This window comes from Abramis brama, assembly GCF_963993115.1.
Source record: "Abramis brama genome assembly, chromosome: 10".
NCBI classification, from domain to species: domain Eukaryota; kingdom Metazoa; phylum Chordata; class Actinopteri; order Cypriniformes; family Leuciscidae; genus Abramis; species Abramis brama.
In genome coordinates this window covers 13,870,585-13,942,673 of record NC_139972.1, presented here as the reverse complement: position 1 = coordinate 13,942,673, position 72,089 = coordinate 13,870,585, and the positions used below count along the sequence as shown (strand labels likewise).

The following is a 72,089-nucleotide window of genomic DNA, read 5'->3' as shown; positions in this document are numbered from 1 at the left end:
CAATAAAGAACACATTTATTACATGCCATGGGGCAGCACGTTATCCACTATCAGATATCAGTAGCTGTTTATTTAACTTTACATGACTGTTATTGAACAGGAAAGCACCTACAGTGCTACTTTCACACAGACAACAAAAGAAGACAAAAAAACAGTAATATTGTTAAATATTATTGTAATTTAAAATAGCTGTTTTCTATTTGAATATAATTTAAAATGTAATTAATTCCTGTGATTGTAAAGCTGATTTAAAAAATAAATAAATAAATAAATAGCAGCACATGAATCTATCAATTTGTCGCTTAACTTAATAATTTAAGAATAATTTCTGTGCACGAAAATCTAATGCCACATCCACAACAACACGTTTTAATTAAATTTTTTTAATTTCATATGAAAACATTTTTTTTCTAAAGTGTCTTCATGTTATATTTACAACTGTAGTGTGATGAGGGGCGTGAACGCAGCGAAAACTTTACAGTGGATGGGAAACTGTGTTGTATTGCTCCAGCATCACATTATGTAAACTATATTTATGACAAAAAACTGCAGAGATGTAGGTGCCATGATAATCTATCAATAAAAGTACACACCTTGTCATCTGCTGCCGCTGCAGACTGAAGAACATGCTAACACACTGACTAAAAGACAGGGAGGAGCCGCCGAATAAAGGGGACTGAGGTGATCACAAATCTGTGAACAGATTATGGAGCTAATCACAATTTTTTAGGTGGATTGAAGAAGGCCTCCTAAAAAGGGACTATACGCCCCATACATACTCAGTGCTTAAAGGGTTAGTTCACCCAAAAATGAAAATTCTGTCATTAATTGTAGTTCCACGACATACCCTCATTCATTCTCATGTTATGCAGCACATTTGAGATTCCCTAAGAACCAATGAGGTTCATTCTCTTGTTACGCAGCACGTTTGAGCTTCAGCAAGAACCAATGAGGTTGTTCTCGCGCTTCAAGCTGGTTCAGTTGAGCTTCTGTTTATGTTTCGCTGATCAGTGTATATGTGAATAAAAGCCTAAATTCAATCTGTTCATGAAGTGATCATGTATCTTTAGAAAATTTGGTCTAAACTGCTCAATTAATATGGATTAGTTTTATGATCTTTTTCTGAACTTTTTGAAGCTTCAAAGTGGTAGTTGTGTAGACTGTCAATGGAGGGAAAGAAAGCTCTTAGATAAAAAATATCTTCATTTATGTTTTGAAGATGAACAAAAGTCTTACAGGTTTGGAACAGCATGGGTGAGTAAATGATGATGACAGAATTTTCATTTAAAAAATCTTGCCTTTTTTGACATTTTTTATGTTGAAACTCTATGAGAATATCAATACTACTCCGATACACAAGGTGGCAGTAACGAGGTCACAATGTAATATTCTTCAACCACAAGCGGGAGCAGCAGAAATCGCACTGCAAAGCAAAGCTAAAGGTTACTGTCTTCTATCAAAGTAGGATACTTCCAACAGGGGGCGCTTGATGGCCCAGAAAGCAGAATAGATCATTGTGCCCCATCCAGATCTCAGGGTTTGTTATATCTTATGGTGGACATTTGTACACCTAAATGTATAATCATGAAATTATATTCAGTCCACAGATTCCTATATGACAGACAAAACAAAAATCCACCATAAAAATCTGTACTCGAGTATTTACAAAACTCATTATCAAATATTCACAAACGACTGTCATTGGTCCATCCTAATCAGCGCTGTGAAAAGTAACAATTATCACATGACAACACCGGCTGGATGACCAACACAAGTAACGTTCTGGACAATAATTAACATTAGAAAGATGACAATTGTTATTTTTAAATGGCGTTCAATTCAAAATACACAATGAAGAGTCATAATAATTGTACAACTATCGTATCTGATTAATTGGAAACATCATTCGGACCGCTAATGTCTGCCTCTGTCAGATTTCATGTTTCATGCTAATGGTCATTCTACCCGCTGGTTCTATTTCTATGAGAAACCAAGAGGGAAAAGGCACAGTGTGAAGTAAACAGATGTTCTCAGTGTCTTGATACCATTCAAAATATTTCACAATCAACAACCGTCTAAATGTTTTTACGCAGCCTGTCATTTCGCCAATTTACCGCGTTTCGGTCGATGCGGAGGCGTTTTCGATGAATCCCTTCTGCATTACAGTATGTGCAGGAGGCCTACAACTTAACAGGTCTGTGTAGACTGGGAATGCTTATTGCTGTTGAGGTTTATACTGAATTTCATTTGTTTTAATAATGACTAGACCTAATTATGTATAACGTTCAATAATGACTTGCATTGAGGTCCAAATATCTGAGACCACTAGTCAAAATGAATAATTGTTTTTTCCCCTTTACAAAATGTTATGATTGACACAAGTTTTTAATAGAAAAAAATCTATATTTAAACAAATTTAATAATATTTTATGAATATGGACAATGCTTGTTTGTTTATGGAACACACTAGTTTATTATAATTGACTTATTTGTGCACGTCATTATTTCTTTATTATTATCATTATTTTTAAATTCATGTGCCCTCATAATCTATGAGGTATGCACCGGCATGGGGGCGGGGCAATTATAATCCCTCCTCTCCAGCATCCTGTCACTCACATGAGATTGTAGCAATTTTCAAATGACAATCAAATAAATTTTCAATGGATAAAATTAAGTTCCGCTCTACATTTTTATCTCTCTTTTGAGAAGTCGTTTCACTCAGATATACATCACAATAGACCAAAAAATGTGATTGCAATTTCTGTTTCATGCCGATTTGAGTATTTGGTACGCTCCCCTTTTACGAAAGGTTTACATGGTCAGTGTCAAAAAATGTAACTACTAATGGGCCATTCTCACATTAAAACAGTAAAAGGAAGAAAAACGCAAGGTTTCTAGACACGTTTTTTTATTTTTAAATTGAGCTTTTTAAAAAAAAAAATTATTTAAAGTGCCACGTTTTTGGAACACCATACGCAAAATGGCAAACACAATGATAAATGAAACATTTACATAGAAAAAAAAAGCAGTTCAGTGCATTATGTGTGAACTTCCCCTTATACTAAAATATTTCTTATTAATTTTACGTCATAATGTTTCCTTGTTTTATATTTTGAAATTATATTTCGCCCTCGCGCCAGCAAACACATCATCAGAGAAGAGAAGAGATGAGATGTTGTTGCATGAGGGAGTCTTTCATCTTTTTTGATTAAAGATTATGAGGGCACATGAATTTTGAAAAAAAAAAATGATGTCAAAGGAATAAATTCATTTATAAAAAAAAATACTACAATATTTCATAAATAACAAGAATTGTCCATTTTGATTTCATGGTGATGCATTTTAAATTTATGATACATTTGATATGTATATGATAAATTTATGATACACTTTTTAAATACATTTTACTCTCTAATGAGAGTTAGATCATCTGAACAAGTTTTTTAATCTGCCCTCTTTCTGAAGTGGGTTGCATGTTTAGGGGCCTCAAACAGGAAGGACACCATGAACCTGAATGAGAAGAAGCCCAACAAGTGGTGGACAGAACCGGACACGTTTGCCATGCTGGCCCTCATAGAGCAGATGGGTCTGGTCCACGAGCTGGACAAGAAGCGCCAGCGCAACGAATCCCTCTTCCGACGCCTCCGTCTGAGTCTGGCGAAGCGGGGCATCCACTTCACCGTCACCCAGATCCGTAACCGCTGGAAGAGCCTTAAACATAAGTACCGTAAGATCAAACTGGCCAGCTACCGAAGTCCAGCTGCACGCCTCTCTGCCGTCGAGTCTTTCCGCTACTTTCATATGCTGGATCACATGTTGGTGCGCAGACCAAAGACGGGAAGCAGGGAGGACAACCTCACAGATGGTCACGACCTTCTCGGACGGTCACTCGCAGACCTGGATGACCACACAGACAGTACTGCTGCCCATTACCTTTTTGCATGACTTGCAGTTTATTTGTCTATATGCAAAGGAATAGTTCATCCAAAAATGAAAATTCTGTCCTTTAATCACCCTCATGTCATGTCACCCCTTGTGTTTTGTGGAACACTAATGTTAGAATGGGATGCTGAATGTTGATGCTGCTCTTCTCCTTACAGTGAATGTGAGGACGTAATTGGATGCTGTCAGGCTCAATGAAAACGCCACAAAAGTGGTCCTTATGATTAGTGCACTCTATTCCAAATCTTCTAAAGTCATGCCATTTTGTGTGAGGTGCAAGTTGTTATTCACTGATAATCCCATTCATGTTCACATATATTTAAATATGGTCCATCAAGACTTGTTGCACCAGGTTTGACATCATTGGTATCAAATTAGCATATTTCCCAGTTTACTTTCTTTGTAGTCGAAAGAGCCTGTATGTGGAACACAAAAAGAGTTTCACAGAAGAAATAAAGTCAACTGTGTTTTGGTGTATAAATGATGACAGAATATTCAGTTTTGGGTAAACTATTAAATTTTTACCTTAGAACATGTGGCCACCCAGTCATATTTTCTTACTTTATCCAGGTTTATGCATGGCGGCATGTCACACGTCCTCACAGCCTTAACATGCATCCTTTGACGTCATAAAAAAGATATGAGAACCGTTTTATGCTCCCAATTATTGACTCCCAATTAATTAATAATTAACTCCCAATAATTAACTCCCAAGTTGATGCTTAATCATTTCTAGTAATTTTGCACAATTATATGGTTAGTTACTTTTTATTATTTGTACTTCATGACCTGCCAATTGTGAATTATGGTCTTATACAATATATTAAAGGGAGAGTTCTCCCAAAAAAAGAAAATTCTGTTATCATTTATTCATCCTCATGTTATTCATCCTCATTACAAATCCACATGACTTTCTTTCTTATGCGGAACATAAAAGAAGATATCTTGAGAAATGTCTTTGTGTCCATATAATGGAAGTTGGCCAGAACTCTTTGGTTGACAATATTCTTCAGAATATCTTCTTTTGTGTTCTGCAGAGGAATGAAAGTCATACAGGTTTGGAACAACATGAGGGGGAGTAAATGATGACAGAATTTTCATTTTTGGGTGAACTATTCCTTTAATTTGATCAGGTTCTTGGTATTATTGCCTTGTTTTCAGGGCAATAATTAGACCAGCATTTCCCAACCCTGTTTCTGGAATAACACCAAGGGTACGTTTACATGTCAACGGTGTTCTAAAAATATATTTTTTTCCTTTGTGTTTTTCGCATACAGACAACAACGTTGTCAAATGAATCCACAAAAACAACTAAAAACACATCCAAGAGAGACATCCAAAATGTGCACTGTTGGGGAAACATTGAGTTAGACTTCCCGTTTGCACACAGACTTTGATACAGGTTTGATACTCCAACCAAAAATGACAATTTTGGCATTATTTACTTACTCACCTTCATGTTGTTCCAAACCTTTATTAATTTTTGGGCGGAGTATCGCTTTAAATGTCATCGGAGTCTCTCTAGAGTTGCTCCTTATAATTGTGTCCATTTTAATTGTGATCACTGTATGAGATGAGGATTGGTCCTGTTTGTCTCCTGTTTCAGGTCCTTGGCCTGAAGGCGTAATCCCTGAAGGCTTAATCCCGAACTGTGATCCTGAGAGCATGTCTAAACTTGAACCTGATGTTGACGAGAGCCTCCATCCAGATGACATGGCTGGTTCTGAGCCTCCAAGCTGGGCTGTAGGACCAGATGAAGTAATGACCCTGGGCTTGTCAGGAGAATACCTCTATGCGGTGAAGACCGAACCACCATCCCTGTGCACTCCCAACAGTACAGAAAGTACAAGAGACGCCGCCGACTGCGGCCACGATGATTTCCCAGGTGACATACTGGTTCATTTCTTTGTGGTACAACAAACTAAGGGTGTGTTCACACTTGTAGTTTGGTTCGTTTGGTCCTAACCAAAAAAAACCCATTTAGTCCTGGTTCGCTTAGCATTCGCATTGGCATTTTAACACTGAACCTAAAGGCATAGGGACATGTTCACAACCTGATTGGTCGACTTTTATTACGTATATTACGTGACGGAACTTACCGAACATCCAAAACAATGCTGTGTGCTGCGATATCTGCGCTCGTCTTATGTGCGTAGCCTGCATATAATGGTATTTTGACCAGCTGAGAACTCGCGAAGAGCATATCAAATGTGTAAAGGAGTCAAAACAGCGACAGGAATCCCTCCGTCACACACACAAACGAAGATCTGCTTCGAGGAGACGCGGTTCTGATGTCTGTACCGAACTATGGCTAGAAAAGACAGGTATGCTTGAGCATTCTGTCCTTCTTAGGGTCGCATCTTTTGACATCATGTCCCGTTTTTGGTTTGTTTATGTGCCTTTGGTCTGTGTTGCATTCATATTTCAGTTGAACCGCACCAGAGTTCGTTAGGAAGCAGACCGAGACCCATCTTTTTGGATGGCAGCGTTCACACTTATTCAAATGAACAGCACTAGCAGAGCAATCACACCAGGGTTTGTTTTAATCGAACCAAACATGCCAAGTGTGAACACACCCCTAATGACCTCATGAGTCACAATTTTTCTTGTTTCATCCGAGCAGGAACTTCTGAAGAGACCAGCAGCCTCATCCTCCAGCAGCTCACCATCCTGAACCACCGGCTTGGAGAACAGCTGGCCGAGCAGAGAGCCTTCCACTGCAGCATGCTGGGAATGATGGACCGCCAGATCCAGGTCCTGGAGCAGCTCTCCAATTTCACCAGGAACCACCAACCCAAGCTTGAATCCCCGGAGACGGACTCTTCAGTTAGTCCGAATGTGCATGAAGCTCAAACGCAGACTCTTGAGCCATGTCCCATGTTCCTCATGCCCAAAATCGAACCAACAGCTTCTCCTTGGAAGGTCTCTCTCGTGGAAGTCCACAAAAGGTCACCACCTCAATCGGGCAGTAACATTGAGACTTCTCAAACCATGAAGGGGTGCAAAGAAAGCACTTCTAGCCCACCTTCTTTAGAGATTTCATCCTCAACCAAGAACGCTGTTGTGCAGAATGGATTGTTTAAGCACGATTGAGTGATGTTCATGTAATTGGGACGTTATGCATTCGGTAGGAACACCACCACAAGTCTTTTGTCCTGTAGATGTTTCAGGATGTTGCTTGTCTGATGCAATATCTGAAACATCAACATGTGCATTTTCATTTTTTTTTTTTTTTCAGTTTCATAGGAAAGTATTATATTCAGTGCTCTGATGTTTTAATCAGTAACACTTTGGAGAAATAGAACAATAGACTTATTGCTATTATTTATTTACTTTGGTTTGTTTGCGAACTAACACTCAATGTGAATCTTAGATGGTAAGTAACTTTTGAAATTGCAGTTCGGACCAAGGTAGCTTTATGTCTAATCATCTTGCATTATCCTAGAAAAAAAAAGGTCATTGGTAAGTGTAAAGATGTGCAAAAGTATGAATTTCTTCCAATTATGTTTGGGACACACTTTAAGACTGATTTTAACAAAAGAGTGTATGCTATGTCTAATGTCAACTCATATGTGGTTTAGTATGAACTTATAAGTCTGTTAATTTCAATAACTGCTTGGCTCTTATTATAAAGTAATATTTCACTGAAATGTGTCATGATATTTTTCACATGCAAAATAAATCAGGGTTGGATTAGTTGTAATGGCACTGGCATTAGAAATGAAACATTAGAAACATTTCTAATGAAACATTAGAAATTAGAAACAAAGAAATCAGAACTTTCTCACTAGTGTACATCAGGGTACTGAGAAGTCAAATTTACGTTCAAGTATGGGTTTTGTGCCAGAAAAAACTATAATACTATAAAGACTATAATTGACAGATATTTTGGCATTAATTAGTAAAACAACCTAATGATACATTTGTTATATATTATTTATTAGTTATATAATAAACTAATAGATAATATGTAACAAATGTATCATCAGGTTGCTTTAAATGATATATTATAAGATCTATTTATTAAATAAATAGGTAAATGCTAATATATATATATATATATATATATATATATATATATATATATATATATATATATATATATATATATATATACGCTGTTCATTACGATGTCTTTATGTTTTTGAAAGAAGTCTCTTATGCTCACCAAGGCTGCATTTATTTAATGAAAAATACATTGAAACGTTAATATTGTGAGCTAGTATTAAATTGTAATATGATGGACTAGGTTAAATCATAGACAGTATGGGTTAAATGAGTGAGCGCGGATGTCGGATCGCTGTTCTCCATAACAGCAGGTGGCAGTATTGGTTGTCAGTATCAGCGATACTATACTGAAGAACTGAAGACGGATTTTGTGCATCTGGGGGTGTTTTTCATAAATGTATTTTTATTTGATTACTGAAGATACGTGCAATGAGTAAGTACTTTAAAACGTGTTTATGTTAATGCCATATCATATTTATCGTCAATAGGTTGAGCACGTTTACAGCTCTATTGTTGAGGTGCAGTAACATTAGCTGAGCAGCTGTCTTTACCTCAATCATACAGATTATGAGCATTTTATGCATTTTTAGGATTTTTAGCTTTATGTATAAAGCAGCCTTTTAGCAGTAAGCTTGCAGACATCGGTATTGATGACATACATAATTTAATTCACATAAACAACACATGCATTGAAGACAGCTTCTGTAAAGGTCTAATGTATAACGTTGTATACAAGTTTATAACTTACTAAAAATGTATATAACTAATATGTTAAATCTATTTTATAGTAGTTTTTTCTACTCACTATAGTACTGTTCTGTTACAGTAGATGTATTATTTGTGTATTTGATCTATTTATTTATTTATTTATTTAGTTTAATCTTATTTTTACTAATGGGTTTAATGGGTTAAACCCAGAAATGGCTGTTTTTCCAGTGTTTCCAGGTGTTTGAGGAACTTTCCATGGATGTTCTCTTTCAGATATGGCAGATGACGCTCTGTTTGAATTCCTCCACATGGAGATTGTTTCTCACGTGTACAAGGAGCATGCGACCCGGGAGGACATTGATAGGGTACCATCTTACATTGCAGTCTACAAAATGTCCAGACTGCACATATCATATTTTTTTCCTTTGCTTTAATGATGATTTGTTATAGAATTTTGTCTTTTGTATTTGTGTCATGCTCTGATTTGCTTTGTTAAGGAGAGAGTGACGTGTGTATCTACTCTAGAGGCAATGGGCTTCAGAGTTGGACAAGGACTGATTGAAAGGTACCGGTATTCTGATGTACAGAGTTGTGTATGTTATACACATAGTGGTAGCACTTTATTTTCTGTCCTGTTCCCCATGTACATATTATGTACTTATTATAGTGCAATAACTAGGTACTAACCCTGAACCAATCCATAAACCTAACCGTAACCCATGTTTACCCAGTACTTTCTTAGGTAAGTACACGTAAGTGCACATATTGTAAAATAAAGTGCAACCCACATTGTTTTTATATGCACTACTACATTGTATTATTATTATTATTATTTAATCCAGAGTTTATAAATCTAATGATGATTTTGCATATGTTTTTGAGAAGGTTTACAAAAGACTGCCCCAGTTTCAAAGATGACCTGGACGTTATGAAGTTCCTCTGTAAAGACTTCTGGAGCACCGTCTTCAAAAAACAAATCGACAACTTGAGGACTAACCATCAGGTCTGAAGGTTCAATTATGTATTTAAAGTGCCCCTATTATGATATTACCTTTCATGTAGTGTGTAATAAAGCTGTTTGTGAAGATAAAAGGTCTGCAAAGCTGCAAAGAGCATGATAAGGGGAGTCACTGTCTCTAAAAAGAAAGTATTGATTCTGAACTGCCTGAAACAAGTCGTCAGTAATTCCAGTCTTACTTCCTGCACAAACCTATGTAGTTTTGTAACAAATTTGCATAATGCCAGCCTATGGTCTTCATTGGCTGCCTGTAAACAATGCTACAGTACGTTGCTCCTCCCTCAAACACTGTAGTTCTAGCTGAGGCCTGAAAGGGTTTGGTTTGTGCCGTCAACATGTGGAGAAGATGCTGTTTTTTAATGCTGCCAAAGCAAATTCACTTTGCATGGACATCTAAAAGATGAGGATTCAGGCTCGAATTGATACAGTAACACCGACTTCATCATTACTGTTCGTATCACTGTATCAAGTGTTGAGGAAGAGCTGAAATTCAGATATGGTAATGGGCGTTTTGTTTCTGACACACGTTGTGAGTGATAGACCAATCACAACAGACTGAGCCATCTGACCAATCAGAGCAGAGTAGACCAATCACAACAGACTGAGCCATCTGACCAATCAGAGCAGAGTAGACCAATCACAAGAGACTGAGCCATCTGACCAATCAGAGCAGAGTAGACCAATCACAACAGACCGGGCCATCTGACCAATCGGAGCAGAGTAGACCAATCACAACAGACCGGGCCATCTGACCAATCGGAGCAGAGTAGACCAATCACAACAGACCGAGCCATCTGACCAATCGGAGTAGATTAGACCAATCACAACAGACCGAGCCATCTGACCAATCGGAGCAGAGTAGACCAATCACAACAGACTGAGCCATCTGACCAATCAGAGCAGAGTAGACCAATCACAACAGACTGAGCCATCTGACCAATCAGAGCAGAGTAGACCAATCACAACAGACTGAGCCATCTGACCAATCAGAGTAGAGTAGACCAATCACAACAGACCGGGCCATCTGACCAATCAGAGCAGAGTAGACCAATCACAACAGACCGGGCCATCTGACCAATCAGAGTAGATTAGACCAATCACAACAGACTGAGCCATCTGACCAATCAGAGCAGAGTAGACCAATCACAACAGACCGGGCCATCTGACCAATCGGAGCAGAGTAGACCAATCACAACAGACCGGGCCATCTGACCAATCGGAGCAGAGTAGACCAATCACAACAGACTGAGCCATCTGACCAATCAGAGCAGAGTAGACCAATCACAACAGACCGGGCCATCTGACCAATCGGAGCAGAGTAGACCAATCACAACAGACTGAGCCATCTGACCAATCAGAGTAGATTAGACCAATCACAACAGACTGAGCCATCTGACCAATCGGAGCAGAGTAGACCAATCACAACAGACTGAGCCATCTGACCAATCGGAGCAGAGTAGACCAATCACAACAGACTGAGCCATCTGACCAATCAGAGTAGATTAGACCAATCACAACAGACTGAGCCATCTGACCAATCGGAGCAGAGTAGACTCTCCAAAACACGGGGTTTAGAGAGAACTAATTCTTTATCAAGCCGTTTCACTGTGAGAAAAGAGGTGATGCTGCAATGTATATTATGAGAAAATCAAAGTGTTTTTTGACCTTGAAAGGTTGTTAACCTATTGTAGGAGACTCCAAAACAAAATTGGTAACATTTAACATAGCATAATAGGGGCATTTTAATACGTGGCAACACATGAAGCATTATTGTAATTTCTTTTCTCTGGCTTTGTTCTAGGGCACATATGTCTTGCAGGATAATAAATTTTCACTACTTACTCAGTTATCCAGTGGAAAGCAATACCTTGAGGAGGCCCCAAAAGTGAGAATGATATTTAGGCACATTCATACTATATCATTTTCTTCTGACATTTATTTTATTTTGTCTATAATTTTAAACCATAAGAAGTGAAATATAAATAGATCTATATACGTCCTCTCTGCAGTACTTGGCCTTTTCCTGTGGGATGATTCGGGGCGCTCTCTCTAACCTGGGCTTGGAGGGTGTAGTGACCGCAGAGGTCTCTGTAATGCCATCATGTAAGTCTATGCTAACCTTATAATCAACCTTATATATTCCTCACCATTTTAACTCTTAGTAACTAAATATATGAATGATTAAACAAACAGATAAATAATTATAATACATTTGGTTGTACTATTTGAATGGTTCTTTAATGACAAGTGTATCCACTGATAAAGTGTGACTTGACACTGTTATTGAGACTGCAACTGTCTTCACTGCCTTTGTAAATCATTTTTCTGTTCTTTATAGGTAAATTCCAAGTTGTAATTCAGAAACTCTAGGATGGACTAATGAGCCATGAACACGAATGTTTCTTCATTTAAAACTTTGTCAGTGTGAATTAGATGAACATAGATTCTACATGTTTACAACATTATTTTTGATATAAAGCAGTTTCAAGTTATATTTCAGTGAGACAGTTCCCACGCATTTCTATACATATTTTTTTCACTTTAAATACAGTCTTGACATGTTTGGAAATATTCTGAATACTTCAACACTTCTTAATGCAAACTAAATTACTGAAACAGATAATCATGGAAGCGTATTTTCATAAATGTGACATTTTGTAACTTCTGAATTATTACACATTATACTGTATATCAGATTCAGGTCACTTAACATATTTTGGCCATTTTACTTTGGTTTGATAAGACATTAAAAAACTTAGATGTAAAAATGATAGATGTATAGATGCTTTTCTACTGTTTTATTGTAAATGTAAATTATTTCTTCATACGGTGATCTAAATCTGTTATTTAGTAATGACACATCTGATTATTTATTTGAAGAAAAACTGCTCTTTTTAGTTTAGAAATATGTTTAATGTTTGGGAATGTAACAGTTATATCTTACTGGTGAAGTAAAAACAAAAAACAGATTTTTGATTTCACCAGAAGAGGGCAACCTTTGTCAGTCAGATGAATGTCATCTAGTGTGAAAGCTCAAAAATATTTCATCATAAAAGTTTCATTTGAATGATCTTGTCCAAGTTTCTTGCACTTAAGTTAATCTGAGAACTCTACAGCTGGTACTTCAGTTAACCCAAGTTTTGTGTTTAAAAGTCGGTACAGTTTTCTGTGTACCGTCCTTGTTTATTTACTGCACAATTCTGGATGAATTTATAAGCATTCAAATAAATGAAGGATAAAAAAAAGTGCTTTTTGAATGAATGACGGATTTTAATAAATGTCCAAAAAGAATGAATGCAATATAATAATAAACATACATCCATTTGTCTGACACCCTAATATCTGATATGTATTTTGTTTCTTAGCACTACCCAAAAGTTACTCAAAACATTTTTTTTTTTTTTCACTTTCAAAAGAGATTTATGCTTCAATCCACCAATGTGGCATTTAAATAATAGTAAAGAAAATGACTTAGAAATTTTCTTAGAAAATACTATCACAGAAACTGTAGAAAAAGTACTAGAACATATTAGACAACATTTCAGATGATCTTAGCACAGATTAAATAGATTTTTAAACTGTTTAAATATCTTGAACAATTGTTTTGATATATATTTGAGAGAAAAGGTTTCTATGGAAGTAGGAACTCAAATACTAAAGATGAATTCAGCATAGAAACAAAGAATCTATAGATGACAGGCATGTTGCAGAAGAATCATCGAAGAAAAACATGCAAGTCACAAGACTCTGTTACGTCAATGCATAACTATCCCGTATGTCAATATCTCAGAAACACAAAACACAACTAATGCTCTTTTTTCTGTTTATGAATGCCAGACTGTTATTTTACAGCTTGTTTGCATTTTTCCCTCTTTTCCTGTCAGTCCTAGTGTGTAAGGTCACGCGCTCTCGGTTATATGTCCCAAAAGCTTCTGCTGTTATAAGAAACAAACAAAAAGTGCCGTGCTTAAATGGAAGACCCACATAAAGAACTTTAGGAAGGCTTCCCCAGTGAGAGCCCATTCATGAGCCCTCTTTTGTGGAGCGCTTTTCCTTTGCTGCCGGTGGAGGTAAATAAACGCCCTCAGCTTGAGCGCCAGCTGTCTCACTTCTCCTGCCATGTCATGAAAGGGTTAGTGGAAGAGAGTCTGCAGGACAACTTCAAACACACCTTCTGTCCCACAGCACATTCAAACAAACATCCAGCACATACACATCTTCACTTCACTTTACTTTTAGCGGTTTAGCATGGACTTGCTCTCTGGAGTATTTTTGCATTATAGGTTTTGACGGAGCCCTACACATGACATGCAGAGAAAAAAATATGTATATTGTGGCCACAAATTAACAATTACGTCCTAAGACTTACTACGTCAGCATGTTCACTATTCATTTCCTTGTTTTAAGTAAATTGTGCACACAATATAATAATTCGTTCCCTTGTTTTAGTTCAATCAAAACGAGGGGACGAATTAATAAGTCGTGGGAATGAATTCCTGATTTGTGGCCACGATGTGTATTTTTTTGTCTGCATGTCTTGTGTGAGGCTCCGTAATCTTGATCGTAAGATAAAAAGTAAAAAACTGTCAAATAATATCTGGATCATATTTCACCCAGGATTATTATCGTTTACTAAAACTATTAAAACCATTTCATTAGTTTGTTGAAGCACTAAAATTATTGATAAAAACTACAAAAAAAATAAATAATTAAATCTAAATAGCATTATTAACAATAAAAAAGACAAACGCACTAAAATTAACATGAAAACTAAAAATATAAAAATAAAAGCGAATTCAAAATATTAATAAAACTACAATAACACTGATTTCACCCCAAAATTAAAGGACAAAACAGGATAAAAATAATAAATTACATAAATATAAGTTAAACTATATAGAAAATTATCTGTTGCATAAATGAAGTCTGTTTTAAGACCATTAAAAATTAATTTAAATTATTAATTTTAAATTAATTAATTAATTTAAAGTAAATACACTTTAATTTATTTGTTTAAAAAAATAAAATAAAGCATATTTCCCCCCAAATTCTTATTGTTGTAATGCAGGCCAAAACATTTTTTTCAGTACTGTATTACAGTGAAGAGAGTACTTTTTAAATGAAGGGCTTGGCTTAAAAATCGATATATAAAAATGCTATATACAGTAGTCAACATTTGAAGTGGATCAAAAAAGTGAATCAAAGTCGTCCTAAGACAAGAATGGGTATTGTTCAAAATTCATGTATAACTTTAATGAAAGGTTTTGATCCACTTCAAATGTTGCCTATTGTATATATATAGTCAGTGCCTGATGGAAGGCAGATCCTCTGTAAGGATGAACAGATGTATGTGATACTGCTTTTGAAATGCCTGCTGAAAAAGCTGTTCTGCATTTCTTTGGCTAACTTGCATTAATATCTCACAGAAGAGCATATAAATGATAAACTAGACTAGGACAATACAACCCACCCACTCCTCTCTGCCTCCTGTGTGTGTGTGTGTGTGTGTGTGCTCCTCAAGTGCTGCTGGGGGATTAATGGAACTATGGGAACTCGAGCCACTGAGACGAGCTGCAGCTGGTCTGTGAATGCAGCGAGAGGAACACAAAATCCCACCATAACACTCCACTGCTTTAAGTGTACGACTTACTCTGATGGCTTAACAAGCCTGCTCATTAAACCTTATTAAATGTGCTGTGGTGGAATTGTGAAACATTGTAAGATCAGCGGTGTCAATCAAAAAACAGTGTGATCTTTAAGGTGTTTTTTTTTTTTTCCAGTAAGGTGGTATATTATATTTTGTTAAGATTTATACTGGTGTACATGACCAAATAAATGTTTAGATGGATTATTTTTTTCTTTTCTTTTTTTGGATATTTAAAATAATGTAAAAGGCTCGAACCTATGAAATAATTAAGGGAATTATGTACTGACCAAAAGTATTATGCAAATCAGGAATATATTTGAAGTTCTTCAAAGTGAGATGATATTGGAGTTCCCATTCTGATAATATATTCATATATATTGTACACTGTGTACAGTTGCAAAGGATGGTTTTTAACCAGTACTGGAATTCACATGCTATATACTTGTTAGCTGCTAAAAAGAAATACAAAATAAAATCAAATAATACAATTAAATATTTAAGAATCAAAAATTAAATTTAAAGATTTTAAACATTTAAAAATAATAATAATAATGAAAAGAGAAAAAAATATTTATATTGGACACATTCAAGTGTGTCCAAACTTGCTATAGTGTACGTGTTACAAATGTACAAAGGGTTGTTTTTAAACAGTACTGGGATTCACTTAGCAACTGAACATCTTATTAAGTAAATTAATAATAATAAAAACAAAAACTTTCATATTATTTATTCATATGTGTCCAAAGTTTTTGGTAGTGTACATTTCACAGTTGTACAAAGGATAGTTTTGGAGTTTGCATGCTGGACACTTGCTTGCTAAAAATAAAATAAAATAAAGTGTTTATTGTTCGGTTCAAAAGCCGTATTTTACTAGAGCAGCTGAGAATCTTTTTATAATGTCATAAAGTCAGGCCATCAGAGCACTGTTTAACATCTTGATTGACAGGAAAAATGGGTAACAACCTTTACCCTTTTGTCTTCTACATAAATTGCCAAGATGTTCAGCAGGACAAATCCCAGACGTGGACCAGGGGTTGAAGGGTGGGTGGGGAAAGAAAATGCTTTTAAAAGTGGCAAACAATAACTTTTAATTTGCCACTCTCATTTCAAAAGAGAACCATGCAGCAGCCTCTTTGTAAAAGAGAGAGAAAGTGGGGCACAATGCCGGGATATCTGTGGAGTTTTTCCTTTTACTATGCTGAAAGGATTACGCTTTTAAAAAGAAAGAGAAAAAACTAAAGACCTGTACCTAATCACTTCCCCTGGTAATTCCTCTGCTTGATTAAATGAGGGGGGGAGTGTAGCGTAGAGGGATATCAAGAGGATTTGAGAGTTACTCTGGGGCCAGGAAAGACACGACCTGAAGTCTGTGCATCGCAGTTCATTATGAACATGGTTTGAAGTGATGAAGATCTAATGTTTACTGCACTGGTACAAGATTTAATGAGATTTATGAACACATTTAATCAGTATTTAGTATAATGGATGTCATAATTATTTTGATACAGATCAGAACAATGCAACAGGCTTACAGTCTGCTCGATGATCTTCTGTTTTATACCTTGGTGACCAAAATTCGGCAGTCAAAGCACTGAAAATACATCTTTTCAAACTTGAACAGACTTTTTTCAATGAAAAACGATATAAAAGTATATTGGGGCCTTCAATTACTTCAGTCTTTTGTACGTTATGAGTGTGCGCACGAGCAGTAAGTTGCTGGCTGCAGTTCACTTAACGGCCACCCGTGTCGCTAATAACAAGGGTTTCTGAATTCTATAGCCCCTTTAAATGTTATTGTTTCAGAACGTTCCAAGAACATTCAAAAGTAACTTTTCCATAATGTTTGCTAAATGATAAAATGGAATGTTTGCTTTTCACTGTCTATGCCAGTTGTGACAGTTGTTGCGTCGTGGCACAACAGCTTGACGAGGCAATCCACTGGAAAGCTAGCGTTCCAAGTCAAGTCAAGTCAAGTCATCTTCATTTATATAGCGCTTTTAACAATGTAGATTGTTTCAAAGCAGCTTTACAGAGATAAGCGTATAATTTAAGGTAACAGAGATAGTTTTGGCTTTATATCGGTTCTTTAATATAGTTATTTTCCAGCTAAAGTTAGTTTTGATTGATTCGATTGCGTCGCAACGATCATTAGTTATTAAATTAGGGGCCGCTAAGACGACACTATTCTCTCTACACAGACATTAAACGCGAACCTGTGAGAAACGCTGATGGCGTTCACATGAGCATTAAGAATTGGTTCTATAGTTATGTGCGTTTAAATATATGTGCGCAGGTTTGTAATTCCCGACAAACCAAGCCTAATCAAAATACTGGTCTTTCCTTATAAATTTTGATACAGAATTTTATTTGATTTTATCACTTCGGGGTAGGTACACGAAACGAATTTTCCCGACAACGCTTTATCTGTAGAGTGGTAAAGGGATCCTTCACAGGGGAGAGACTAGTTGGCACTTCAGCACTGCGTTGTCATCATGTCCAGGCGAAGGTCCTTCGTCAGATCTGGATACGGCCTGGATCCGGCAGGCTGCGGGAAACCCTCGAAAAGGATCTACCGCCAGCAGTCGATTTTGATATTCTAGGTATTATCAACTGGCCGGAATTTTGAGATTGTAATAGACGTGAAGGACTATAATGCGTTAAGAGCTCGCTCAAGTACTGCGGAGCTAAACCATTTAGTGCTTTGTAAGTAATCAACAATATTTAAAAATGTATGCGATGTTTAATAGGCAGCCAATGCAGTGTTGACAGAACAGGGTTAATATGGTCATACACTTCCTGGTTCTGGTAAGAACTCGAGCTGCTGCGTTTTGAACTAGCTGTAGTTTGTTTATTAAGCGTGCAGGGCAACCACCCAGTAGAGCATTACAATAATCTAGCCTTGAGGTCATGAACGTATGAACTATTGTTCCGCATTTGTCAATGAGAGCATATGGCGTAATTTAGATATATTTTTAAGATGTAAAAATGCGGTTTTACAGATACTAGACACGTGACGTTCAAATGAAAGATTGATATCAAAGAGCACACCCAGGTTCCAAATCCATTTGTCCCATCAATTTCTAGTCGGGAATTTGTCACCGCATTATTTGTCAACAGCATCACTGATTATAATGAGTTCTGTTTGCTTTTGTTGCTTCGCATCGCACTGCTTGTGTCTGGTGTAGACCTGGTTAATGTTCACACAACCATAAAAAATGTTTTTAAAATATTTAAAAAACTGTTTGTTTAGATTGTTCTGAGAACAATCAGAAATAACGTTTTCACAACTTAATGGGAATGTAAGTAAAACGTTCTTAGAACATATTTTTGTTAGCTGGGAAGGCATCTTTCGCTACTTTTAAGTTCTTTTTATATAGTCAACTTACACTTAATTGCATGCAAAATGAGAAAATGAGTTAAATGGATTTCATTTTGCTTATAGACAAATCATATTCTCTGACTAATTACAAAGTTTAAAGTCTTTTCAGCGGTGCACAGTATAGAAAAACGAAGCGCACGACCCTCGGACTATTACTCTTGCTTATCCTTCACTGTTTACCTAATGAAATGCTGTGTCAGTGGAAATCCCTTCATTGGCAGTCACTCAACCTTCTCAGCTGATTCACTCTGTGTCACACTGCTGGGGTCCAGTAGGATCCCTCCTTAAGAAAAAAATAATAATAAAAGAATGTCTTCTTTGTCCATCTTCACCCCACCTCTTCTTCCCCGTCATCCCATTTGGCTTCTCCATGGTGATGGAACATTTGTGCATTTGTGCAGTGATGGATGTCTGATAGAAGGTCCTTTTGCCTTGCTGGCTCTTCCATGAACAGTCCTCATTGCGCTGAACCTTTTGTCCAGGGTCTTGCTACGTTCCTCCAGTTCTAATTGAATCAACAGTGTTGCTGTTACCAAGAGCATAGAGGCAAGGGGGTCTTTTGGAGGGCAAAGGACAGGTCAGGACCTCTGATCCCACCTCAGAACCTGCTGGGCATGGCCAACAGTGTCAAACCTTGGGCACTGGGATGAATTAGCACTGTGTTTGTAATGAGTCCCAGCTGGAGCACTGGAAAGAGGACTTCTTATTTCGTCTTTTATAGGAAATCCTTCTTACAAGTGGTAGCCTACACTTGCACACGAAAAATGCAGCTATGAAGAACTTCACTTTAATCAGATGCTTTAAAGTGCAAAAGAAAGTAATTTGTGACAACAACATGCAAGTCCAGTACTGCAAGTGTGTTGATCCTCTAAGAGTGAATTGAATAATAAGTTTATGTACAACTGTTGCCAATATATGAACAGTCAGTTCAGTAATAGAGATGGGAATCATAAAGAAATTTGGATTTCCGTTATGATTCCTTGTCATTTTGTTTCCTTAACAGTTATCTTTTAGAACTTTTAAGGAAAAAGCAATTAATTGCGTCAAACATAAAAGTTTGTGTATATATTTACAAACTTTTATGTTTGATGCGATTAATCGATTTGACAGCACTATTTATATGTATTTATTATTGCGAATATCTTATAATTTATTTTTACAACGGAAATGAATCAATGCTGAACTTACTTAAGACAATGACTTTCTTCTAGAGCTGCTGTACAGCCAAAACAATCTTTGTTGCATTCATTTCCTGTTATCACTGTAAAGCTGCTTTGAAACAATCTGTATTGTAAAAAGCGTTAAATTAAAGGTGACTTGACTTGACTATTGACTAAAAAGAACTGAATTATAAGAATCATTCCTTCGCAATCAGAATACACTGGTCGTGTTGTATGGTTTTGATTCACTAAAAAGAGCCAACTTATATCAGAGGCTTTCATTCTATAAACAGACTGAAGTGGTCACGCATTAATTCAGTTTTATATAAACATACTGTATAATTGGAGATTTAAATTGTAAACATGATCAGATTAATCAAAAATTAATTTCAAAGTAATGCTTGATTTACCAAAGCCATTCATGAGAAGTAATGGAAAACTCATGGTTGTAGTCAGAGATGCCTGTGGGAAATGAGCCTAATTGTCTCCACAAGTATCAACCCTGAAGCTCATATGTCCTATATACTTTTACAGGAGGGGCAAAGAAATTTCAGACCTTGGTCCAGAGTGTTGACGCCCGCCCTCAGTCGCCCCTCAGGAGTTGCAAATCAGACCGATATCTTGGTTATTAATCAAGTGCCTTCAAGAAGGAATAAACAACAGGCCTGGAGGACAGGCCTGGATAATGTAGGCCTGGTTTGGATTCAGGGGTCGTTTAAACGCCGTCATGAAGAGGGGGGCGGGAGCAGTGGGGGTGGAGACGGGACAGTTTTTTTTTTTTACGTTGTTCCAGAGCAATTTATTGTTGCAACAAAAATGCTTCTAGAAACAAAAACAGTGGACAATGATTAAGATCACAATGTGTCATGATACTAACAGTGCTTGAATATTGTTTATTTCATTTTTCTTCAAAGCGAAGGGTAAAAGTTTTGCTCTCAGTTAGATTACTGAATTTATGTGCATTATGAGCATAAACTTTTACGCTAAGCAGTAAAGTCTGTATACAGTAGTGGCCAAAGGTGACATCCGGTCTGGGAAAATCGACATCTTCACCCTTTATTCAAATTATTTTAAATGTGTTAAAGATTTTATAAGCATATTGCCTAGTTGCGCTTGGAGTCAATAGTTTTATTTGTGATGAAACGCCAAATTGTGCTGACATATTTTTTGGCCAGGGTGTCACAAAGAAAAATATGAACATGCAAAAACAAGAGAGAACCAACAAAATATGAATAACTGATTATGTTGTAGTCAATGTATGCTTTTTGTTTTTTTATAGTAAAATAAAACCCGTAGCTCTATTTTGACCTTTTTATTTTTGCTAAATAATTTTGTCAAATAAATACCATAACCAAGTTTAGTGATTTGTTCTTCCCTCATATTTAAAATATTTAAAACTGTTAAATATTCTCCTCCTATTTTGACGGTTTAATCAAACTTGTACAGTCATTAAAAACAAATCCCCAGATTTCCCATCCAGACATCACTTTTGGTCACTAGTGTACATACATACATACAATCCAGACATATAGGGGTTCGGGTTCCCTTGCTGTGAAGATAAACATGGTTTGTGACGACAAGAACAATAAAGCATCAACATTACTTTAGAAAACACTGTAATCAAATACAACTAAATTGTAATTCAGACTTCCACTGTTGCTTATGCCTTTGCATCAAATACCTATTCAGCCTATTGTTAATTTGTTGAGCCTATTACAGTGTTTGATTTTGGCTGACATTTTCATAAAAAACTAATTTGGTGTCGAATTGATATCACATGAAAATACTGAAGCTTTGAACTTTTCGATGAATTCTATAGCAAGTTATTGCATGGTTAACCCCTCCAGTTCTACTCGCACCGTTCCCAGTGGGATTCGAACCGGCGTTATGATAAGAAAAATGTCACGTCGCACTATTGAAAATATTTTTTGTTTTAAAACCTTGAAAGTGAGCCAATGGATATCTCAAAATCAATTTGCAAACTTTGCGCTAGAGTCATGCCGGTGAAGAAGTCTTGGGACCTGACCATAGATGTATACATTACACTTCTTTGGAAGAAAAAAACGTCTTCAGGATGGTCTTTGGCAGGAAAAGCCGTATTAATGCACAGCACATAGTGAACAAGTTCACCTTTTCTTTTTTCTTTTTTGGCGAGTAGTATTGACGCACACACAACTTTGTCTCTGGGTCTCTTGAGGCTTGACCCATGGGAGGCTCAGTAGTTAGAGCCTGTCCTTTCTGAGCAAGAGAGATCTCTCCTGCAAGAGTGTAATGTTCTCTTTGTTCCCCGTGTGGAAAAACACAATGTAGGTGCTCAGGCATGCACTGGGAGGCAGATCTCCAGGGCTGCCCTGAATCTCATTAGTGGACTTTCCAAAGTTTATTATGATTGGACGGCCTTGTGAAAAGAAAGCAAGAGCCCTAAGAGTGCAGGGTAAGCCCGAGGGTGTGTGTATGTGTGTGTGGGGGGACAGAATTAGTCCCATTCCCATACAGGAAGCAGATGTTTTGCTGTGGCCAAGTAACTCTGGGAAATCCACTGAGACGGGTCTTAAATCTCGTGACTCTTCATTAACTCGATGCACCGTAAATGGGATTCTGTACACAGGGCCAATCTAGTTTCTCTTCCCCATTCCAAATAAATTCATATAAGTGCACTTTTCCGTGCTTTTGAGTAGCCTTTAAAAGGGCGCTCATAAAGGCGACCAGCAGGGGGAGGCTTTGATAACAAGTCTCCTCATTGCGTAGCGAGATTGGGCCCTCGGCAGGGAGCGAGCCAGAGCGCAGGGCACAATACACAGCCTGAAGAGACTTCCTGTGGGGTGAGGGATGAAAAATAAGAAACTAACTTAAGAAATAAAGATGAAAAGCTGGCTTGTCTTAACTGCTTGCCAATGAGGAATTGCTTATCAGTACCACATGGGCTTTAGGTCATGGATCAACACCACAGATGCTTGATGGTATGAGAGTTAACATCAAATTTGGTTTATTTGGCAGGATTTTGATTACAGATGGGGTATGTATATATATATATATAATGTCCTATGAAATGCAAATAATAAAAGCCTATATTAATATATTATACTAAAAATAAATTATATATTATACATAAATACATTGTATATAATATAATATCCAAAAAATGTTCAATATATTAAACATATATCTCATAATATCTAATTTTTATACATCATTTTTTTTTTTTACATTTAGACATTTAGCCAACGTTCTTACCCAGAATAATATAGAGTGACATACATATTGTCCTTCCTTCAATAAACACTACAGTTTTTTTTCATTCCTTAAGAACAGTTTTACTGTGACAACAATGATTATTCAATGGCTATAATATGTCTGCAACACTGAACAGACAAATATAGATAAAATGTCTTAACTGACAGAGTAAAGAGCGATCACTGCATGTGTATGTTTGGTAAAGGTTTGCCTTTCTTTCCCTCTGGTTCACTTGTTTTCTTTAGCGTAACTGGACACTGTTTCCCTCCAGGACTGTTTTTCAGTAAACTAGCTGCTATCTCCACAGATGCTCTCACTGTGATTATCACACTCATGTATTCTGTAGCTCTTCAATATATGGAAAGTATGGATTTATTTGATGCTCACACATATGTTTAACGTTTCTGATACGAAATTTTAACTGAGTATATTAACACACACACACACACACACACACACACATACACAGGGCAGATGAGTGTGGATAGTTTACCTTGTAAATTGTCTTAAGTGCAGTTTGTTTTGTCTTGTCTGCATCACCTGTTCCTGGTTTTGTGTCAGGATGATGGAATGGTTCCACACTAAAATGACAAACACATACGTTTTTCACCCTCAAGCAGAAGTGTGTTCTTTTATGTGCCTTTAGTGGCGCCAAATGGAACTGCAAATTCAATCATGGCCTGTGTCCCAATGTGCATACTATCCACCCTAAATAGTATATGACATTAGTAATTGTCAATACTATTTATGGCAGATAGGGTGGATAGTATGCACATTGGGACGCAGGGATGGTTTTCAAACAGGTTTCCTGAACACCCCCCCCCCCCCCCCCCCCCCCCCCGCTCCTCTATAGGTTGGAAAAACAGATAGCCCCGCCCCAAAACTCACATCATTGGTTCGTTCAATGTTACCATGTCGCTCTTGTCTGGATACTCAGAACAAACACCGGTAGATGTTTTAAAATCACCACAGTCATATTATTTATACTTTTTTTGGAAATCCGCTGACTTATTATTAGTTGTCTCTGCATATTAAACTGGGATAGAAGAAATAATTTTAACACAAAAATTGGTGCACATTTGCTTCAAAGACTGAAACAAATGGATGGAGTTAAATAATGAACGTGGTATGAGAATAAAATGCTAAAATCACAAACCTGTCAAGAGCAGAGTTAAAAATATGGTAAACTAACAAGCTGCCCAGACATGTCACGTGACCCCCTTAAACATATTTATAGCAGGTCTTCAGTGTTAATATTTTAAGCATTTTGCACAAAAAAACTCTTTAACATATGACAAATGTGCACATGCATACAGCATACTAGGCATGTTGAAATAACAATAACACGTCAAAATACTTCTCACTACAAAATATGCACAAAAAACTTGTCCAGTCCAATTTAAAGGAATAATTTATCCGAAAACAGAAAATCTATCACCATTTACTCATCCCATGTTGTTAGAATTCTGGATGATTGTTTTCTTTTGTTCAACTCAAAAGGAGATATTTTGAAGAATGTCCAAGTTTCAAAGTGATTTATTACATCAAGCTCCAAAAAGTCCCCCCTAAAATGGCCCTTACAATCTATTGTAATATTATATTTCAAGTCTTTTGAAACCATATGTGACGCTGGATCACAAAACCAGTCACATGTCGCACGGTTATATTTGTGGCAAAAGCCAACAATACATTGTATGCGTCAAAATTATCGATTTTTCTTTTATGCTAAAAAAATCTTTTATTTTTGTGAGTGAATTCAGCTCAACCGCGAACATAAATGGACAACTTTAAAGGCGATTTTCTCAATGTTTCGATTTTTTTGCACCCCCAGATTCCAGATTTTCAAATAGTTGTATCTCGGCCAAATATTGTCATATCCTACCATACATCAAAGGAAAGCTTATTTATTCAGCTTTCAGGTGATGTATACATCTCAAATTCAGAAAATTGACCCATGTGACTGGTTTTGTGATCCAGGGTCACATATGAAAGTATGTGAGGAACAGACTGAAATTTAAGTCATTATGAATGAAAAATGCAGGTTTTTAGCAGGGTTTTTATCGTTAAATAAAAAGTAAAAAAAAAAAAAAAAAGATTACTTGAAATAAAATAAACAATAACTTAAATAAAATAAAATATTAAAAAACAAAAACCTTATATATATATAATTTAATTTGTTTATTTATTTTTAGTATTTTAGAACTATATATATAAACAATAACTAATAAAAATAACAAAAACACACAAAATTACTAAAACTTTAATTAAGATTAAAATGAAGAGAGAAAATATAAAAATAAAATTAAAATTAAAATATTACTAATATTAAATCAATGATTCTAAAATAACACTTTTGAATTACACAAAGGTGAGTTTATGATATAATTTTTTATTTTTAACTGAACTATTACTAAAAGCTGAGTGTCTTTTTCAAGAAAGTCCATCATACCCAGACACGTAAGCCTCATTTATTGTCAGAATTTTTTTTGCAAAAAAGGTACAACAGCTTGTCACTGGGGCAATACCCTCAACGGGTCAACATTTTACTTATCTAAGAAAGGTGCAAATATACCTTATAGTAGTCATTTGAACCCTTAAGGTTATACTGAAGGACTAAATAAGGTTGTTGTCCCTTTAAGGAACCGGCACTGTTGTAATGCTAAACTAAAAACTTTTGCACAATTTTTTTTTTCTGAGAGTATAGTTGCATTGGAGTGTGCAGTTTCATCCTCTGGTGCTTTAAGTGGCAGGGACATCTCAGATGGATGTCTGTCTGCTTTCATTCCGAAACCCCCATGCTGAGCTCACACTGAGGGGTAATGCAGAGGGGTGTGTGCTTCAGCACCTGCAAATGAAATTAAAACAGATTAATAGTGCACAGGACAAACAAAAACATGCCCTCCGCAGGCAGCATGCTAATGTGGAGCCTGTATGGAGGATAATGGGACATTTTACACTGAAATGACAGATTTCAGATATCCTGCTGCATGGTCCTTAAAGGGATAGTTCACCCAAAAATGAAAATTAGCCCATGATTTACTCACCCTCAAGTCATCCTAGGCAGTGAATGGCTTTTTCTGTTTTGAAGTCCTTTAAAGTGCATCTATCCATCATAAAAGTGCATCTATCCATCATAAAAGTGCTCCACACTGCTCCGGGGGTTAATAAAGGCCTTCTGAAGCGAAGCGATGCGTTCGTGTAAGAAAAATATTCATATTTAACACGTTACAAAGTAAAATTCTAGCTTCCGGGCAAACAAACTTACTACTTACGCCTAAAGTGCCATTTACGCAACTTGTGATGTCGGAAGTAGCGCACTACATCAAGGTGTAGCGTAAATATTACTCGCATAAGTTGCGCTTCAGACTTAAGTCGAATCCGTATGTTCGTTTGCCCGGAAGCTATTTTACTTTATACAGTTTTAAATATGGATATTGTTCTTACACTAATGCATCGCTTCACTTCAGAAGGCCTTTATTAACCTCCGGATGGGGGTTAGATGCACTTATGATGGATAGATGCATTTTTATGGACAGAAAAGGCCATTCACTGCCATTATAGCTTGGAAGAGCCAGGATATATTTTTTAATATAACTACAATTGTATTCGTCTGAAAGAAGAAATTGGATGAACCTAGGATGACTTGAGGGTGAGTAAATCATGGGCTAATTAAATGGGGTTTTTTTGGTGAACTATTCCTTTAAAATAAATCTAAAACTATGGGAATGCAATTTTGGGGCATCGGAATGCTTGCAGTGGAGTTTAAACTTATAAAGTCCATACAAATCATTAGAAGTCATAAAGGACATGGATCATATGTCCAGGCCTTTCATTTTGATCTACACATGAGTGTATAAGACCATTGAACGCTCTTTTGTCACTCACGCCCATGTGCGTTTCCCATGCGTTCTCACCGCATTTGCATGAGAACAGCCCTGAGAGGCGGGTGTGAAATATTCTTTTCATGCTCTGCTAAAGGATGGAGATCCCTGTCAAGGCAAAGCTTGCTGTGGCTTTGGTTTGTTTCGAGACCGCTGGACTCCATGAGCCGAGGTTTTATGTCATGTAATGGTTTCCCATTTGCAAGGTTGGGCCTCTGCAGCTGCAGAGCCCATTACAAGTTGATTGACATCATTCTTGGGACGTTTACAGGTCATTTGCAATGGCATGTGGTGCATGGTAATGGATTGAAATGGTCATATGAAAGCACACTTGAGTTTCTGGACTTTTTGGGGAGATTTTAAAATGAAAGGTCATTTTTTTAGTTGCATTGTTTTCTGTGCTGTGCTCATTATCTTAAAAAATGAAGTTATGCATATGTCCACAAGAAATAAAATAAAAGAAAAGAAATAAACGTAAAAATCTAATTTAAAACACACGTCAAGTTCTACTCCTTGTATTCATGTTGGTTTCAAATGATTTTTAATTTATAACATTTTCAAGAAAGAACAGTTTTAGATTAATATCATGTGGTGTAACCGTGAAGTAAAAAGGAATAACAAGTGTACATTTTAATTTACTATTACTATAAATTAAGGATAAGTATCAGATTGCAATCTGAACATTACAGCCATGAGAGTCCACTGGGGTCTATGATAATTTCCTGTTTTATTTTCCTGTGTGTCAGTCACACCTCATGATATTTATGGTGGACAAACGTTTTTGGAATATTAATAATAAAAAAGATCAAATATAAAAATATCAACAAAAAAAGCCAAACTACTTAATTTATTATTTTAATGGGGCTTTTATTCTTCATTATGATATCAGGACACTTGCATTACTTTTTTGACTTTCCTTTTTTTGATGTAGCCTATGTATTCAAGTAACTGTTTCTATGAATTGCATATTAATTTATCTTTAAATAAATGTAGTTTACCCTAACATGGGACTGACGAGGTTCTCTCTAAGTTATGAATAAACATTCTTCTAATAACGTCACTGTAAAACACTATTTTCATGATTTGTTATCACAACTTTTTTTTTTTTGTTGTCAAATCAACTTAGATAATTAATGTGGTTCAGTTAGTGTAATATTATGAATTCCTTTTGATTAAACCAATCTTCTTCATTGTATTAACTAAATTTTTTCATTTCAATGAACTCAAAATTTTAAGGCAATCAGGTAACTTACATTTTTAAGTTAAACCAATAAAAAAAATGTACGTGTCCATTCAAAGTTATCTGGTCTTTACTAATGTTCTCATAAAACAAAAACATTTAAACATCATTCATGGAATGTTTTTTACTGAAATGTTTTAGTTGATTAGAAAAGTTCAGAACGTTCAGAGAACATTCAAAAGCTAAAATGGAAGGTTAATAAAATGGAACGTCTCCTTAAAGTTGGTATAATCAAGGACGTTTTAAAACATTTAAAAAACTGGATGTTTCGAACGTTCAGAAACATTTAGAAATAACGTTTTTCAATAGGAAAGTTAGCAAAACATTCTTTGTTAGCTGGAGATGTAGTTGTTCATGCACATTCCTGCACACGGCTGTGTGATTTGTTGAATAATTTCGTCTCTGGTCATCTGGGATGACTGCCGTGAAAGGTGGGGGTGTCATTTTGGGTGATGTTCCTTTTTGCCCCCTGACACTGTTGTGATTAAGGATTAGACCGGAGAGGGTCTTCAGCCATCTCTCCCCTTTCCCTAAATAATCACCCCCCTCCCTGCCCCACCTCCCCCTTTTACCACTCCTCCGTTCCCCTGGGGGTGGGGGGAGGTTTTTAGCCCAAGAACTTTTTTACTCATTATGTTCTAAAGTCTTTTGCTCAATCAGTGGAGCAGGAGGGAAACACCCCACACCCACACACCCTGCCCTCACTCCCCTGCCTACCAACAACATTGCATCAAACACCGAAGTCCCTTAATGCTTCTCCCAAGTACCCAAAACAAACTGACCAGATGTCTGTTTATCACACTCTAATGACCCCAAGACAACAGGTTTAGTGTTCTAGGCCGCAAGGTATTTAGTTTTCAATCATTTGTGCCTTGCTAATGAGCTGCGCGTACTTCTGAAGTTTGACTTTTCCTATTTCCTATACAAGTCTATTCTCTATGAATTCCCCCATAACTGACCCATTACATCACTGTCTGTCTAAAGCACTTGTTTTATTCTCTCCCCTTATTAGGACGGTAATGGGGTTCCCGGTTCCTTGACCTCCTCATTAAAGTATGTTTCCAGTTATAAGCTGTAGTCTTGCAGGAACGTTAACAATAGATATTAGACAGACTAACTGTTTTGTTCAGTTGTGAGGTTAAGTTACAGCTGCATGGATGGAGTCAGCTAGTTCACAAGAGCCCTTGTGTCTCAACAAGCCCTTCATACGATGACATATTGGTTTGTTGGAACCTCCTCCCTGCCCATTTTGGTCTTTTCTGCATTTCATTAACAAAGAGGGCAATCTTATTAGTGGGGCTTTATGTTGAGAGAGTAAAATCACAGTCACAACAAGCTACCGAATAATCTAGAGAGGGATTATTCGGAAATCATTCTAATATGTTGATTTGGGGCTCAAGAAATATTTCTTATTATAATTAATGTTGAAAACAGTTGTGCTGCTCAATTTTTTTTGTGGACACCATGATACACAATTAAACATTTAAACAATTATAAAAATAACCTTTTTTTGCATATGAAAAACATTTTAATAACCTAAAGAATCTTTTTCCACTATAAAGAACCTTTTCTGCGATGGAAAGGTTCCATGGATATTAAAGGTTCTTTGTGGAACCATCGATGCCAATAAAGTTGAACCTTTATGCACTTCTTTTAAATAGATCTGATGGTCATTTTGCACCGTAACCATTGATGAAGACCCCCCAAAAAACAGATCTGCATATGCATGTCCTAAAAAATACTACTATAAATTGTTCAATGAAGTAGCTATTTGGATTCAAAGTAATTGCAAACCAAGAACTGCAGAGAATCTATCTTCTTGTTAAAAACGTCTAGCTCACCGAGACCGTCACGTCTCCTCTCACAGTGGGATCAGCTGATCAGAATGTCTGTGGTCACCAGGAAGAGGGATATAAAATGACTTTAATGTCAACCTCTTCACCAGTGGGTGACACTTTCAACACCTTCCCTAGGTCATATCAAAGCACCTCAGAGGGTCGTCGTCTCCAGTTCTGACAGCAACAGGGTGGCGTGATCGAACCTTCAGATGTTTTGACGCAGTCAAATGAGTCACAATAGCCTCAAACGTTATTTTCTTAAACTCATTGGGTATAGCTAGTAAAATAGAGTAAGACTCAATGCATAAATAAAGTGAATAGTGTATATATGAACTGTACCAGTCAAAAGTTTGGAATAATTAGGATTTTTTTTTATGTTTTTGAAAGTCTTTACATGCTGATTTGGTGCTCAATAATTGTTTTTTTAATAAATATTAATAATAATAATAATAATATATATATATATTCTAGAGTGCTCAATATGTATGTGTATATATATATATATAGGCTACACTGTATATATAAATATTTTTTCTTGAGCACCGAATCAGATGTTATATCTTTATATATGTTCCAATGTTTCTTGAGTACAAAATCATCAATTGTAATTTATTCCTGTGATGGTAAAGCTGAATTTCACATGATCAATGTCACATGATCCTTCTGTAATCATTCTAATATTCAGCTTTACCCTCACAGGAATAAATTACAATTTAAAATACAGGCCTATAAAATAGAAAACACTGAGGCTATTTTAAATCATAATATTTCACAATATTACTGTTTTTGTATATTTTTGATCAAATAAATGCAACCTTTATGAGCATCTGATGATTCTTTCAACAACATTAAAAATATGTAATTATTCCAAATGTAAATATAATGGTATATTTAATATTATATTAATAGTATATTTAATATTTAATATATATTCACAATGTCAGCGTGGGTTTACACAAGGATAGTTTTTGTGACAATTTGCCCCAATAGCTGGTTTACTTGTTAGCCTACTACTAACAACAACAGCTATAAGTATCACACAAAAAACACAAACAACTCATCCGCGGGCTTTGTGGAGTTCCGTGTGTAGTGGGCGGAGCAAAGAAAACGCGGAGGTGTGGTCGCCGTACAACAGCCTTAAAAACACGTGCTGAGTCGAACGCGTGAAGTTCATGAAAACTACGAGGGAGTTGCGTGGGATCACGGAGGAATCATCAAATAAAGTCTTCGTCAGGACTATGCCATCCTACGCGCTCAATCAGTTTATTGACCTGGATGATGTCCTGTGCAAGGTAGATCTGGCGTTTATGAACTAATAACGACAGTGTGATTGTTGTGGGAAACATCACGTAGCTAATAGGCTTGAATCACGTTTATAGTGCGGGTTGTTTTCCATGCATCTGAATGCATTCTGCAGGAAACGTATAAAGCCTAATGCAAACGTTTTCAGTAAGGTTCAAGATAACTGATCGAAGCAATTTAATGACATCCAAGTTGCTAGCAACTTCTCTGCCAGGGAGGGAACGTGGGCCACGAGTCTGCGCCGTTTTATTCCAATAAGACATTATAGTCATGTTGTGCTGGTTTTGCATGTATGAATCTAGAACATAACGTGATGAAAGCGCCAAATGTTTGTCGAATTGTTGAGAGTTAGTGCAAAAATATTTGATTTTTATTTTTATTTTTCAAACGTAAACAACTTGATTGGCGGAGCTGGAGAGAAAAAAAAAACTTGCCGCTGAAAAGTTTTTTTTTTTCTTGGTTCGCGTTTACCTGAATCTTAATTTAAAAGCATGTGTTAATACAGCGCAAACTATGCTTTCAGACTTGAAATCGCAGTTTTCTTCTTGCTGCATTCATTGAAACCCTGCGAATTGTAATCTCCGATGCGAATCGTTTTGAGTCGACTCAGTTGAACCTGTTGATAAAATTTAATATTAGTTGTAACAGCTGAATTGATGCACATGAAATTGATGATAATTTTTTTTTATTATTTAAAATTTACGACAGAATGTGCGTGCATATGTATGTTGGAGTGTTCGAAACCAATCGATGATGCTACGATTCGTTTTTTAATCGGTTCTTTTGAAAGCACAACAACGAATCCGACTCCCCATTATTCCATTCACTGCATGTGCTGTTAACAAAAATATTTGCGGTTTTAAATTAAACTCTCAGACTGTCATCTGCTTAAAGATGTATAACCCTCTTGTTCTTCTACTTGCAGCACCTTTTAAATCTTGATCTTCGAGAGCCGATGAAGACCTCCGCACAGGCAGCTGCTGTGGGATATAGGAACCCTGACAGTCCCTGCACACTTTCCTCCACTGGTTCAGGACTTTCTATTGACAGCATTGAGAGTGGAAGCATGAACACAAATTACTGGGGCACCCAGAAAGTATCATCTCAGCCGAAGTGGGGCAAGATGCCCTTCTGGTCGGAGCGCTCCGTTAGCATGGTGGAGGGCAACACTGGAAGTCTGGGTTGGTCTTCTGCCGAACCCAGCCATTTAAAGCAATCTTCAGTCACGTCAGGTGCCGTTTCCCTCTCCAACTCTACATCTTCGATCACATCCACCTCATCACGCTACAAGACCGAGTTGTGCCGCACGTTTGCCGAAAGGGGTCTGTGTAAATATGGCAGCAAGTGTCAGTTCGCGCACGGCCCTGACGAACTGCGAGACCTCAACCGTCACCCGAAATATAAGACCGAACCCTGCCGCACTTTCCACTCGATTGGCTTCTGCCCCTACGGTATCCGCTGCCATTTCGTTCACAACGCCGAAGACGATTACGCACAATCCCAATCCCGAACCCAGACCTCCAACCCAACTGTCCAACGGCCTCCCCTGCTCAAGCAGAGCTTCAGCTTCGCTGGGTTTCCCACAACTCCCCAACCTCTCGAAGCCCCTCTGGCTCCTTCCTCGTTCCTGCGTGCGCCTTCCGTTTCGACTCCGTCAAGCGCCATGTCCGACCTTCTCTCCTTGGCCTTCCCCGATATAGACCCCAACACCCTTCTGGACCAGGCTCGAGAGTTGCACCCTCAGTTTCTTCCCTCTCCTGACTCCGGGTACTCTCACTCGGGACTGACGCCCACGTTGTCGCCCACCCTGCTCGCTTCCTCCCAGCCCGAAGGCTGCTTACAGCAGAGTCCTACCAGTGGAGCTTCCCTAGGCCTCCGGAGTCTATCCCACACCTCTCTCTCAGACCACGAGGGGGGCAGCTGCAGCTCATCCAGCAGCATGAGCGGGTCCGAATCCTCCTTCGGGCCGGATGCCAACGGGCGCAGGCTTCCCATCTTCAGCCAGCTTTCAGTTCCGGATGACGCCGTCTACAATGAACAGGGCAACTCTAGCACAAGCTTCTTCCTGTAGACTGTCACTACTCACGGGGACTGAACTGTATACTGTGGTATACCTGATGTATTATATGGCTGATACTTGACATTTTTAGTTAAGCTCTGAGTGAAACGCACTGTTTGAAGGTACTGAATGTTGAAATGATTCGTTAAAGTGGGGTTTCATGTGCTTTTAAGTGGAGCGCTTCGCCATGTTTTATTTTTGATGACTGAAAAGACAAGTGGGGACAAGATTTAACTCTACAACCTGCAAAGTTCTTGCATCGAGATGTTTAGTAACATATGCAGCGGTTAACTTTTAAGATGCATTTAGCAATCAGCTATTTACGAAACTGTTGTACCGAAATAGCCAAAGAGAGGTTATGACCAGGTCTTGAAGGTCATTTTCAATATTTGAGAGATTCATTGTACTCTTTCTAACTAGAGGCCAAACTATTATTTTTTTTTTGTCTTGTTACTCCACAGTTTGTGTACTATCATAAACCGACTGTTTCTGAAGTTAGAATTGATTTTTATTAATTGATGTTAGTCTGCAATATCATTTTGAGTTCTTCCGGCTCCCTTTTTTTTTTTCTTTTTTTTTTCTTTTTTTTAAATAGATTGGCATTTGGTTCGTTCCCAGACCTACTTGCCTTATGTTTCTGAGCATCCATCCTCAGGAAGTGCACAGTTGGAGCTTTACTTGGAATGAGTTGCCTGTGTCATAGTTTTTGGTTTTGTAGCTGTTGATATTGTGAGTTTAGGCAAACCAATTTATTACAGTATGAGCCTTTAGTGGCTTTTTTTTTTTTTTTTTTAATAGCTGGTTCTGATTGGTCCATGTTTTGCATCTGATTGTCTGTAATGCACCTGCTGGCTTTGTGTTACATGATGGAGAGTTTCAAGTAACTTAATTTCTTTTTTTTTATATTTATTTTATTGTATTTATAGAAAACATGTTTTTGATGACGTTTGTATTAAGTTTAATATATTGATTTCTTCTCCCTGCTGCCCCTATTATTTTGTACTGAAAATAAACCCTGTTGATGAATATTGACTCTTGAGGTGTTTCTTTTCACCAACTTCAATGGATGGTTCACGCAAAATAAAATAAGGGTTTTGTAAACAAAACTATTTGTATAATTCCAAACTTGTATGATTTTCTTCTCTGGGACATGAGATTTTGAGGTACAAACAATAGACCAGGGTGAAAGACATTTCTCAATCTAATCTCTTGTTACACAGAAGTAAGATAGAGAGATATATATATATATATATATACACATACAGGCTTTGAATAACTTTTTTTTTTTTTACTGATTTGAGTGACCCCCCCCCCCCAAAAAAAACAAATGACTGCCTACAAAAATTAAACTTTAAAGGGATAGTTCATTCAAAAATGAGAATCGTTGTCATTTACTCACTCTCATGTTGTTCCAAACCTGTATGAGTGAGTTCCTTCTGTTGAACACAGAAGATATTTTGAAAACCTGTCAACTGTCTGGTTTCCAACATTCTTCAAAATATCTTTTGTTCAGTAGAAGACAAACTCATAGAGATTTGGAACAACATGAGGGTGAGTAAATGACCATTTTTTTTCAACTACCCCTTTAGTGAATAAGCTCCAAAATGACTGACTTCAATCATGTTTTTTTTAAATAATCGTATAAAACCTAAAGAGAACGTAATGACGTCTAGGTTTTAGTTTCTAACATTTAGCATGTTAGGATTTTCAGAAGCAACATGCGATAGTACAGTAGTCAACATTTGAAGTGGATCAAAAAAGTTCATCAAAGATATTGTTCAAAATTCATATAAAACTTTGATGAAAGGTTTTGATCCACTTCAAATATTGCCTACTGTAGTTCATCCGTGGATGTGAGTTATGACTTGATTTGCTAAATTGCGCTTTGACTGCAGGCTAGCATCTCCTTATCAGCGCTGTGAGTTTGTTCATTCTTCATTTATTGTGGCTTGTGGTTGGGGGGAGGTGTGAGCAGATCACATCTAGTATGGAAATGAGAAGCCCTTTGTCTTATCTGGTTTACCCCCAATTTGCCTATCCCTCCATGAGTTAAGTAGTTGGTGGTGACAAATATAGAGTTATTTGCCGCAAAACAGTATTTATCATTGTTTTAAAGTTGTTTTTTTTCCGGAATAACCTGTGGCTCTACTTTGAAGTTACATGTTTACTTTTTCTTCATTTCTCCCACTTTGTCCATTTAGCTTCAGCGTGAAGGAAGGTCCTAATGGTGTTATGAAGAGTTGAAACTGAATCCCACCAAAGCTTTTGACAGTTAAGTAACAAGAAACTGATTCTGTTCACTATTCACTTGTCAGGGAGGACAATGGTTCGGGGAGGCGTCCTTTGAGAGAGGCGAACCAGGGAAAGGGTTAAAACTGTCTTACTGTTCTCTATTGTGTGTGGGGAAGATTCTCCCACATCGCCTAGTGAGTTTTTACAAAGCCAGGCGCATTCTCACACAGGGCCCGGATCATATGGAATCCTGAGCAGATGGCCACATTCACTGGGACTGTGGCTCAAACATATGCTCTCCAGGCTCTTGTGTAGAATGGAATCTGTGAGCGGAAAGGAGTGCGCTGGGAGCTGGGGGTGGGGAACTCAACCTGGCTACTGTAAGACAATGGGGCAGGGAAAGAAACACTTGCAAGTTTTTGGAATGAAACATTCTTATGCAAAGGAATCATTTGACTGAAATAGCTCTATGTTCAGATGATATATGTGACTCTACAAGGTTTTAAGTAAAAAGCCTTATTGCATATCTATTATATGTTGGACTACTTCAAAACTTTTTTAAATTAGATGGGTTTAAAAAAAAAAAAAAAGATTGGCCTATCATTTTTGGCCTTTAAAGAGATAGTTTACCCAAAAATGAAAATTCTATCATCATTTACTCACCTTCATGCCGTTCCAAACCTGTATGAGTTTCTTTCTTCTGTTGAACTCAAAAGAAGATATTATAAACCAGACAGTTGACGACACCCTTTGACTTCCATAGTATTTTTTTTTCCTACTATGGAAGTCAATGGGTGCCGTCAACTGTCCAGATACCAACATTCTTTAAAATATCTTTCGTGTTCAACAGAAGAATGAAACAAATACAGGTTTGTAACAACTTGTGGGTGAGTAAATGATGACAGAACGTTCATTTTTGGTTGAACTATCTCTTTAAGTTGGTTAAATAAGAAGACACAAAACCACTAAACTCTATAAACCACTAAAACCACACTGGGATACATTAAACAAGATTCAGCAACATTAAAAGAGAGAACCTAAAGGTTGGGACAAGTTGTCACATGTGTTTTATATATTGTAGTTTTATAGTTTATCTGGCAAAATAGTTAGATTTTTGCATATTTATTTCCCCATGTTTGCAATTTGATGAAGTGATAAATGTATTGGTTAAAAGCCATAAAATCGCTTTTAATACATTTTGAATTAGACAGCAAAAAATTGGTTTGACTTTCTGTCCTAAATGATACTATGTATACACTCTCGTTCAGAAGGTTTTGAACGAAGTCTCTAATGCACATCATTAAAAATACAGAATTTTATTTTATGTATTTTTTAAATATGTTTTAAATAACATAAATTTACTTTGTAATCATTTGTAATTTGCTAATTTCGTGCTCAGGTAACATTTTTTTTATTATCAATGTTGAAAACAGTTTTATGCTGCATAATATATACACTCACCTAAAGGATTATTAGGAACACAATACTGTGTTTGACCCCCTTTCGCCTTCAGAACTGCCTTAATTCTACATGGCATTGATTCAACAAGGTGCTGAAAGCATTCTTTTAGAAATGTTGGCCCATATTGATAGGATAGCATCTTGCAGTTGATGGAGATTTGTGGGATGCACATCCAGGGCACGAAGCTCCCGTTCCACCACATCCCAAAGATGCTCTGTTGGGTTGAGATCTGGTGACTGTGGGGGCCATTTTAGTACAGTGAACTCATTGTCATGTTCAAGAAACCAATATGAAATGATTCGAGCTTTGTGACATGGTGCATTATCCTGCTGGAAGTAGCCATCAGAGGATGGGTACATGGTGGTCATAAAGGGATGGACATGGTCAGAAACAATGCTCAGGTAGGCCGTGGCATTTAAACGATGCCCAATTGGCACTAAGGGGGCTAAAGTGTGCCAAGAAAACATCCCCCACACCATTACACCACCACCACCAGCCTGCACAGTGGTAACAAGGCATGATGGATCCATGTTCTCATTCTGTTTACGCCAAATTCTGACTCTACCATCTGAATGTCTCAACAGAAATCGAGACTCATCAGACCAGGCAACATTTTTCCAGTCTTCAACTGTCCAATTTTGGTGAGCTCGTGCAAATTGTAGCCTCTTTTTCATATTTGTAGTGGAGATGAGTGGTACCCGGTGGGGTCTTCTGCTGTTGTAGCCCATCCGCCTCAAGGTTGTGCGTGTTGTGGCTTCACAAATGCTTTGCTGCATACCTCGGTTGTAACGAGTGGTTATTTCAGTCAAAGTTACTCTTCTATCAGCTTGAATCAGTCGGCCCATTCTCCTCTGACCTCTAGCATCAACAAGGCATTTTCGCCCCCAGGACTGCCGCATACTGGATGTTTTTCCCTTTTCACACCATTCTTTGTAAACCCTAGAAATGGTTGTGGGTGAAAATCCCAGTAACTGAGCAGATTGTGAAATACTCAGACCGGCCCGTCTGGAACCAACAACCATGCCACGCTCAAAATTGCTTAAATCACCTTTCTTTCCCATTCTGACATTCAGTTTGGAGTTCAGGAGATTGTCTTGACCAGGACCACACCCCTAAATGCATTGAAGCAACTGCCATGTGATTGGTTGATTAGATAATTGCATTAATGAGAAATTGAACAGGTGTTCCTAATAATCCTTTAGGTGAGTGTATATATATATATATATATATATATAATGTTAAAGTGCTCAATGCTCATTATATATATATAGATATAGATATAGATATAGATATAGATATAGATATATAATGTGTCCTTGCTGAAAAAAAAAAAAAAAAATCTTACTGACCCCAAACTTTTACACAGTAGCTGACAGAATAAGATTAGATAAAAAGGATGTTAGGAAGAATGTTAGCGACTGATAATTTCAGTCACCATCAGCCATTTTCTCAGTGAAAGGTGTCATGTTATTACTATAGGCTACATCATCTTTTCTGCTCCACTAGAAAGTAAAATAGAATGCATGGTTGAACCTTTGAAAACTTTAAATACTTCTACTTTTCAGATATATACAACCAAATAACCACCAGAGGTCAGTATAGTCATATAAAAGCACCTATGTATACAAACATTGTACATTCTCTAATGTTAAAGTGCTCAATGCTCATCATATCATAGTAAATAGTTTGTAACAGTGTTCTATCATATACTGTAGTGTAGTCTATTATATTTCATCTTCTATGGCCGAAACAGTACTGTTTAATCATGATTTTGCCAAGTAAGATATGTTCCTGGATCAACATATTTTGTTGATCCTGGAACAACATTCCTGTCAGAAAATGTAGCCCTAGCCCTAACCTACTCCTACCCATAACTTATCCCTAAAATCCTATCAATAAATGTGGATAACACTGATGCACCTAACCCTGGTTGTAAGCCTAAACTTGACATAAACTGTAAACTTGTCCCCTAAATCTGATTGGTTGATGGTTGACAAAGATGTTGATCCAGGAACATGTTGTACTTGGTGAAATCCAGATCACCTTCCTCATGACAGGAAGCCGTCAGTCAGCTGAAATAGCAAACATATTGAAATAGAAAAGTTCACATTAAAAGAAAAGTAATTATAATGTAGATTTAAATATTGGTTGGACTATAATCACTTATGTTTAGGCATTCCCCATCATCAGGTGCATGAGGCCTTTTAGATGTCTTTAGATAAAGAGAGCTCAGCTGATATCCCTTGAATATATTTTTACTAGATGTTTAATAATGTTCATAAGTTCCCCCAGGAAGGTCTGAACTGCAACAGTATACAAATTTAGACAGTGGGCGGGACCTTACGACAGCAAAAGAGAAAAAAAAAAAAAGTTTTCACTAATGTCACAATTGGTCAGTTTCACTTCCCTTTGCTGCTTGCTTCATTTCCTACTTTAAGCAGATCCAGTGCATCATAAAAGAGGAAGTGCACACACACCCACACGAGACACACACACACACACACACACACACACACACACACCATTCCAAAGCTCAAGAGGCTTTCAAATCAAGTCTTCAGGTCTTTGTTCCAAAGGCTAGAAGATTATAGAAGATCGGAGGAGTATCTGTATTATATTACAGTTGTGGTCAGAATTTTTGGCACCCCTGGTAAATATGATAAAAAATGGCTGTAAAAAATAAATTTGCATTGTTTATCCTTTTGATCTTTCATTCAAAATAATTAGCAAAAATCTAACCTTTCATTGAAGTAAAATAATTAAAAGTGGGGAATAAATCACATTATGAAATAAATGCTTTTCTCCAAAACACGCTGGCCATAATTATTGGCTCCCTGTTATTAAATACTTTTTCCAACCTCCTTTTGCCAAGATAACAGCTCTGAGTTTTCTTCTATAATGTCTGATGAGTTTGGAGAATAACTAACAAGAGATCAGAGACAATTCCTCCTTACAGAATCTCTCCAGATGCAGATCCTTCAGATTCACAAGTTCATGTTGGTGCTTCTTCTCTTCAGTTCAGCCCACTCATTTTCTATAGAGTTCAGATTAGGGAACTGGGACGGTCATGGCAGAAGCTTCATTTTGTGCTCAGTGACACATTTTTGTGTTGATTTTGATGTTTGTTTTGGATCGTTGTCCTGATGGAAGATCCAACCACGGCCCATTATAAGATTTCTAGCAGAGGCAGTTTTTGCAAATTTTTTGAATGAAAGATCAAAAGGATAAACAATGCAGATTTATTTTTTACAGCCATTTTTGATCATATTTACCAGGGGTGCCAATAATTCTGACCACAACTGTACATATATATACTGCTATAGGATCAGTAAATTGAGAGAATGTGTAAATCACGTGATTTCCAATTGAGATTTCTGAAAGGATCATTCTCACAACAAAACTATTCTTTCCCATAAACAAGTTTGGATATTCCATAATTTTTTATTAGGGTGTTAAATAAATAACAAGGGGGGACAGACATTTTTCACTTTCTGATGTTTTTGGAAACTCACCAATTATTTCAGCTGCCGTCGTTTGAGAGCCAGGGGAAAAACATTTATGCTATAAAGACAACAATTTAAGAACATGTTCGAGGGCTTACAAAACAGAGGCGAATTTAAAAAAAGAAAGAAAAATCCCCCTACACAGCGGATTGAGTAACTCCGACTGAACAGGATGTTTCCAAGGTTCTTTGGAGGTCAGTTTGAACATTCTCTCTCGCTCTGCACAAGGATTCCTTTAATCACAGATATCGGTCTAAATTATCCGTCTAATAACACTTTCAAAAATGCACTGCATTCAAATATTTGAAAGAAAATGCAGGGAAAAATTAACACAAAGTAGGACGTGAAACTCTTAAAAAATTATTTTCAGGAAATGGTCATTCAGAGGAAGTGCTTAGCCTTCAGAAAAGGCTGGTCAACATCCTCAGGAGGCCAACATGATATCATATGATCTGTTGGATTTATATTCAACCCCATTGGTGTGATTTTGTTGTTTTCCAACACACTCTCAGTAGTAACTACCAGTGTAGTTCGACAGTGTTATTATATAGTAAAAGCACAATAATCTTAACACTTACCATGCTTTACCACAGTAACTTTAGTTTTACTGTGATTTGTGTAGTAAAAGGACAGTAACCACAAAACTTACCATGCTTTTTCAAAAACTTCCCCAGTATTGGTAGCTTGAGCTTGTTATGTGTAAAATTAATTTATTCATTTAGCAATAAATATTCAAGTTAAATACACAATTTAATTTAAATTAAAACAATAAACATTTAAACAAATAAATACATTTATATTACAAAAATGAATTGTTGACACTTTTGGAGTTGGACAAACTAAATATATGAGCTGTTGTATTTTCTTTTTCAAGCTAAATTTCAGTAAATTAGCAAATTTTCAGACCTTTTTATTGCATTAAATTTCCAGGTAAATATACAAATTCAAATGAATTAATTAGTTAATGATTGAGTGAATGAATAAACAAATTGTTAAAATTACTACATTAATAGTTTACATTATTGTATGATTTTCATTGCTGAATAAAGTTGAGAAGCTCAAGACCTTTAATGTGCCATATAGGCCAAAATCACTAAGCCACTTACTTTTCATGTTAGGTTAATTTTATGTTATATAATAGTCTATAATCTAAAATATTGAAATGCTTGTACTACAAAACCTCAGAATGTGTTCCTTTAATGCTTTAAAAATCACCGGACACCACTGTGTGCAAAACTCATGAAAAGTGGCCCAGGGAGGGGGATTTGGGGACCTCAACAAAACATGGATCCTGATGCCTTTTCCTCTTGAGAAACACAGTGTGGTTGTGTAATCTTTGAGGTTTTCTGTGTTTTGTGTGAGGTGCAGTGAAGGGAGAGGAAATAAGGCCACAGATGGAAGAGAGCTGCTGTTTTCAGAGCCTTTCTGGGCTGAATGGCACTCTTTGTGATCCTGTCACAGCTCCACATCCCACATGTGTCTCAGAAGCAACCCCCCCCTGCTGACGAAAGCGCTTTAGAAGAGAGAGAGAGAGAGAGAGAGAGAGAGAGAGAGGGGGACAGGTCTGTGTGTTTTTAAGCAGCCCAGGCTTCCAATCACATTTCACTGCATGTGTGGATTTGTCCCAGTGCCCTAGGCTTCACAAACTGACTTGAAAATTGCAAAATCTTGTTCCCGATCCACTGTGTGAAAACATAACCGAAACGTGTGCTAGCTGCTTAAACAGAAAACTCCCTCACAGAAAATGACGGTTGAAATTATGTACTGAGCTTGACAGTCAGACAATGGTGTTTTAATATATTGTAACTGTTTGTTTGTCTATTGATATGTAATATTCTTTATATATTATATGCATATATGTAATATCTTTTGGGATATATTCACAATAGACATTACATTAGTACAATAAATAAATAAATACTTTTTTTTTTTGATGTTTCACATGACGAATGCAGTCAAGTGACTGAACATATTTTTTTATAACAAATTTATTAAAATAACAAAACAATGTTTGTTTATGTATTTATTTAATGTTGCACATGACAAAAACAGTCAATTACTGTATACATTTTTTTATTCTGTTTATGTTAATATATTTAATATGAGTATTTAACAATGTAGCAATGTATAGGCCTATTACATCAACCAGTTAAATGAAATAGTAACTCTTCTTTTGCACTCATGTGCCTCACTTAAATATTCCCAATGCATATATATATATATATATATATATATATATATATATATATATATATATATATATATATATATATATATACAGTATATGCTGTCATAATTGATTAATCTCGATTAATCGCATCTAACATAAAAGTTTGTATAATATTATATATATATATATATATATATATATATATATGTATATATATATATGTGTGTGTGTGTGTGTGTGTATATATATATATATGCATATACACTTTTATGTTAGATGCGATTAATTGAGATTAATCAATTTGACAGCACTAATATAAAGATAAATAAAGATAAATTAAATTAGTACAATAAATAAATTAATTATAAATTAATTTATGTATGTATAAATACTTATATTAAATTATTTTTATAAATATTTACATCTATTTTTTTAAAACAAATATTTATTGAATTAAGATAATAATACAGCCAAATGAAATATATATTTATAATGTTTATATTAATATATTTAAAATATATTTAAATTATTTAAATAAAATGTAATTACATTCACAAATTAAGTAGAATAAAATATATATTTCTACAAATCTGCTTATTCAGGCTTTACCTTTTTGATATGAAATGAACATAGTAACAATGAGAGAAAAACGTTTTATTATTATTTTTTTATTATTTTTTTTTTCAGCATTTGAGTGAGACTCAAATGCTGAGTCTCACTCAGCATTTGCGCAAGCCTTCCTCAAACATTACACCATGTTAGTCAAAAAATAAACCCTGAAAAAGAACTGACCTGGTTCTTCTGAGAAATTGTGCAAGCGAGTGGTGCAAGCACTAGCATGCTGCCTAGCAAAGAGCGTTGTGTTTTGACTAGGGGGCTGTCTGCGTAAACAAAGTGAGAGTAAACAGAGTAAAGGAAGTGTAGTGTGACCTCACACCTGATGTGAACGCAGACGTAGGATACTGACTTCAACCGAAGACGCGTTGTGGCAAGGGAAAGCACTCTTGGATGCCAATGCAAAGCACCGATACCACAATACTGATCTTACTATGACTTTTTTCTCATGAGAACTTTTGTATCTAAAGGCGTAACCTAATTTGACGGATAATGCCAGTCTTGTCTAGGCCAGTTTTTACGATATGAGTTTGCCAATAACCTGTGCTGATTCAGCAAAGGATCTGAAATTCCCTAGATAGGTTATGTATTATCTCAGGATTGTACTGCATACACTCCCTTTGGCAGGCAAACTTCCTGTGCTCAATAGAGTCTATGCAACTCTATGAAAAAAAACATGTCTGAAAGTTTCCTTTGAGACCCTCTTGGTTCTCTAAAGATTGTTTTTTTTTCACTGTTTCCTCAGACGTTTCCTCTCTCATCGCCAAATACACTGTTGTAACCGCTAGAATGGAATAGCTTTGCACTTCTGAGGTGGAAAAAGGTAAGCAGAGTCACGCTGCTGTTGCAGAAGTGGTTACAGTCGCTCCACCACTGAGTGGAACCGTGTCAGGTGGTTCAAATCAGAGGTGCTTTTGTTTGAAAAGCGGTGAAGGCTCGACTGGATGAATGTTTTAGAAGTGTGCACTCCAGTGGACTGACTTTTTTTCTTTTTCTGTGTAACAAGTTCTTAATTTAGAGTCAGTTCTTCAAACAGCCTCTTTTGCTCTCGTCTTTCCATTTTCCCTTTTGTTATTATTATTATTATTAGAGGTGATTTCTAAGGCGAGCATCATTATTCCTGTTGCCTGCAATTTGGGCTCGGGGTTTTCAAAATTTTACCTTTTTTTTTTTGACCTGGTGATAATATTCATGAGTGGGCTCGTCTTACTTGGGCAGTTAGTAAACTGTCTAGCTACTACCCAGGGGTGTGTTTCCTGAAGCCAACTATGGTCGCAAGATCCGTCGTTACCAACACAATTCAACGGAACTTGCATAGCAATGCACTAACAACCATTCCGAACATCCTAGCAACCACATAGCAACACACTAAAAACCACTACGACTATCTTAACGACTGCATAGCAATGCACTAACAACCATTCCAAACATCCTAGCAACCGCATAGCAACACACTAACAATACAACTATCTTAACGACTGCGTAGCAATGCACTAACATCCACTATGACTATCTTAGCAACTGCATAGCAATGCACTAACAACCATTCCGAACATCCTAGCAACCGCATAGTAACACACTTACAACCACTACGACTTTCTTAGCAACTGCATAGCAATGCACTAACAACAACCTTGAATATCTTAGCAACGTACAAACAGCCACTCAGATCGCCTTAGCAACCGCATACAAAGCACTAGCAACCATTCTGAACATCCTAGCAACCACATAGTAACACACTAACAACCACTACAACTATCTTAGCAACTGCACAGCAATACACTGACAACCGCCCAGAATATCTTAGCAACCGCATAGAAGCATACAAAAACAGCCCCTCAGATCGCCTTAGCAACTGCACAGTAATGCACTGGCAACCATTCTGAGCATCCTTGAAACTGCATAGCAACACACTAACAACCACGACAACTATCTTAGCAACTGCACAGCAATACACTGACAACCACCCTGAATATCTTAGTGACCGCATAACGTGCAAACAGTCACTCAGATCGCCTTAGCAACCGCATACAAAGCACTAGCAACCATTCTGAACATCCTAGCAACCACATAGTAACACACTAACAACCACTACAACTATTTAGCAACTGCACAGTAATACACTGACAACCACCCTGAATATTTTAGCAACCGCATAGAAACATACAAAAAACAGCCCCTCAGATCGCCTTAGCAACTGCACAGTAATGCACTGGCAACCATTCTGAGCATCCTTGAAACTGCATAGCAACACACTAACAACCAAGACAACTATCTTAGCAACTGCACAGCAATACACTGACAACCGCCCTGAATACCTTAGCAACCGCATAACAACGGACAACAACTTTAGTGAGCAACATTTAAAAGCAGAACATTTCCCCATTAAAACAATCTGTTCTACAGTTAATAATACTTAATCTCATAAGTCCTTTTCTATCATCTGATGATGGCAGGTTATTTCCACGACGGATCATTTTCAGAGCACTGGGAAGGAATTTACCCTCGCCTGCAAAAACCTCCTCTGTGTGCGAGGAGGAGAGCATCTGCGGAAAGTGGCCCTTTCAAACTCACATTCATGCACTTCCCTCTCAAAATTCACACACCTGTTCAAATACCCAGCCTCAGTGGCCATAAAGAGGAATTGTTCACCGCCATAGACTTGCAATGTCATGTGCAGTATTTCAGAATACCCATAGGGAACTTATTTTAGACTCAACATAAACAAGATTGTAATTACTTGTTTGAAGTCTGACCATCTGGCCATATGCTGAGGCTGGTTTCATGTCTCATGCTGAAAGGCTGTTTCACATGCCTCGGAAAAAAAATCGTGCCTCAGCAAAACAATCTGGATGGAGCACATGGGTTTTTGACTGGCAATTAAATGTATGTGTGTGTGTGTACTGTATGTATATATATATATATATATATATATATAGATACCGATTTTAACAAACAATTATTGGCTGATACCGATAATGTGACCCTAGATCACAAAGCTAGTCACAAGTCGTACGAGTATATTTGTGGCAAAAGCCAACAATACATTGTATGGGTCAAAATTAGCGATTTTTCTTTTATGCCAAAAATCATTAGGATTTGAAGTAAAGATCATGTTCCATGAAGATATTTTGGAAATTTCCTACCATAAATATATAAAACATTTATTTTTGTGAGTGAATGCAGCACAATCGCGAACATAAATGGACAACTTTAAAGGGGATTTTCTCAATGTTTAGATTTTTTTGCACCCTCAGATTCCAGATGTTCAAATAGTTGTATCTCGGCCAAATATTGCCCTATCCTAACAACCATACATCAATGGAAAGCTTATTTATGATTTTCAAAAAGTGGACCCATGTGACTGGTTTTGTGGTTCAGGGTCACATATTTGTCACTTGCTCTCTTATGTGAACTTTTGTCATTTAAATAAATAGTATATTGTTTATGTTTTAAATAACCAAAGTAAAAATAATAATAATAATAATAATGGTAAAGTTATGCTTACTATATATTTATATGCCTACTATATATATATATACACAGTGCAATGCATAAGTTAATACACCCATGCTAAAGTTGACTAAAAAGAGGAATAAAAAATCATATTTTGGAAATTGAACTTAATGCCTTAATTTAAAAAATTAGGAAAAATCCAACCTTTTAGGACACCAATTTTCTTTGTGAATGAATAATGTATCGTAAATAAATAAATGTTCTTCCTTAAAATACATGGTGCATAAGTGTGTACATCATCACATAGCCTTCACCATACCTAGAGATTGGCATGGTTTTATTTCAGTTAGCCTAAAAGCTAGTTTGATTTGCATTGAGAGATGATCTTATGGAAAGTACCCCATGCCAATCTCTAGGTATGGTGAATGCTATGTGATGATGTGGGGCTATTTTAATTCCAAAGGCCAAGGGAACTTTATCAGGATGCATAGTATCCTAAAAATTAATTAAAAAACAATACTTAAAAATAAAAATCTGCCTGCCTCTATGGGAATTTAACATAGGGGTGTACACACTTATGCACCATGTATTTTAAGGAAGAACATTTATTTATTTACGATACATTATTCATTCACAAAGAAAATTGGTGTCCTAAAAGGTTGGATTTTTCCTAATTTTTTAAATTAAGGCATTAAGTTCAATTTCCAAAATATGATTTTTTATTCCTCTTTTTAGTCAACTTTAGCATGGGTGTATTAACTTATGCATTGCACTGTATATATTTGTAATAGCAACCACACAGAACACCCTAGCAACCGCCTATCAGCACACTAGCAATCATCCAAAATACCATAGCAACTGCCTAGCAACACCATAGCAACCACCCAGAACACCCTAGCAACCACCTAGCAACGCCCTAGCAACCACCAAGAATACCCTAGCAACCGCCTAGCAACCACCCAGAACACCTTAGCAACTGCTTAGCAACACCATAACAACCACCCAGAACACCCTAGCAACCACCTAGCAACTGCCTAGCAACCACCAAGAATACCCTAGCAATCGCCTAGCAACCACCCAGAACACCCTAGCAACTGCCTAGCAACGCCCTAGCAACCACCCATAATACCATAGCAACTGCCTAACACCATAGCAACCACCCATAACACCCTAGCAACCACCTAGCAACGCCCTAGCAACCACACAGAACACCCTAGCAACCTCCTAGCAACGCACTAGCAATCATCCAAAATACCCTAGCAACCACCTAGCAACAGCATAGCAACCACCCAGAACAACCTAGCAACCGCCCAGAACACCCTAGCAACCACCTAGCAACCACTCAGAATATCCTAGCAACCGCCTAGCAATACCATAGCAACCACCCAGAACACCCTAGCAGCTGTCTAGCAACCACCCAGAACACCCTAGCAACCACCCAGAACACCCTAGCAACCACCTGAACAACATGAATAAGCCATATCTCAGCACCAGAACATCGTACAGACATGTTTGTTGGCTCGTATGCAATCATGTACCACACTCTAGCAACCGAGTGGCGAGTTTTGCCACTGCAAGCACCACTCACATTTTCTTCAGGAAATGTACATTCTAGTATATATATTATTATTTTACACACACACACACACACACACACACACACACACACACACACACACACACACACACACACACATATATATATATATATATATAGGGTGTAAAGACAATAATTGAATGGCATGACTACATTAACTAATTGACTCATAAAAGCCAGAAGAATCATACATGAGTATTGTAAAGTATACTGCAGTCATAACCTTCCTGCCAGTTTTCTAGTTGTTACGCTTTCAGTTGATTCATCACTAAGTAATCATTACTGAGACATATAGTCATGTTTTATAGTGTAACAAACTGCTCCGAGACACAAAGGCTAAGGTTTCAAATGCAGTTTTATTGAAAGGGTAATCCACAATCATAGCTGAAAAAGGCAAAGTCCAACCAAAGGTAACCAGTCCAACCAATAACAGGGTCATGCAGGCAAAACCAGAGGAAACCAATAAAACCAGGCAGAAGATCAAAAAACCGAGATACAGGAAACCAGGAGAATGCTCAGAATTGCAGTGTTACACTAGATAAGACTTCACAATGAATGACTGAGATAACCAGCCTTTATATTTATTTCTTGCTCACTGATTAAATCCTAATATGGGAATAAAACAGTTCTGGAAGCAACAGATGTAGAACTCAAGCATTAACTTTCACAAGGGAACCTGAAACAGGAAGAGACAGAACTTCTGCACATGTGAGACAGAGAACAATATGTGTTCTTTTATATTTAGACCTACTCACTGCTGTTTTGTTCTTTTACACAAAGATCATGACGTACACATCCACAAGTGTGTCAAACACTGAGGTCTATCAGGAGAACTTATGCAAAGAACATAATGTTCTAATTTTAACTGTTATCTTTCACAGTTGGATTTTGTTCTCTTTTTTGATTTACGCACATCACATTTTCTTTGCTACAAATTGGTATTTGGTTCTGGTGTAGTCACATAACAAGCAGTATTTGTATAGAATAATATATTTGCAAAGTTGTCCATTTGTTCACTCAAGATGTAGCCTACAACATGTTTCACTTAGTTATCTGTAAATATTATTGTGGTTCACCAAAATGTATTTTAAAACTTAAGAAAATGAACTGCATTATATTAGACAACAAAACATGAAAACCAATTGGCACCTGCAAATGAATGATGTTACTGTTAACCAGTTGAAAGATTATGATTATTCATTTCCTCAGGTTCACATAGACATCTGAGCAAAGTAACCACAGTTGAAGTTTAACATGTAAAGACAAGAATTAAATGGCATGACTACATTAACTGATTGACTCATAATATTTGAGTATTGTAAAGTATACTGCAGTCATAACCTTCCTGCCTATTTTTCTAGTTAAGCTAATTACCAGTTCATTCATCACTAATTAATCATTACTGAGACATAGTCATGCATTATATTAGACAACAAAACATCAAAACCAGATGAATGATGTCACTGTCATTCGAAAGCGTATGTTAGCGCATGAAGTCATTTCCTAAGGTTTACATCTGAGCAGAGTAAATAACCACAGATGAAGGTTAATATATTACGTCTGACAATCAGAATGCGTCCAGATCCGTCTTGTCATTTTGAATAGTTCTAGGTTTATATTGGAAAGTTAACAAACTTCTCTTTGTGAAATACTTTGCTTTAAAAATGTGCTTGTATTTCAGTATAATTGTTGAATTTTTGGCAAAACAAATACTATTTTACATATCATACAAACATATTGTTGATGATATCTGTGGCTAATAGCAAATCACCATTTGAGTTAAAGGGAACCATCACATTATGTGGTACATTTGCCAGAAATTATGATTATTATGATAATTTGATGTAAGAGAAGACAAGTATAACCAGGTTGATGGTTTTATAAATAGATTACATTTTTTTGTTCAATATTTTGGATACTACAATGTTTTTATAGAAATGAATAATAATAATTATAATTACTATTATTATTGGTGTTTTTGCTACTATTACTACTTATAATAACTTATTAGTTTTATTGTTGTTGTTTATGTATTTCATTATTATTACTATAATTATTATTATTATTATATTTCATGTATATTATTACACAGATTACAACAAGGTTGATTGTTTTATGAAGACATTGCCTTTTTGTTCAATATTTTGTTATAATACAATGATTTTATATGTAATAATAATAATAATAATTATTTGTATTATTGTTGTTGTTGATACTACTACTAATAATAATAATTTATTTGTTTTATTGTTGTTTATGCATTTCATTGTTATTATTATTATTGTATGTTATGTATATTTTTACACATATAACCAGTTTTTATTGTTTTAAGGGCCTGACATTGCCATTGCCTTTATGTCAATATTTTGTTATACTACAATGTTTATACTGCAATTATTATTGTTGCTACTTCTACTACTACTAATGTAGTTTTTAGTTTTATTTCTTTATTATTATTATTATTATATTTTTTCTGTACATTATCAAACAGATAATCGAGAGATTGCCTTCTTTACTTATTATTTTGGTATACAAAAGTGTTTTATACATAGATAATATGCTGTACATAAATAACATTAATAACAATAATAAAAAGAAACAATTATTATCACCATTACTATTGATAATAATAAGATATATAAATATACAGATATACTACAAATATTTATATTGTTTTAATCTAGACCACCACTATAATTTATAAATAACTTCTGTGGTCCAAATATATTTTTGCAAAAAAAAAAAATGGTGTTCATCATTTCATCTTCCATTAACTGATAAAAAAAAAAGCCGATTTACAGATTAAACAACCTGTTCAATTAAGTCAAAGTTTTCTGAATTAAAAAACTAAAAGTTTGTATCATTGCTCTCCTATAGTATCAGTTTAGGTAAGTATTATGACATCTAGGTCCAAATATATTTTTGCACAAAAAAAAAGGGAACAGGAAGCAGAAGCGCAGAAGCTTCATACGACCTTGATTTCAGGCTGAAAGCAGAGTGAAGGAAAAGAGGGAAATAGTTGCCGACTGACGTCAACACCGAGCGGTGGAAGTGCCTTCCTTTTATAGACATGCTCTCTCTTTGGTGCATTCCTAACTCCAGCAGAGCCCGTCCCAGCAGCCAGAGAGGAGAGGTCCTGCTTGGTTGTGACGCAAAAGCACAGACAGTGAAGGGAGAGAAGAGGGAAAAACCCACTCTCTTAATACTAACTTTTACTTTTACCCTCTGGCCATGTCAGGGCGTGGTATTATTACGTAAAGTCTCAGATATTGATGCATATAAGAGTCATAATTCTTGAGTAATTCTTGAACGGGATACTCTAAATGGCAAATAATATCCCATTTGATATAAGTGAGTTTTCCTAAAATAGGTATGTTTTACAGGAAGTTTTCATAGGATTGAAACGTTCAAAATGGAAACACTCACTCCAGTCAGCAGAGAGAATACTTTACCACAGATGCAAGACATTTGGCAGCGACCGACTGTGATTTAAGCAATCTCTCACTCGGCCCTCATATTTTCGTCCACATGTGTTCCTTCCACACTCATTGCTTGGGATCTGACCTCGTATTGTTCTTGGCAGGCAAATCCTTGACAGGCTTAGACAGCAACTAGCACAGGCAGAATAAAAGCCAGATGCGTTTCCATGACGCTGCGCACGTCTGCACCGAGCCGAGTTGTGCAATTCCCTTTATGCTACTTGAACAAGAAATGCAATTTCCACAATCTTAACCTTGCCCCTGCTGAGACTTTACAGCACACCTTGAAAATCTGAAATCACGTGGATAATGTGAAACCCCTCTTAGGACTTTCTGCAAACAGAATATCATCTGCAATCTGATTGTTCATCTTATAAAGTTTATTAGGCTGTACTTGTGGCATAATGTTTATTGCCACAAAAATAATTCGACTTGTCCATTATTTTCTTTAGCAACAGCCTGGGTTACAATGGCATTGAATCCGTAAATGTTAAAATGCTCTTTGTTTCAACAGTATAGCCACAAAATATGTGTGTTAACTAGTGCTGTCAAATCGATTAATCGCAATTAATCACATCTAACATAAAAGCTCGTGAATATATGTGTGTGTGTGTTTTAATCTCACACACACACACACACACACACACACACGCACACAGGCCTATATACACATTTTTACGTTTTATCACGATTAATCATTTTGACAGCACTAATGTTAATATGATTTTAGTGTGAAAAAAATTCAGTGAAAAAAAAAAACCCTTCTCTGTGAAGACATATAAAATTTTACAACTTTATTGCATGACAATGCAACACTGTAAACCGTAAAACTTTACAGCTCCAATAATACGCAAGTTCTAACAGATTTTGAAGGGCTTGAAAAATGATGAGCTTTACACTTCTGAAAAATTGGCTCCATTTACTTCTTTTGTATAAGTGCCTCATGATTATTGATTTGTTTTAAGAAAATGAGGGAAGAGATCTTTTTTTTTTTCTGTGGTAATCAATATGATGCCACAAATGCTGTTGATTGAGCTTCATTTTTTGTGTTGATCCCAGACCGGAATATTCCTTTTAAGGCCACTGTTGTTCTCGATCACTTTAATTTAGTCATTTTCATGGCAAGCTTATAAAATGTAACGGGTGGAACATTAACAGTTCTTTTACATTTCTATTCATTATTTATTCATTGAACACAAGCGTATTGCAACAGGCAGGTTAAACATTAGACATGTACGATCCAGGCGGTTACTAACACAGCTCATTGTAGTGTGTCTTGAAACAGGTGAAAGGTTAGAGTGCTTTATAAAACACTACGGTCTGTTAAACATTGATAGAATGGGGTGGACGGGTAACTTACCAGAAACAAATTCAATCATGGGTTTTGTTTTGAACAATGGCTTATGCATTTATAGTCTATAACGGTACAGTTATAGCTAATGCTATCAGTTCAGAAATTACGTCAATCACCTTTTAGACCAGAAGTAGGACTATAGTCTGACTTTAGGTTTGTTGACTTTGTAACCCCATGGTAACTATAACTCTACACATCCTTATTTTGTTGTTTCAGCTTGTGAGACTTCCTCATTGCTTTTCTGTTTATTGCTGTTTAATAAAATTTCATTTGAATCGTTTTAAATACTCAGTATGAATCTTATTTGGTTTCTTTCCATCTAAATGTTACCAAATATTCAGGATTCAGAGTTCCCAGATGTAATAATCTCCAAATCAACCATTAAAAACTCAGGTTGGTTAACCATTTAATGTCACTTTATTGTCTTATGTCACTTATTGTCTTGTTTATCTTGTCTTATTTCCAAGCAAGTTCTGCGTATATGTATATTTTTGTGTAGGCTACATAGCAGTGAGGTTTACTGTATTTTGTCTGTGGAGTAGCATTCAATAGGTTTTTCTGTATACTTGGAAACTTGTACAATAAATGACTTTGACTTTGACATTAATTTGAATTTAGCGGGGTACGTGTCCCGCTCAGTGACCTAAATTGGTTTGTTCAAGGAAACACACAAAAAGATTGATATGAACTTTATCATAAAAGTGTGTTGATAACACCAGATATTTAGTAGCCTTGTCAGCGTTAGTGACAAAGGGCGTTTGAGAAGCTGTTTAATGTGTGGCCTTTTGTAACTATCTACTTCCTCATTGAAACCATTGTCTCTATTTGGAAAACTGTGTGCTTTCTTTATGTTCTTTAAAAGTAACAAGTCTAGAGGAGATAAAAAGGCAAGTGCAGTTGGTTTGCTAGACATTATATTCATTTTAGAGTTCTGTGCTTGTACCTAGTCACAGATGACTAAAAACGATTACAAAGCAAACCTGTTGATCAAATGTGACTTTTTATGAAACTCCCTTTTAAAATGAGCTGGGTGTACATTCTGAGCTGGTTAAATAAGCTTCTTTTCTACCCATGGAGAGCTGTCAAAGTACAGAAGCATTAGTAAACAGTGAGGTAATCACAAGCTACTCACTGTTATTGCAATTTGCAGGCCAGGCTTTACTGCGCTGTACAACAGCTGCCACTGTTTGCTGTGTCAAGCGCACCAATGGCGTCCTAAAGCACATTGAAAAGAAGAGAGAAGGAGAAGACAGGCCATTTGTGTGTTCGTCTGGTTATTTGCTTTTACTGGACTGACACTGTTGTTATGGTTACACATCCTGTGTGTGTTCTGGCTGAGAAGACGAGAGTAGCGTAATAGACTATAAAGTTCATTTAACTCTTAAACGCGACAATGGCTTCTACACCACCAATTTTAACCGTAACTTACCCAAAGAACTAGAGACTATTACTGGGTGGAAAGGGTACTGGGTATTTTTTTGTCAATTAGATCAAATTTTCCTGTGGCATTGGCAGGGCCCACACTTCCTCATTTAGGGACAAAGTGTGACATGTGATATCTTAAAGTGCCATCTTCCCACACATGACACCGTTATGTTTATTTTGAGTTATAGTGGTCTTTATATATATTTAAACTTATCAGGAGATAGATAAGTCGAAAAGTGTGAGGAGGAGAAAACCACACAGTGTTTTTAGCTCAGAACTACAACACATTAAGGATGGATCACAGAGGTGGGGTCTTTCACTATATCTAAGTTCGGTACATATGAAAGCTCCACTCACACACTATTTAATATATCCTGTATCACAATATAAATACTAAACAGAGAATAAAATAGCCACCTACTGTATACTATCCCCTAGTTTCACAGACAAGGCTTCCAAGACTTAAATGCTTTATTGAGCTGTTTTAACTGAAAGCAACTTGCACTAACATCTTAAGATATGTCAGTGCCATTGTTTTGTCTCAAGATGCAGTAATATTTTTTTCCAATGCACATTTATAAAAGCTACTTAAATGTCCAAACTGAACTGAGGCCTAATCCTGTCTTAATCTAAACCCTGTCTGTGAAACCAGGCCTATTTCTTGAAATTAAATTAATTTTATAGGGGCAGTTTTTTTCATTGTTTGCATTTTTAAAAAAATATGGCCTAAACTTAATGCAGTAGCTAAGATAAATTTCATTCTTAAGTTTGATAATGTGACAGACATATCAAAGAAATTACATATGCGTCATAGATTGTCGATATGGGCCTGGTTTCAGACAGGATTTAGAATAAGCCAAGATTAGGATTAGTTCAATTAGGACTTTTTAGTTGTTTTTTTTTAACGTGCCTTGGAAAAAATAATAATAATAATGAATAATTACTGGTGTGCATCTTAAGACAAAACAGGGCAGTGACATATTTTAAGATTTGTCAGTGCAAGTTTCTTTCAGTTAAAAGCTCAAACATGCATTTTAGTCAGGACTAGTCTAAAGCCCTGTCTGTGAAATCCATCCATTGGTGATTTAAAGGGTTAGTTCACCCCAAAAGAAAAAAAATCTGTCAACATTTACTCACCCTCATGTTGTTCAATGGGGTTCAATTTATTCAACCTCATGTCAAAGTCAATGGGGTCCAAATATATAAATTTGGACCCCATTGACTTTCATTGTATGGACAAATCCAGTTGATACATTGACGTTTTGTAAGGGTGGGTGGATGTATTATCAAAAGCTACATGCAAATGATTTTAAGTCATCTGATTCTGGTTTCACAATAAACTGATGTTTGCATAATGGGATGTTTTGTTGTATGTTTGCACTGGTTGATGAACATATATTAGTGAGGCTGTGGTCAGTAAAACAAGCATCAAGCGTTATAAAGGGGAAGGGTTATAGCAAAAAATATCGGAAACATTTCAAAAGTAAGGGTTCCTAATTCTTTAGTACCATTCAACGTAAGAAGGAGGCAATGCGTAGGCTTATGTAATGCATGATACTGTCATTGGTCTGTGATAAGATCTTGCACTCCAGTAAACTGGCCAACTCACAGATCTAGAAGCTGACGGCCTCATTTGCGACACAGGACAGATTTTAATCTCTAAAGACAGCTATCAATTGCTTCAGACATTGTTTTGTTATGTGCATGTTGTCTGGGAGATGCAGGTCAGATCTGTGTTGTTGTGTGAAATAACTCTGTGTATGCCAAATATGATCTTAATCCTGCTCCTATTTACAAAACAGCATTTTTCTTAGCAAAATGATGAACTGATTTTGAAATGTAAGCAGTTATGAGGAACACTTTGCTGGTATATTCTTGTGATTGTGTGGTATGGTGCAACTGACATGGAGTTCCAACACAATACAATACAATACAATACAATTGTTTTTCACAATTTGCATTTATTACATTATTTTGGTCAATTGAAATCGTTTCCATCATTTTGTGTCAATGCTTCTTAAATTTTCTCAAAAGCCGTGACACGTGTTGATAAATAAGTAAAAAATACATTGCTATAACTTCAATAAATACTTAATAAATATATTAGTTAGGTCTATACAATTACAAAAAACATCGCAAATGAAGCAAACTACTCTACAGAAATACTGTGTTACAGTCCCTGATAAAAGACAAGTTTCCTTGAGTAAGGACCCAACCAGGGTTGTCAAACATTAACTTGACAGCTCTTGTCCAATATAAATATATTGTTTTGTTTTTTTTAGGTTTGTTTCTTAGGTTTCTTGTACAAAACAGGTACCTAACATCATAATGCTTTGGTTAAAATGCTACATGGAAACATTCTCCCAGTATAGATTTGTAAAGTGCATTCTTTGTGAGTGAATGTATGGTCATTTTTCTCAAGTTTGTCACATTGTTGGTTGATATATACACAGGGTGCAAATTATTTGGGGGATCTGACCCCTCTCAAAAACACCCGAAATTCTTTTAAAAAGCCAATCCCCCTAATTCACACACTGGATAGCTATATGATATGTACACATATATATATTTGACACAAGCTCTGCTTATGCCACTAGCATAGGTTATGATATTTTAAGGCACTTGTCTGCAATGCTTACTGCCAAACAACGTTGAAAAGCAGGAAAAGCAAAAGCAAATGGAAGACAATATCACAGACAATAATAATACATCATTATAAAATCAATGCCTATATAGGCTACTTAAGCTTTGGAGGGCAGCTTGGTATCAAAATAATCTCCTTTAGCAAGTATATCATAATAATAATATTGACAATAATAATAAATTAACAGTATTAAGACTCGTTGCACATTATTTTTTGACTGATTGAATGATTGTGAAGGAATCGCGGTGAAGTCCTTAGTCAGACACAGACATCCGCGCGAAAACGGTGAGGCGCTTCCCCGTGGAGGCGTCGAAGGTGGGAGACTCGGAGCCGCTCGAGCTGCCGGTGCTGCTGTAACTTTCGCGGTCTGACAGCGAGTCTTCTGAGGAAAAGCGGCACAGGTTGGCTTTGTTTCGCTCTTCCTTCATGTATAGCCCGTTGCTGGAGCCCTGGAAGTTATTTCCGTGTCCGCAGACACATCGTGACCGAGGCTCTGGCGTGAAGGGCGCGTTGTTGTGGATATCTCCGCTACTGTGACGGCTGAAGGGGAACATGTCGCGGGAAGAGTCGCTGAAGACGGGGGACAAGATATCGGCGGGAGGAGGCGAGACAGAGGGCGCGCGGGTGAAGTTCAGGGGCTCGTATAAAGTCGGGGGGGAGTTGCTGCGAGTGAAGCCGGCGAAGCTGACGCTTTGACGCAGTAGACGCGGGTTCTGGTCAAGCTCGAGCACAGGGTTTTTCTCGTGGATGAAGTGACAGCGGCTTCCGTAGGGACAGTATCCAAACTGGTAGAAAGTGCGACAGGCTTGAGTCTTGTATTTGGGGTGGCGGAAAAGCCCTCGCAGCTCGCTCTCGCCGTGGGCGAACTGACACTTGGTGCCGTATTTGCAGCTGCCGTGCTCCTGAAAGCTTCGGCATAGCTCGGTCTTGTACCGGTTCGAAGGTAGGGTTGCCAGGGGAGGAAACCCGGGTGGTGGGGGGACGTCGTTGGGCTTCATTCTGTTCAAGGTGTCGGTCAGACTCATGGATCGGTCTGCTTTTAACTGGGGTTTACAGGGCGCTCTGTCGTTCCAGGCGTCCGCCGGCCAGATGCCATCGATGATCCGCTCGGAACTGACGCTCTTCGATGAGAAAGGGCGGGATAGATGTGGAAACTGGTCATCTAAACCCAGGTTGATGAGATTCTGTAAAATAAGAACAATGTGAATTAGGAGGATGAAACACGCTTGGCAATTATGCCACGGTCCCCAAAGACAAACAAAACACACGTAAACTCAGTTTAACCTACCCGTATGAGACTTTCGCCAAGCGTATCTGACATAGTCAAGTGTTGCTGTTGTTGTTGTTGTAAAGGAATGATGTGTCGTCAGAAGCGAACGAGTGCTGGTTGTGTTGTGTCGCTAACAGCGACTTTTTATATTCAAGAGCAAAAAAAAAAAAAAAAAAAAAAAAAAAAAAAAAAATACAGTAGGCGGAGCGATGTCATTCCCGTACGCCGCTCCCACCGATTGTCGACGTCGCCTCGTAAAGCACAGCTTGAGTATTTTTAGCTAGTGGCAAAAAATGTTTCAGTTTCACCGACAGGCAAAACAAGAGAGTAGTGTGATTAATTTACAGTAACCTGTTGCGATAACTGCCCCGACAGACATTTTCCCATGGATTATAGACCCGATTTGGTTGAGATCGATACTGTCTGATACTGTTTTTGTTTTCCAGCATGCTTTTCTTGTCACTTTGAGACGAAATCAAATTCATATAAACTGGAAATAGCCTAATCAAGAAAATTTGCCTAGCCTACATTTAAATAATATAAGCAGGCTATCTATCTATCTATCTATCTATCTATCTATCTATCTATCTATCTATCTATCTATCTATCTATCTATCTATCTATCTATGTCTGACAGATAGTCTATCGATGTCTGTCTGTCTGAGTATCTGCATAATAAGCTGGAAAATCATATCACAAAATAAGCACTTTTTAAAAGATCACCCTGTCTCCGTTTATTTTGCAATAAAGCCCAGTATGCATTTTATGCCTTACATAGTTTCAAGATGTTATGAATGTAATTTTATATGGCTTGGTCTGTTTATTCAACAACAAAAGTGTCTATGACAGCAGTGTGTGACAGTCGGTCCTGGATTCATTTTTGTGGTAGGCTATCAGTCTTACTCTGGTCTGACTCATGAAGGCTCCACTCCTGTCCTTGTGGCCATTATGGGAACTGAAAATACATAAGCTCCACTGAAAAAGGTAAAACTTTAGGCATAGATTACATATGGGAGGGTGTGACTAGACATCTCACGGTTTACTGCAGTGAATGTTTTTTAAACTTCTATTTATTTTTTTTAATTATATTTCTATATGTGCACAAACTTTAAAGTCTAGCCCACAAAAAAAGATAACGAGCATTTCCATCACTATATTGGCCAGAAAAAAAAGAAAAAAGAAAAGAAGATATTTCATTGAACTTTTGTGGAACGGGAACCTGCCATTCAGCACATAAACAAAATGTAAAATATATAACATACAAAGATATCAAACCATTGTTTGCTCAAACCATTATATATATTTAGGCTATATATAGGCTACTTAATACACATTAATGCAATTTGTTTCTGAGATATAGCAGACAACTTCCCTTTGTGACAACTAGCCCCATTCTCACCAACATAATTTATATATGTAAAAAAATAAAATGAAAATTTTCAGTGAAACAAATCGGTTCTTTTTACACGACTAAATGGATAGTATAATGCCATAGCACAAATGTGAATCACTTCACTTTATTTGCTGATTCCTCTGGAAATTTTAGCAAATGTTGCCTTCACTCATGTTCAGTGATTTTCTTTTGTTGCATGGTCAACTGCATCTGTAGTTGCTTCACTGACTAAAACAGGCAAGCCATCTCATGTTCACTTAAAAATAGCAGCCTCTCTCCATGACTCTGTCCAGTTTGGCTGGGCATGGATGTTAAAAATGGTGCATGAGACATGGAAATTCTCACGTGTGTCATCAGACACATTTCTTTCGAGATCTTGGCTCTCTGTTTTCCTCATTGGCAGCGTTCCCACAAGTATGGAAACTCTCCCTCATCAAGCATCAGTGGTTTAGTTTGCTTGCTCATGCTCACATGCTCGCCAGGTCATGTATTTAAACAAACATATAGACGGTTGCACAGATGGCTTGAGCTTTTCTTTCTTATGAGCAATGGTATGTCACCTTTACCAGCATGAGGGGATTTCCTAAATGGAGCTATTACACATTTCTTTTATTCCTCCTAAATTAACACTACATCCAATTCGGATCAACATTATTATATTATTATTATATATACAAGTAGTGTGTGTTTTTTGTAGTGATTTAATATATAATTAATCAGGCTTAATTTAATATACACTACATTTTTTTTTGGCTCGTAATGCAAGAAATGTGAGTTCTATTGGCTCCTTAAAGCAAAACGAGACATACTGCCTTGTTAGAACATGCCATCACATTAGAGGTTGAGTCTTACTAATGTTCAAATGGTAACATTAGTAATATGTATTTTTGGTGCTCCTGTCTAGATTCATTTGCACTTCTACAGTGGCATCTTTAGTTTTCTTTCTTCATTAATGTTATGACTCAGCAGTGACAGGACAATCTTGAAGCCAAAGCTCATATTTAGACATCTTCTGTTGGGAAAGTACAAAACCTTCTTGTTCTGAATTAGTTCAAAATTAGTCAAATCTGGGTCACCTGAGCGAATGTATAGCTTTATTCCCTCTATTGACAGATTATTCCTTGTCTGGTTTTAGTTTTATGAGTTGAATTGATCTCTTATTCCACTTTTACTTTCGTATGGGAAAATGCTGACTGTATCATTCAAGGGGGTAGTTTATATTTAGAATACACGGCATATTAATCGTGTCCCCTAACACATACACCTGGTGCATTTCCTTTTATGAATTACCCTTGTGTAACACCACTAGGACAAAACTTTGCTATAAAGCACATAAGAATAGGTAACTCTTTATTTTACAGTGTCCCTGTTACACGTTACATGTAGTTTCTAGTAATGACTATAAATTATGCATAATTACATGCAACTAACCCTAAACCAGACCTAATCCTAACCCTATAGTAAGTACATGTAGTTAATTGGTTAACTACTTTAGTTAACATGAACTAAGAATTAACAATACTTCTTCAGCATTTATTCATCTTAGTTAATATTAATTTCAACATTTACTAATGTTATTAAAATCAAAGGTTGTATTTGTTAACATTAGTTAATGCACTGTAAACTAAAATATAATATAATATAATATAATATAATATAATATAATATAATATAATATAATATAATATAATATAATATAATATAATACAATTCAATTTAATATAATAATGAAGTTCTTTTGCGAAAATTATACTTTATTAACATTATCCATTTTTTCTGCCCGTGAAATATGTGGCATGTCCCATAAGGAAATGTAAAGCTTATCTGCAGTTTTCAGACCGCTATAATAATATGTCAGTAGAAACATAGCAAGTTAAAGGATAACTTAGCTACTGTAAAGTTCATGTGTTTGCACTTCTCTCCTCTGCTCTGTTTTCACTTAAGGTCTTTAGATTTTACACATCCCTCTGAAACACATTTCCACAGTGTGAAATATTCACTGAAGAACAAACTCAGCCTTATCCACCAAATACCACCCTTCTTTCTGTGCAATAACTCTGTTTATGCAGTCCATGTGTTTACACACACAAACACCCTCCCAGAGCAATCATAGTCGGCTCGTTCAGTTGCACTACTATGAGTCTTCTGATTGAAATCTTTCACCGCTTTCAAACGTCTTTTATATCCTCAACATGAACAACTAAGTCCACCAGCTGCCATTTGAGTAACTTTATTGCAGTCCAAACCAAGACAAATGAACCAACGATTTCCTGCTGTATTGAATATCTTTTGCAGAGCCCTGTTTGGCACTGACATGCTCTCATGTTCCCGCAATAGTAGGTTCTGAAGAATTTCTGATGAAAATAAGCATGTAGAAACCCATTCAGGAGATTAACTCTAAGCCAATGTCTATTTATCACTAGGGAAAGGATGTAATGAACTGAAATGCGTTGCTCACTCTGGTGAAAAAGAAGTGTTTAATGTGCAGTTTTAGTGTACTTCAAATCTTAATCTGTAGAATATAATGCAAATGAAATAAAACTTAAGTTTACTTAAAGATAATAGACTATTACATTCATGACTACTACACTCACTTTAAATAAGTGCACTTTGTAATGATGCTAAATTAAAAGTCTGGTAACACTTTATTTTAATGTGACGAGTACTATGGTAATAACAGTAAATTATGCATATACAAGTAACTAACCCTAAATCAAACCCCAACCCTACCTCTATAGTAAATACATGTAGTTAATTAATATTACTCAGTACTTATTTGAGTAAGTACAATGTAACTACGTCTCCTTTAACCAAAAGGTTTACTTTAAAGTACATTTTAAATCATTTTTATTTTTATTTTATCATGCTTTAAATAAGTGCATTTATTTTGATGTGTTAACTAACATACTAAAGCACATGCAAAGTACTTGATTATAATTTTAACTGTAGTGTTGTTCGATATTACATTTTATGTACTAAATTGCAACTTCATTATACGAACATATAATTTAATTTAAATACATGACATACAAGTTTTAATAGAAATGACATTGACGTATATTTTAGTTTACCGTAAAGGCTTGTCAGTGCAATTGGCAGTACACATATTTCAATAGACATATTTCAAACAAACCATATTTTAAAGACAATGTAATTAATATTAAGAATATTAATATTCATAATAATAATTACTCTCTTTTTAAAATGTCAGCTCGATAATGACAGTGTAATTTCAGTTGCATGGGGCACAATCGGTGGATTTCATAATTCTGTTGGCCTTATCTCACATGTAACCCTCGATTAAGACAATAAATATATAAGTCTTTTTTATTATGAATCACTACAAAATTCCCATTAGCTCTTTATAAAATTGTTGTGGCCATATTGCATCTCTTCTGTGGGAATATTTGGGCCCAGAGCTCACAGACGAGCGCGGTATGGTCCTCAAGACTGGGTGCAGAATCTCTCATTCTAGAGTGAGGTCCTACATTTAACCAGCAGTAGTGCTCCATCTGTCAGCCCTCTCCTTTACTCCTTTGCTCTCAAAGTTGGAAGTCGTATTACCACAAACATTGTATTGAGGTTCCTAATGGAAGAAGAGGTTGTTTGTAATGCTCACGCTATAGGAAGGTGCTTTATTTCTCGCTGCGTAATCTTTTTGAGGCATTAGTGTGCAAATACCCACACTTTGTAAGCATGTATTCCTCAGAGTGATTTGTGCAGCAATCCCCATTGAGAATGAGAAGATAGAAAATAATTCACATAAATATAGTGAAATAGTAATAATAGCTGAAACCAATACATTTTATAAAAATACTAAATCAATAAGAATAATAAAAAATAAAATCAATTGAATAAAAATAATAAAAATGTATACAAAAATTAATACAATAATTTATAATAATTGATACCAAATGAATACAATGAAAATGGCTTAAAACGGGGTAGGAGACCGACGGTTAAGGGTTAGACAAAGGGGTTTGAGTGATTAAAAACCAGTATCTGAGCTGACGGAAAAATTACCCACATTATATTTCATCTGCAACAACATTGTGAACTTTTATAAAGATACATTTGGCCATCAACCTTTAAATGCATCATTATGCAAACACATGAGGAGAGTTCTCCGATCAACATGCTATTTCTCTCCGATATGGTAGGAAATTAAATGAAACTGAATGTGGAGGATTTTAAAGGTGACAAGATGATTGACAGGGCAGTTTAAGTGGTGACAATTACATACTTTTAAGACATACAAGTAGACGGATTGGGACGCAGCAACATTTATATGAGGGATCCAACTCGCAATAGAAGCAAAGCTAATGGCCTCAGAGGACTTCCTGTTTTGAACATGAAGAAAAGGGTGTAAGAAACGGATGTATACTGAAGTCTAGCCTATTCTGCAATCACAAAATTTTCCTCAGTCCAGGTCTAGGAATTTAGAACAGAAGAAAAACCCAAATGTTGAGAAACTTGCAGAGAGATTCCAGTGATAATGTCAAAACATCCATAAACCCATAAATTAAGTCAAACCTCCTTCTATCCCTCAGGGGTCAAGATTATTGATGGTAAGAAAAGAAAAAAAAGAAAAAAAAAGAGAATTAGGAAATCACTCTGTAAGTAACTACATTCAAACGTTTCACATTTGAAGAGGCGATAAAACCAAAAGAATTAAAGACAATGAGATAATGCAGAGATGGATCGGGATAAGGGAGGAAAACAGTATGCGTGCGTCACTCGTGGCCTCTTGCTCTCAGGGATGTGCGAGTGTTATCTCTGCCATCCAGCCTGTCAACATTCCCCACTCTCTGATAACACTGCGACCCTCCCAGACAACTCCTTTAAAGGAAAAGTATGCACCTAATGAAGGAAACTTACCTAACTATTATGTGCCCAGATGTTACACATGCTTGAACATGATTCCATGCAGTTTTCAAGCAGGCGCAGGTGAAAGCTACAGTTTGAAAGTACAAAAAAATGATAATTTACCACTGATTATAACTTGCATTATTAGCCTCAATAGTGTACTGTAAGCAAGTGCATACTTGTCTGTACTCAAATCCTGACTCTCACGCAGTTCTTTGGTTTGTCATTTGTCTTAACTGATATCAGAAAGCGTGGAGCCAAAGGATTTATTTTATCACTGGGTATTTTTGAGCACACAATAGCACTAAGCGAGAGAATTGGGACATGAAAAAAATCACTCCAACTGGCTGCTGTTTTCTTTTCGGGAGTATAATCTTATGCCAGGAAATTTCTTGTGCTTTGTTTGTCAACCAGTGTATCCAAACCCATTTTCTTTGTTTGTGTTTCATGTTGCGCAATCTTAGCCGTAAAAGCAGTTTTACATAAGCTTGCAAATGATAATTTGATGTGCTGAATAGGCTTTCTTAAGCAAGACCTAAAGGCTCATTTCCCGAAAGTTTTGTCATCTTCCTCTTTCACAAAGAGCACGTAAACGAATCCAGTCTGTGGTTCTCCCCCATTTTATCTGTACTTAGCAACCATATACATTTGACAACTATGACCACAAAAAACACAAACACAATGAACATTTAAGCATAAAAAACACTTAGCCCAGTTCAGGTCATTTGGTTCGACTTTCTTGCTGTATTTGGCAGGAAATAAATAAATAAATAAATGTAATTTCGACTTTATATCTTACAAAAGCAACTTCTCATCGTGACTTTATATATCACTATATGTGACAATTTCTTTAATTCTTGTATGTTTCTTTTTATCTCAAAATTGCTACTTTATAGCTTGTAATTCCAGCTTTATTTTTAGTAACTGTGACTTTATATTTCACAACGTGTCTGCGTTGTCATAACTGTGACTGTAATTCTTGTAAATGTGACTTTATTTCTCACAATTGCTACTTTATTTTTTCCATAATTGTGACTTTATTTATTAAATTGGAACTATATCTCAGTTGAAACTTTATTTCCTGTATGTAATTGGAACTATATCTTACAATGTGACTTAATTTCTAACAATGTTACTTAATATCTCACAGTGTTGCTACTTTATTTCTCGTAATAATGACTTAACAATGTGACTATTCCTCATTTTTGCAACTTTATTTCTCGTATTTTGACCTCATATATCAACATGTAACTAAACGTGACTCAAAATATGTTATTTCTAACAATAATACTTAATATCTAACAGGGTTGCAACCTAATTTCTCTTAATTGCAACTTATATCTTAAAATGACAAAATTAGTCCTTATAACTGGGTAATTGTGACTTTATATATCACAATTACTGTATATCTCAGAGTGTGACTTTCTTTCTTTTAAAGTTTAATTAAATTAAATGTAATGTGATATAAATTGTAAGTATTTTTACTCTGAAGCGAGAAACAAGTTTCCATCCAAAACTTATATAACCTAAGTCAAAACATACCTAAGTTCATTCAACTAATGTTGTCAAAATCACTGACACACAAAGACTATGAGCTCTACCTAGAAACTTATAGTCTTTCATACCCATTTTGGCTTTCGGTGATACTTTGCTCTGTGTGCTCGGCCACATGCGATAGCTTATCGTATTCACAGTGTAATCATGCATGTGACTGTTTGCCTGTGACGGCGGAGTGCAAATACATCTCTCTGAGAGAAAGCACACCGGCCTACCCCTGTGCAAACGCTAAGCTAAGTGTCAGATTTAGCGCTGGAGTTGCGTGCTGTGCTAAGCCCAAGAGTGCTGCCGTGCAGTCCAACGGATCACACTTCAAACGGCCCTTGTGGTTTGAGTTTTCACCAGAACATCCCTGGCTCCATGAATGGGACCCTTTCTCAAGGCCGGACTTGACTTGTCGGCTTGAGCAGGACGCAGGTGGTGTGTGAACTGTGTGCTTATACCTGAGGAAATCCTCTATAAACCTGCCTTCATCTGACTCTGCTTTAAAAGCCACCAGTATTACCGCACCATCTCAATGACAAAGTTTCGTGAGAGCTGAAGGCTCTCGGGTCAACACATAAGTGTGGGTTTCGTTTTTGCTGGACTCTCGGTAACTTGTTAGGCCTGAAATGAATCACTCCTGAGTGGATAAGTGTGTGTGTGTGTGTGTGTGTGTGTTTGTGTGTGGATATGTTTAATTGGCTCCATATTGAAATGCTCTTTTTCATCTGTGATTTACATACATCTGAGTCATTCCCTATGAACAAATCTAAGGAATTGTTTTAGATTTCAAAGGGTCCTTTGAGTGTCAAGGGTTGATCTGAAATTGTTTAAAACAAGACAATGGTTTTTACCCTGCTTAAAAAACAAAACACATAAAAAAAACAGATGGCCTACAAAATGGTTTAAACCAGCCTAGGCTGGTTTGCTGATCTCAGCTTGTTTAATTGGTCTCCCAAGCTGGTCTTAGCTGGTTTAAGCTGGTCTCCCAGTCTGACCTAAGTGCCTAAAACCACTCTAAACCAGCTGACAGACCAGTTTAAACCAGCCAACAGATCAGCTAAGGCAATGAGAGAAGAAAGCGACAATATTTGCAGGCAGCTAATGGATTTTTACAGAAAACAATGAATCAGCAGTATTACAGACATTATATATGTGTGTACAAATGGTCAAAATGCCTTCCAATGATTAAGATCATGAATCCAGCTTCTATCAACATTGATGAGTAATTAAATGTAGTTAATACACAGAAAAAAAAAAACACTAAATGTTTTTACCACTGACTCATTTTGACTACATTCATTTCAGTTGTTTAACTTCACATGACATAACCAGACATGAGACAAGTTTCCAGTGAAAAGTTACTAATCTCACTTAAAGCTAAAATGCAGCCAATCAGAACATATTTAATGTGTAATATACAACTAATTTGAAATTGTTGACTAAATAAAATTTCTCAGTAGGCGGGGCTAACCAGAAATCCCAATAACTGACAAATGATCATATTACATATTGCTCACAACTGTTTGAGTTGTGTTCACATTGACAGCAATTAAATTGCTGAAGTTTAATCTTGTTTAAACTAGTAAACAAGTTCAGGCTGGTTTAAGATGTTTTATTTTAGCAGGGCTGAATGTTCGTAGGGTACAATCAAAGACTTTTCAAATTCTTTATTATATCTTATTGTTATTTGATATATTGCACACGACTTTATGATATATTATTTATATTGTTTTATTTATTTTAGAGGGAGAATCTACCGACTGTTGCTTCTCAATACAGAACTAGTAATGTTCTTCATATATGACTGAAAGTGATTTATGTTTTCTATTTCTATAGAAATTTCTATTTCTATTTCTGTTTGTTGGGCAAAATCTCCTTTACGATCAGAGGAGGGCTTGCATGACAGTTTTGACAGTAATCTCAAAGCACGATGATTCATGCCTTGAAACGTACAAGAGGTTTGAACATACAAAAACAAAATGATTCAGTTAATATTTCATTTAAAATGATGTATATTTTTTTCCTTTTTATTTCCAGCTTTTATTTCACACCAGTCCATAGCATTCCAGTTTAGCACTTTGGGTGTGCCTTCCATTGCGTAAGAGTGTTGCTAATTCAAATGTACTGTACCGGTGTATAACATATAACAGGTGCAACCAGTTTCATTGCCAGGCAAGGAAGTCAGCACTTCAGGAAACGTCCCACTTTCATTTAGTTTCCATTATCACTGTGTTATGCAGTGTCACACGTGTTGGATATTCTTTTGAAAGTTTCCACTTTGGCCAAATGTCTTAAATGAAGACACTAATGAAGAAAATGTTGACAACATGTGGTCTAACCTTAGTGCTTTAAATCCCTCTTTCCATGAGCTCAGCACCATTATTTATCATCTCATAATGACGCGGGAGTTAGTTAAGTTTGGTCATCGGCCACAGGAGGGATAAAGTGGAAAAGCTTTAATAGGTTACTGAAACAGGAATCCTGAACACGTTTACTGTACATTAAGAACTTGCAGAAAACTCGAAGTTGACAGACATCCCTTTTTTTATTTTGGCAGGTATCACTGTTCACTCTCAGAAAATAAAGTACATAATTGTACCTTTAGGGGTATGATGGCTTGTCACTGGGGCTGTACCCTCAAGGGTACAATATTGTACCTTAACCTTTAAAAGAAACGGTACATATACAGTGGGGGAAATAAGTATTGAACACGTCATCATTTTTCTCAGTAAATATATTTCCAAAGGTGCTATTGACATGAAATTTTCACCAGATGTTGGTAACAACCCAAGTAAGCCATACATACAAAAGAAACAAACAAAAATAAGTTCAGAAATTAAGTTATGTATAATAATGTGAAATGACACAGGGAAAAAGTATTGAACACATGAAGAAAGGGAGGCGCAAAAAGGCATGTAAAGCCAAGACAACTGCTGGAAACTTACAGTAATTAAAAAGCAATCCAGCCCCCTGTCAGTGGAAATTAATAACAGCTGGTTCAGTCCCAAATGATGGCCTACAATTTTGTATGGCCAATTTAAGATTTAAGTTAAAGTCTGTAATTTCTGCACCAATAGTGTCAACAAATCACTAATAATATGTTTAGGAATCTTAATGGGTGAACAAAAAGTGCATTGAAGCCATTGAGATAATCACAATTCTGCTCAATTTGATATCATCAGCATTCATCATGAATATGCATTCAATGCATCGCACAGCCTCAGTTTTTACCACAGTAAGTACACATTTGTGTTGGGCGATAGAAAATAACTGACATGTCACCAGGAGCCATATAGGCCTGTGGTGATGCTTTGACGCCGGCTAGGCAGGTGGGGTCAGTCGCCTGTGCCCTCTGGCTCGGGCTGATCGTGTTGACTCATGTGGAGATGAGTCAGAGTCCTGGTTAGCACAGTCCATATGACTCACCCAGCAGCTAAAGGAATGTATTTAACACAAACCACAGCTGCTCAATCCACATCAGCACATGGCTCCGGGAGAATCCCCATCTCTACATTACCCAGTTAACTAAAGGACATTCCAAACAACTGCCATACCTGTTTAATCTCTCTGGTATCCTTTTTTCATTACCATGTCTTCTTTAATTCTTAGCTCTGAGGTTTGGATGGTGAGCAAGTCACTGGCGACCTCATCTTTGTTCTTTCTATGGCTTTAAAGTTAAAGAAGAACTGTGTACTTTCTGCACTTTCACTTCCTGAAAAGTGGTTTTTAATACTAGTGCAACAACATTAAGAGAAAATGATGCAAATGTGGTGTGTAACCAATGCTATCTGTGTATTTTATCATTCTCGTGCTGCACATAATGAGCATGATGGGAAAAGTCTTCTTCAATAACAGAAAATGTTACATAAAATGCATTCAAACTATACACTGTACAGTCAATGTTCGTAATTACAACATGATGATGTTACTAACAATTCCAATTAGCTTCAGATCAAGTTCAGATTAAGTGTTTATTAAGTTCAATTCAAGACATTGCTGGTCATGTGATCCAAGAAGGGCCACCCACCTAATGTAGAATAAATCAGCTTTATAGGCCACACAATGAATGTTCCTCATTCTTAAAGTATTATTCATCTCTTTAGTTGTGAGTGGTGTATGGATTTATATTGTGGATTGTGTCCAAATACTTTTGGGGGATATTGTAGGTGTTTTAGGACTTACATGCCAAATGTTTTTTGTTAAAGACTATTTTGAGAGCTACTTTGTCCCTCAATTAGCACACTTCATGTGCACTTGCGGTCTTGTGGACTTACAACGGCCACTGCGTGCTCATGTTTGTTAAGTCAACAAGACCGTAGGGTGTCCCATTTGTCATTCTAGGTTTCAGAATGGCGCTTGTGAGCACCCCCTTTACGGTTGTTTTGCGCCCCCGATGCACACTTTTGCCGTAAGCTCCATAATAGACCCCAACGCAACAGCCAAAGCGCCATTACGTCACGAAAGTGTGGACTTGGAGGAAGATTGCAAGGGCTCAGGGTTCCATTTGTAACAGGGCATTTATGGACTTTTGCTAGTTAACTTAGGAGGTGGGAAAAAATGCCCCTCAAAATTGTGTGTTTTTTTCTTGGTTTCTATTTTCACTGAATCAAATCCAAGTTTATTATTCGAAGTTTGCTTTTTATTTTATATCTTCATTGCAGATTAGACAAAATCATTTGAAAAGTGAGTGTAGGAGAGACCCGAGTCTCTCAGACCACAATGAGCAAGTCATTGTGAAAGTCCAGTTGTGGTGTCTGGAATTCAGCTGAGCTTTTTTTTGCATGTGTTTCTCATTTCTTTCACAGTCTATCATCTGGAATCTCTTTTCATTTGTCAGTGAAATATAGCTGGGCGGTGTTGGTCACAGCCTGTTAGTGTGCATGAGGATGAGACAGAGGAGGATATGGACAAATGGATTACATTTACAATGCCAGTGACTGCCCAAAGCATTTTACACACTGCTTAGCATGAGTAATAAGCATTTTGGGGAAACTATGTAAATCTCGAGTCATCTGCCTCTAGGGTGGACAGATAGTGTGCTATAGAAAGATTAGAGATGGGGCGGCTTTGCTATATTCCTTTTAAACCATTTTGTAGGTAACGTGCAATAGATCGAATTTTAAAAAATTTTTCCAAACAATAATGGATCCTCTGGATAGCTGAAGCTGAATTCCTCTATATTTCTGTTTCAGCAGTTGGAACGTCTTAGATTAATGATTGGTTTCATGCAAGCATTTGTTGTTAGCTTAGCTGGTTTTTACAGCTGCATTTTCACTCTGCTCACCATCTTGTGTCTGAATTCAGAGGCCCGTTTTGTAGTGCAAAAAAAAAAAAAAATCAAATGCCATAAAATTTGTGAGCGGTGCCACACCAGCTGATTTTCCATGTGTAAGCACAGGGTTGCGCAACAGGATGTTGGATTTCAGTGCATGGGAACATATTGTTCCAGAGGCCCAAAGAGTCCCAAGAATTTCCAAAGAAGTTCTCTAGTCAAACCTGCATTCTGTGCATTTCCGTGGAACATTTTTTGTAAGGACCAAATCAAATTTGATAATTAGAGCGAAGTGCAGATTGTAAGAAGAAATTCCAAGGAAGTAATAGGAAGCTGTAATAGGAAGAGAGGTGGCGAATTTACTGGTAAGAATAGTTAAACACATCCGGAG

At 36.6% G+C, this 72,089-nt stretch overlaps 4 protein-coding genes across 5 annotated transcripts; 3 read left to right on the top strand and 1 right to left on the bottom strand.

Moving 5' to 3' along the window:
• Positions 1-1,974: 1,974 nt before the first annotated feature.
• On the top strand, positions 1,975-7,595 carry LOC311090242 (uncharacterized protein). The gene is made up of 4 exons (XM_084125432.1): positions 1,975-2,194; positions 3,469-3,919; positions 5,552-5,830; positions 6,569-7,595. The coding sequence occupies exons 2-4, from the start codon at positions 3,508-3,510 to the stop codon at positions 7,036-7,038; spliced, it is 1,161 nt and encodes a 386-aa protein (XP_083981558.1). The 5' UTR covers positions 1,975-2,194; positions 3,469-3,507; the 3' UTR covers positions 7,039-7,595.
• A 684-nt stretch (positions 7,596-8,279) lies between these two features.
• Positions 8,280-13,012, top strand: trappc6bl (trafficking protein particle complex subunit 6B, like). Of its 2 annotated transcripts, none has more exons than XM_084125305.1 (7): positions 8,280-8,386; positions 8,935-9,026; positions 9,159-9,226; positions 9,547-9,664; positions 11,481-11,564; positions 11,689-11,782; positions 12,018-13,012. In XM_084125305.1, the coding sequence occupies exons 1-7, from the start codon at positions 8,383-8,385 to the stop codon at positions 12,047-12,049; spliced, it is 492 nt and encodes a 163-aa protein (XP_083981431.1). In that variant the 5' UTR covers positions 8,280-8,382; the 3' UTR covers positions 12,050-13,012. The 2 variants fall into 2 exon arrangements, with proteins under 2 accessions (XP_083981431.1, XP_083981432.1); XM_084125306.1 differs by having other exon boundaries at positions 8,283-8,386; positions 8,890-9,026.
• An 18,178-nt stretch (positions 13,013-31,190) lies between these two features.
• On the top strand, positions 31,191-34,445 carry LOC311091520 (mRNA decay activator protein ZFP36L1). The gene is made up of 2 exons (XM_084127479.1): positions 31,191-31,350; positions 32,286-34,445. Exons 1-2 carry the CDS (start codon positions 31,231-31,233, stop codon positions 33,429-33,431), a joined length of 1,266 nt encoding a protein of 421 aa, XP_083983605.1. The 5' UTR covers positions 31,191-31,230; the 3' UTR covers positions 33,432-34,445.
• Positions 34,446-56,652: 22,207 nt separating this feature from the next.
• LOC311090161 (mRNA decay activator protein ZFP36) lies at positions 56,653-58,793 on the bottom strand. The gene is made up of 2 exons (XM_084125304.1): positions 58,644-58,793; positions 56,653-58,539 (listed from the first exon to the last, which is right to left on the bottom strand). The coding sequence occupies exons 1-2, from the start codon at positions 58,674-58,676 to the stop codon at positions 57,610-57,612; spliced, it is 963 nt and encodes a 320-aa protein (XP_083981430.1). The 5' UTR covers positions 58,677-58,793; the 3' UTR covers positions 56,653-57,609.
• Between the last annotated feature and the right edge of the window lie 13,296 nt (positions 58,794-72,089).

Coding starts and splice junctions, on each gene's coding strand:
- LOC311091520 (XM_084127479.1), top strand. CDS start 31,231: ATGAAAACTACGAGGGAGTTGCGTGGGATCACGGAGGAATCATCAAAT. Junction 31,351..32,285: donor TGGATGATGTCCTGTGCAAG/GTAGATCTGGCG, acceptor TTCTACTTGCAG/CACCTTTTAAATCTTGATCT.
- LOC311090242 (XM_084125432.1), top strand. CDS start 3,508: ATGAACCTGAATGAGAAGAAGCCCAACAAGTGGTGGACAGAACCGGAC. Junction 3,920..5,551: donor CCTGGATGACCACACAGACA/GTACTGCTGCCC, acceptor CTCCTGTTTCAG/GTCCTTGGCCTGAAGGCGTA. Junction 5,831..6,568: donor CGGCCACGATGATTTCCCAG/GTGACATACTGG, acceptor TCATCCGAGCAG/GAACTTCTGAAGAGACCAGC.
- LOC311090161 (XM_084125304.1), bottom strand. CDS start 58,676: ATGTCAGATACGCTTGGCGAAAGTCTCATACGG. Junction 58,540..58,643: donor TTGGCGAAAGTCTCATACGG/GTAGGTTAAACT, acceptor CTTATTTTACAG/AATCTCATCAACCTGGGTTT.
- trappc6bl (XM_084125305.1), top strand. Junction 9,227..9,546: donor GGACAAGGACTGATTGAAAG/GTACCGGTATTC, acceptor GTTTTTGAGAAG/GTTTACAAAAGACTGCCCCA. Junction 11,783..12,017: donor GGTCTCTGTAATGCCATCAT/GTAAGTCTATGC, acceptor TGTTCTTTATAG/GTAAATTCCAAGTTGTAATT.